Below are 72089 nucleotides of genomic sequence, written 5' to 3' on the forward strand. Positions count from 1 at the left end.
TGTTGAGTCTTGGAAGTTGTTACTACTGTAGCAACCTCTCCTTATCATGTTTTTGTGCCAAGTAAAGTCTCTATGGTAAAGTTGATGCTAGATTTGGATTGCTGCGCAGAAACATAATTGCTGTCTGTCACGAACTTGCGTAGAACTCTCTGTATAAACATCAAAAAAATCTGCCAATTTACGTGCGTGATCCTCAGATATGTACGCAACTTTCATTAGTTTTGAGTTTTTCCGTTTGAGCAAGTTAAGTGCCTCTGTAAAATTCGTCTTTACGGACTGTTCTGTTTTGACAGATTCTGCCTTTTATTTCGCATTGCCGCTTTTGCTATGTTGAATGGGTTTCTTTGTTCCATTAACTTTCAGCAGTTTTGTGCAATGTCCAGAAGTGTTAAGAATGATTATGTCACCTCTAAATATGTGAATTTTTGATTATGCACTAACCCTCTAATGAGTTTGCTTTAAGTTTGGTGTGAAGGAAGTTTTCAAGGGTCAAGAGAAGAGGATGATACAATATGATCAAGAAGAGTGAAAAGTCTAAGCTTGGGGATACCCCGGTGGTTCATCCCTGCATATTTTAAGAAGACTCAAGCATCTAAGCTTGGGGATGCCCAAGGCATCCCCTTCTTCATCGACAACTTATCATGTCACTTCTAGTGAAACTATATTTTTATTCCATCACATCTTATGTTCTTTACTTGGAGCGTCTGTTTGCTTTTATTTTTGTTTGGGTTTGAATAAAGTTGGATCCCACCATCATTATATTGGAGATATTACGCTCCGCTTTTTCATATGGAACACTTGTGTTCTTAGTTGTGCTTTAATGTTCATGGCGAAGGCTGAAATTGCTTCGTTGATTGCTATTTGGTTGGAATCAGAAAATGCTTCATATGGTTTGGAATAACTTGAAACTTGGCAATTGTTTTGAGCTCTCATAGATCATGTTTAAGCTTTTGCATCATGTAGTTTAATCTATTAGTGGAGAACTACCGTAGAGCTTGTTAAAATTTGGTTTGCATGATTGGTCTCTCTAAGTCTAGATATTTTCTGGTAAAGTGTTTGAACAACAAGGAAGACAGTGTAGAGTCTTATAATGCTTGCAATATGTTCTTGTGTAAGTTTTGCTGTACCTGTTCATACTTGTGTTTGCTTCAAACAACCTTGCTAGCCCAAAGCCTTGTACTGAGAGGAAATGCTTCTCGTGCATCCAAACACCTTGAGCCAAAACCCATGCCATTTGAGTCCACCATATCTACCTACTAAGTGGTATTTTTCTGCCATTCCAAAGTAAATTACTTGAGTGCTACCTTTAAAATTTCATTCCTTTTATCTTTGCAATATATATCTCATGGGACAAATAGCTTAAAAACTATTGTGGTGATGAATATGTAGTTATGTGTCTTAGTTCTTATAAGTTGCTTGTTGAGCGGTAACCATGTTTCTGAGGACGCCATCAACTTTTTACCTTTGTTGGATATCATGTGAGATGCTATGCATGTTCGTCTTGTCTGAAGTAAGGGCGATTTTCATGATCAAATGGTTTGAGTATACATATTGTTAGAGAAGAACATTGGGCCGCTAACCAAAGCCATGTATCATGGTGGAAGTTTTCAGTTTGGACATACAACCTCACTCTCTTATGAGAATATTATCTGTTGTTGAATGCTTATGCATTAAAAGAGGAGTCCATTATCTGTTGTCTATGTTGTCCCGGTATGGATGTCCTAAGTTGAGATCTATTAAAATCGAGAAATCAAATGCAATTGATCTCCTAGGACCTTTGTACATGCGGCATAGAGGTACCCCTTTGTGACACTTGGTTGAAACATATGTTATGCAATGATAATCCGTGTTAATCCAAGCTAATTAGGACAAGGTGCGAGCACTATTGGTATTCTATGCATGAGGCTTGCAACTTGTAGGAAGTATTATGCATAGCACATATGAATTATTACTACCGTTGACAAAATTGTTTCTATATTTTCAAAATAAAAGCTCTAGCACAAAAATAGTAATCCATGCTTCCCTCTGCGAAGGGCCATTCTTTTACTTTATGTTGAGTCAGTTACCTACTTCTTTTTATCTTAGAAGCAAACACTTGTGTTAACTGTGTGCATTGATTCTTACATGTTTACTTATTGCACTTGTTATATTACTCTATGTTGACAAATATCCATGAGATATACATGTTACAAGTTGAAAGCAATTGCTGAAACGTAATCATCCTTTGTGTTGCTTCAATGCATTCTACTTTGAATTTATTGCTTATGAGTTAGCTCTTATGCAAGTCTTGTTGACACTTGTCTTGAAAGTACTATTCATGAAAAGTTTTGCTATATGATTCAATTGTTTATTCATTATCTTTTGTTAGCAATCTTTTGCTTCAGATCACTCCATCCATCTCATATGCTTTACAATAATGTTGATCAAGGTTATGTTGGTAGCATGTCACTTCAGAAATTATTTGTTGTTATCGTTTACCTACTCGAGGGCGAGTAGGAACTAAGCTTGGGGATGCTTGATATGTCCCAAACGTATCTATAATTTCTTATGTTCCATGCTAGTTTTATGACAATACTTGCATGTTTTATACATACTTTACATCATTATTATACATTTTCCGGCACTAACCTATTAACAAGATGCTGAAGTGCCAGTTGCTGTTTTCTGTTGTTTTTGGTTTCAGAAATCCTACAAAGGAAATATTCTCGGAATTGGACGAAATCAACGCCCAGGGTCTTATTTTTCCACGAAGCTTCCAGAAGACCGAGGGAGATACGAAGTGGGGCCACGAGGAGCCGTAACCATAGGGCGGCGCGGCCTGGCCCTTGGCCGCGCCGGCCTATGGGGTGGGGCCCCTGTGCCCCTCCTGACCTACCCTTCCGCCTACTTAAAGCCTTCGTCGCGAAAACCCCTGTACCGAGAGCCACGATACGGAAAACCTTCCAAAGACGCTGATGTCTACTCATGCTTCTTTTCCTGTAGACAGTGTTGGGCCTCCAAGAGCAGAGGTTTGTAGAACAGCAGCAAGTTTTCCCTTAAGTGGATCACCCAAGGTTTATCGAACTCAGGGAGGAAGAGGTCAAAGATATCCCTCTCAAGCAACCCTGCAACCACAAAGCAAGGAGTCTCTTGTGTCCCCAACACACCAAATACACTTGTCAGATGTATAGGTGCACTAGTTCGGCGAAGAGATAGTGAAACACAGGTGGTATAGATGGTGGTAATATTGCAGAAAGTAAAGATGCAGTAAAACAGTAAACAAGCGGCGCCAGAAAATAGCTTGCTGGCGTAGGAAGCAATTCTTTGTGGTGGAAACAAGGCCTAGGGATCATACTTTCACTAGTGGACACTCTCAACATTGATCACATAATAAATAAGTTCTCTTTCCTTTGTGCTACATATACTCTTGTTAGATGATGAACACCACTAATTGTGTAGGATTACACGAACCCTCAATGCCGGAGTTAACAAGCGCCACAACATTCGATATTCATGTTTAAGTAACCTTAGAGTATAATAGATCTCTGCAAAATAAACCAAGTACTAACATAGCATGCACACTGTCACCATCACACTACGAAGGAGGCATAGATCACATCAATACTATCATAATGACAATTAACTCCACAATCTACAAGAGATTATGATCATAATCTACGACAAGAACTACACGATGCACACACTGTCACCATTACACCATGCAGGAGGAATAGACTACTTTAATAACATCACATGAGTAGCACATAGATAAATAGTGATACAAAACACATTGCAATCATAAAGGGATATAAATAAGCACTTCACTACGCCATTCATAACAGTGAATAAGTATTCTGTGAAATATAGCCTAAGAGACCCACACGGTGCACACACTGTCACCTTTACACACGTGGGAGAAGGAGTCTCCGGAGATCACATAAGTAAAACCCACTTGACTAGCATAATGACATCTAGATTACAAGCATCATCATATGAATCTCAATCATGTAAGGCAGCTCATGAGATTATTGTATTGAAGTACATAGGAGAGAGATTAACCACATAGCTACCGGTACAGCCCCGAGCCTCGATGGAGAACTACTCCCTCCTCATTGGAGCAGCGGCGGTGATGAAGATGGCGGTGGAGATGGCAGCGGTGTCGATGGAGAAGCCTTCCGGGGTCACTTCCCCGTCCCGGCGGCGTGCCGGAACAGAGACTCCTGTCCCCCAGATCTTGGCTTCGCGATGGCGGCGGCTCTGGAACTTTTCTCCTACCGTGGCTTATTCGTATCGTGTTTTAGGTCAGGGACCTTTATATAGGCGAAGAGGCGGAGTCGGAGGGCTGACGAGGCGACGACACACTAGGGGGGTGCGGGCCCAGCCCTGGCCGCGCCGCCCTATCATCTGGGCCCACCAGGGCTCCCCTCTGGTGGCTCTCGGGTGTTCTGGAAGCTTCGTAGAAAAATAGGATGCTGGGCATTGATTTCGTCCGATTCCGAGAATATTTCCTTACTAGGATTTCTGGAACCAAAAACAGCAGAAAACAGGAACTGGCCCTTCGGCATCTCGTCAATAGGTTAGTTCCGGAAAACGCATAATAATGACATATAATATGTATAAAACATGTAGGTATCATCAATAAAGTAGCATGGAACATAAGAAATTATAGATACGTTTGAGACGTATCAAGCATCCCCAAGCTTAGTTCCTACTCGTCCTCGAGTAGGTAAACGATAACAATGATGACATGCCATCATAACCTTGATCATACTATTGTAAGCATATGAGATGAATGCAGCGATCCAAACAATGGTAATGACATGAGTAAACAAATGAATCATAAAGCAAAGACTTTTCATGAATAGTACTTCAAGAAAAGCATCAATAAGTCTTGCATAGGAGTTAACTCATAAAGCAATAAATCAAAGTAAAGGTATTGAAGCAACACAAAGGAAGATTAAGTTTCAGCGGTTGCTTTCAACTTATAACATGTATATCTCATGGATAGTGTCAATGTAAAGTAATATAACAAGTGCAATATGCAAGTATGTAGGAATCAATGCACAGTTCACACAAGTGTTTGCTTCTTAAGGTGGAAAGAGATAGGTGAACTGACTCAACATAAAAGTAAAAGAAAGGTCCTTCAAAGAGGAAAGCATCGATTGCTATATTTGTGCTAGAGCTTTTATTTTGAAAACATGAAACAATTTTGTCAACGGTAGTAATAAAGCATATGTATTATGTAAATATATCTTACAAGTTGCAAGCCTCATGCATAGTATACTAATAGTGGCCGCACCTTGTCCTAATTAGCTTGGACTACCGGATCATCGCAATACACATGTTTTAACCAAGTGTCACAAAGGGGTACCTCCATGCCGCCTGTACAAAGGTCTAAGGAGAAAGCTCGCATTTTGGATTTCTCGCTTTTGATTATTCTCAACTTAGACATCCATACCGGGACAACATGGACAACAGACAATGGACTCCTCTTTAATGCATAAGCATGTGGCAACAATTAGTGTTCTCATATGAGATTGAGGATATATGTCCAAAACTGAAACTTCCACCATGATTCATGGCTTTAGTTAGCGGCCCAATGTTCTTCTCTAACAATATGCATGCTCTAACCATTAAGGTGGTAGATCTCTCTTACTTCAGACAAGACGGACATGCATAGCAACTCACATGATATTCAACAAAGAGTTGATGGCGTCCCCAGAAGCATGGTTACGCACAACAAGCAACTTAATAAGAGATAAAGTGCATAAGTACATATTCAATACCACAATAGTTTTTTTAAGGCTATTTTGTCCCATGAGCTATATATTGCAAAGGCGAATGATGGAAATTTAAAGGTAGCACTCAAGCAATTTACTTTGGAATGGCGGAGAAATACCATGTAGTAGGTAGGTATGGTGGACACAAATGGCATAGTGGTTGGCTCAAGGATTTTGGATGCATGAGAAGTATTCCCTCTCGATACAAGGTTTAGGCTAGCAAGGTTATTTGAAACAAACACAAGGATGAACCGGTGCAGCAAAAATCACATAAAAGACATATTGTAAACATTATAAGACTCTACACCGTCTTCCTTGTTGTTCAAAACTCAATACTAGAAATTATCTAGACTTTAGAGAGACCAATTATGCAATCCAAATTTTAGCAAGCTCTATGTATTTCTTCATTAATGAGTGCAAAGTATATGATGCAAGAGCTTAAACATGAGCACAACAATTGCCAAGTATCACATTATCCAAGACATTTTACCAATTACTACATGTAGCATTTTCTGTTTCCAACCATATAACAATTAACGAAGCAGTTTCAACCTTCGCCATGAACATTAAAAGCTAAGAACACATGTGTTCATATGAACCAGCGGAGCGTGTCTCTCTCCCACACAAGGATGAACTTATTCAGAGAATGAAAATAACAAAACGAAAATAAAAGCACACAGACGCTCCAAGTAAAGTACATAAGATGTGACAGAATAAAAATATAGTTTCACTAGAAGAAACTTGATAAGTTGTCGATGAAGAAGGGGATGCCTTGGGCATCCCCAAGCTTAGACGCTTGAGTCTTCTTAAAATATGCAGGGATGAACCACGGGGCATCCCCAAGCTTAGACCTTTCACTCTTCTTGATCATAGTATATCACCCTCTTCTATTGACCCTTGAAAACTTCTGCCACACCAAACTTCAAGCAAACTCATTAGAGGGTTAGTGCATAATCAAAATTCACATGTTCAGAGGTGACACAATCATTCTCAACACTTCTGGACATTGCACAAAACTTCTGAAAGTTAATGGAACAAAGAAACCCATTCAACAAAGCAAAAGCGACAATGCGAAATAAAAGGCAGAATCTGTCAAAAACAGAACAGTCCGTAAAGACGAACCTGAAGGGGGCACTTAACTTGCTCAAACGGAAAAACTCAAAACTAATGAAAGTTGCGTACATATCTGAGGATCACACACGTAAATTTGCAGATTTTTTTGATTTTTTTACAGATACTTATGCTCAAATTTGTGACAGACAGCAATGCTGTTTCCGCGCAGTAATCCAAATCTAGCATCAACTTTAACATAGAGACTTTACTTGGCACAAAAAAATGATAAGGAGAGGTTGCTACAGTAGTAAACAACTTCCAAGACTCAACAAAACAAAAATTGCTGTAGTAAAATAAACACATGAGTTATCTCCCAAGAAGTTCTTTCTTTATAGCCATTAAGATGGGCTCAGCAGTTTTAATGATGCACTCGCAAGAAATAGTATTTGAAGCAAAAGAGAGCATCAAGAGGCAAATTCAAAGCACATTTAAGCCTAACCCACTTCCTATGAAAAGGAATCTTGTACACAAATAAATTCATGAAGAATAAAGTGGCAAGCATAGAAAAGCAACACAAGCGCAATTTCAAGATTCTCAACATAAAGAGGGGAAACTTAATATTATTAAGATGCATATAACCATATTTCCCTCTCTCATAATAACTTTCAGTAGCATCATGAAAAAATTCAACAATATAACTATCACATGAAACATTCTTGTCATGAGCCATATGCATAAAATTATTACTCTCCACATAAGCATAATCAATTTTATTAGTTGTAGTGGGAGCAAATTCAACAAAGTAGCTATCATTATTATTCTCATCAAGTGTAGGAGGCATAATATAATCATAATAAAATTTACTCTCCATAGTAGGCGGCACCAAAGGACCACTATCATTATAATCATCATAAATAGGAGGCAAAGTATCATCAAAGAAAATTTTCTCCTCAATGCTTGGGGGACTAAAAATATCATGCTCATCAAAACCAGCTTCCCCAAGCTTAGAATTTTCCATATCATTAACAACAATGGTGTTCAAAGCGTTCATACTAATATCATTGTTACCAGCATGCAAATAAGATTCCATAGGTCTTTTAATTTTCGCAGCAAACAATCCATGTCTTAAATCAGGAAATAGAATAAGAAGCTCATTGTTGTCCATTATGCCTAACTAGTGTAAACAAGAAACCAAAAGATGCAATTGCAGAGTCTAAAGGAAATAGCTTCGACTACTTACAACGGCGCCGGAAAATAGCTTAGTAGCCGAGATCCGGAGTGTGAGTACCTTTTACCTTTCCTCCCCGGCAACGGCGCCAGAAAATAGCTTGATGTCTACTCACGCTTCTTTTCGTGTAGACAGTGTTGGGCCTCCAAGAGCAGAGGTTTGTAGAACAGCAGCAAGTTTTCCCTTAAGTGGATCACCCAAGGTTTATCGAACTCAGGGAGGAAGAGGTCAAAGATATCCCTCTCAAGCAACCCTGCAACCACAAAGCAAGAAGTCTCTTGTGTCCCCAACACACCAAATACACTTGTCAGATGTATAGGTGCACTAGTTTGGCGAAGAGATAGTGAAACACAGGTGGTATAGATGGTGGTAATATTGCAGAAAGTAAAGATGCAGTAAAACAGTAAACAAGCGGCGCCAGAAAATAGCTTGCTGGCGTAGGAAGCAATTCTTTGTGGTGGAAACAAGGCCTAGGGATCATACTTTCACTAGTGGACACTCTCAACATTGATCACATAATAAATAAGTTCTCTTTCCTTTGTGCTACATATACTCTTGTTAGATGATGAACACCACTAATTGTGTAGGATTACACGAACCCTCAATGCCGGAGTTAACAAGCGCCACAACATTCGATATTCATGTTTAAGTAACCTTAGAGTATAATAGATCTTTGAAAAATAAACCAAGTACTAACATAGCATGCACACCGTCACCATCACACTACGAAGGAGGCATAGATCACATCAATACTATCATAATGACAATTAACTCCACAATCTACAAGAGATTATGATCATAATCTACGACAAGAACTACACGATGCACACATTGTCACCATTACACCATGCAGGAGGAATAGACTACTTCAATAACATCACATGAGTAGCACATAGATAAATAGTGATACAAAACACATTGCAATCATAAAGGGATATAAATAAGCACTTCACTACGCCATTCATAACAGTGAATAAGTATTCTGTGAAATATAGCCTAAGAGACCCACACGGTGCACACACTGTCACCTTTACACACGTGGGACAAGGAGTCTCCGGAGATCACATAAGTAAAACCCACTTGACTAGCATAATGACATCTAGATTACAAGCATCATCATATGAATCTCAATCATGTAAGGTAGCTCATGAGATTATTGTATTGAAGTACATAGGAGAGAGATTAACCACATAGCTACCGGTACAGCCCCGAGCCTCGATGGAGAACTACCCCCTCCTCATGGGAGCAGCAGCGATGATGAAGATGGCGGTGGAGATGGCAGCGGTGTCGATGGAGAAGCCTTCCGGGGGCACTTCCCCGTCCCAGCGGCGTGCCGGAACAGAGACTCCTGTCCCCCAGATCTTGGCTTCGCGATGGCGGCGGCTCTGGAACTTTTCTCGTACCGTGGCTTATTTGTATCGTGTTTTAGGTCAGGGACCTTTATATAGGCGAAGAGGCGGAGTCGGAGGGCTGACGAGGCGACGACACACTAGGGGGGTGCGGGCCCAGCCCTGGCCGCGCCGCCCTATCATCTGGGCCCACCAGGGCTCCCCTCTGGTGGCTCTCGGGTGTTCTGGAAGCTTCGTGGAAAAATAGGATGCTGGGCATTGATTTCGTCCGATTCCGAGAATATTTCCTTACTAGGATTTCTGGAACCAAAAATAGCAAAAAACAGGAACTGGCCCTTCGGCATCTCGTCAATAGGTTAGTTCCGGAAAACTCATAATAATGACATATAATGTGTATAAAACATGTAGGTATCATCAATAAAGTAGCATGGAACATAAGAAATTATAGATACGTTTGAGACGTATCAGACGCCGCCGCCGCCAATCCCATCTCGGGGGATTCAGGAGATCGCCTCCGGCACCCTGCCGAAGAGGGGAATCATCACCGGAGGGCTCTACATCATCATGCCCGCCTCCGGATTGATGCGTGGGTAGTTCATCCTTGGACTATGGGTCCATAGCAGTAGCTAGATGGTTGTCTTCTCCGCTTGTGCTATCATTGTTTAGATCTTGTGAGCTGCCTAACATGATCAAGATCATATATTTGTAATGCTACATGTTGTGTTTGGTGGGATCCGATGAATCTAGAATATTATGTCAAGTTGATTATCAATCTATCATATATGTGTTGTTTATGTTCTTGCATGCTCTCCGTTGCAAGTAGAGGCTCTGGCCAAGTTGATACTTGTAACTCCAAGAGGGGGTATTTATGCTCGATAGTGGGTTCATGCCTCCATTGAATCTGGGACAGTGACAAAAAGTTCTAAGGTTGTGGATGTGCTGTTGCTACTAAGGATAAAACATCGATGCTTTGTCTAAGGATATTTGTGTTGATTACATTACGCACCATACTTAATGCAATTATCTGTTGTTTACAACTTAATACTGGAAGGGGTGCGGATGCTAACCTGAAGGTGGATTATTTAGGCATAGATGCATGCTGGATAGCGGTCTATGTAGTTTGTCATAATGGCCCGATTAAATCTCATAGTAATCATCATTGATATGTATTGAATCTTTATTTGTCAATTGCCCACCTGAAATTTGTTCACCCAGCATGTTAGTTATCTTATTGGAGAGACACCATTAGTGAACTGTGGACCCCGGTCCATTCTTTTACATCTGAATACAATCTACTGCAATCATTGTTCTCTACTGTTCTTTGCAAACAAACATCATCTTCCACTCGATATGTTTAATCCTTTGTTTTCAGCAAGCCGGTGAGATTGACAACCTCACTGTTACGTTGGGGCAAAGTATCTTGATTGTGTTGTGCAGGTTCCACGTTGGCGCCGGTTTCACTGGTATTGCGCCGCATGATGTCTACTCACGCTTCTTTTCCTGTCGACAGTGTTGGGCCTCCAAGAGCAGAGGTTTGTAGAACAGCAGCAAGTTTTCCCTTAAGTGGATCACCCAAGGTTTATCGAACTCAGGGAGGAAGAGGTCAAAGATATCCCTCTCAAGCAACCCTGCAACCACAAAGCAAGAAGTCTCTTGTGTCCCCAACACACCAAATACACTTGTCAGATGTATAGGTGCACTAGTTCGGCGAAGAGATAGTAAAACACAGGTGGTATAGATGGTGGTAATATTGCAGAAAGTAAAGATGCAGTAAAACAGTAAACAAGCGGCGCCAGAAAATAGCTTGCTGGCGTGGGAAGCAATTCTTTGTGGTGGAAACAAGGCCTAGGGATCATACTTTCACTAGTGGACACTCTCAACATTGATCACATAATAAATAAGTTCTCTTTCCTTTGTGCTACATATACTCTTGTTTGATAATGAACACCACTAATTGTGTAGGATTACACGAACCCTCAATGCCGGAGTTAACAAGCTCCACAACATTCGATATTCATATTTAAGTAACCTTAGAGTATAATAGATCTTTGCAAAATAAACCAAGTACTAACATAGCATGCACACTGTCACCATCACACTACGAAGGAGGCATAGATCACATCAATACTATCATAATGACAATTAACTCCACAATCTACAAGAGATTATGATCATAATCTATGACAAGAACTACACGATGCACACACTGTCACCATTACACCATGCAGGAGGAATAGACTACTTTAATAACATCACATGAGTAGCACATAGATAAATAGTGATACAAAACACATTGCAATCATAAAGGGATATAAATAAGCACTTCACTACGCCATTCATAACAGTGAATAAGTATTCTGTGAAATATAGCCTAAGAGACCCACACGGTGCACACACTGTCACCTTTACACACGTGGGACAAGGAGTCTCCAGAGATCACATAAGTAAAATCTACTTGACTAGCATAATGACATCTAGATTACAAGCATCATCATATGAATCTCAATCATGTAAGGCAGCTCATGAGATTATTGTATTGAAGTACATGGGAGAGAGATGAACCACATAGCTACCGGTACAGCCCCGAGCCTCGATGGAGAACTACTCCCTCCTCATGGGAGCAGCAGCGGTGATGAAGATGGCGGTGGAGATGGCAGCGGTGTCGATGGAGAAGCCTTCCGGGGGCACTTCCCTGTCCCGGCGGCGTGCCGGAACAGAGACTCCTGTCCCCCAGATCTTGGCTTCGCGATGGCGGCGGCTCTGGAAGGTTTCGCGTACCGTGGCTTATTCCTCGAGGTTTTAGGTATGGGACCTTTATATAGGCGAAGAGGCGGCGTCAGAAGGTCGAAAGAAGGGGCGACGACACCATAAGGCGGCGCGGCCAGGGCCTGGGCCGCGCCGGCCTATCATCTGGGGCCTGTGTGGCCCCCCTCTGGCGACTCTCGGGTGTTCTGGATGCTTCCGGGCAAAATAGGAACCTGGGCGTTGATTTCGTCCAATTCCGAGAATATTTCGTTACTAGGATTTCTGAAACCAAAAACAGCAGAAAACAGGAACTGTCACTTCGGCATCTTGTTAATAGGTTAGTTCCAGAAAATGCACGAATATGACATAAAGTGTGCATAAAACATGTAGATATCATCAATAATGTGGCATGGAACATAAGAAATTATCGATACGTCGGAGACGTATCAGCATCCCCAAGCTTAGTTCTGTCGTCCGGCAGGTAAAACGATAACAAAGATAATTTCTGAAGTGACATGCCGTCATAAACTTGATCATATTGTAAACATATGTAATGAATGCAGCGATCAAAACAATGGTAATGACATGAGTAAACAACTGAATCATAAAGCAATGACTTTTCATGAATAGCACTTTCAAGACAGGCATCAATAAGTCTTGCATAAGAGTTAACTCATAAAGCAATAATTTAAAGTATAGACATTGAAGCAACACAATGGAAGATTAAGTTTCAGCGGTTGCTTTCAACTTGTAACATGTATATCTCATGGATATTTGTCAGCGTAAAGTAATATAACAAGTGCAATATGCAAGTATGTAGGAATCAATGCACAGTTCACACAAGTGTTTGCTCTTTGAGGTGGAAGGAAATGGGTAAACTGACTCAACATAAAGTAAAAGATAGGTCCTTCAAAGAGGAAAGCATCGATTGCTATATTTGTGCTAGAGCTTTTATTTTGAAAACATGAAACAATTTTGTCAACGGTAGTAATAAAACATATGTATTATGTAAATTATATCTTACAAGTTGCAAGCCTCATGCATAGTATACTAATAGTGCCCGCACCTTGTCCTAATTAGCTTGGACTACCGGATCATCGCAATACACATGTTTTAACCAAGTGTCACAAAGGGGTACCTCCATGCCGCCTGTACAAAGGTCTAAGGAGAAAGCTCGCATTTTGGATTTCTCGCTTTTGATTATTCTCAACTTAGACATCCATACCGGGACAACATGGACAACAGATAATGGACTCCTCTTTAATGCATAAGCATGTGGCAACAATTAGTGTTCTCATATGAGATTGAGGATATATGTCCAAAACTGAAACTTCCACCATGGTTCATGGCTTTAGTTAGCGGCCCAATGTTCTTCTCTAACAATATGCATGCTCTAACCATTAAGGTGGTAGATCTCTCTTACTTCAGACAAGACGGACATGCATAGCAACTCACATGATATTCAACAAAGAGTTGATGGCGTCCCCAGAAGCATGGTTATCGCACAACAAGCAACTTAATAAGAGATAAAGTGCATAAGTACATATTCAATACCAGAATAGTTTTTAAGGCTATTTTGTCCCATGAGCTATATATTGCAAAGGCGAATGATGGAAATTTAAAGGTAGCACTCAAGCAATTTACTTTGGAATGGCGGAGAAATACCATGTAGTAGGTAGGTATGGTGGACACAAATGGCATAGTGGTTGGCTCAAGGATTTTGGATGCATGAGAAGTATTCCCTCTCGATACAAGGTTTAGGCTAGCAAGGTTATTTGAAACAAACACAAGGATGAACCGGTGCAGCAAAACTCACATAAAAGACATATTGTAAACATTATAAGACTTTACACCGTCTTCCTTGTGTTGTTCAAAACTCAATACTAGAAATTATCTAGACTTTAGAGAGACCAATTATGCAAACCAAATTTTAGCAAGCTCTATGTATTTCTTCATTAATGGGTGCAAAGTATATGATGCAAGAGTTTAAACATGAGCACAACAATTGCCAAGTATCACATTATCCAAGACATTTTACCAATTACTACATGTAGCATTTTCTGTTTCCAACCATATAACAATTAACGAAGCAGTTTCAACCTTCGTCATGAACATTAAAAGCTAAGAACACATGTGTTCATATGAACCAGCGGAGCGTGTCTCTCTCCCACACAAGGATGAACTTATTCAAACAAAACAAAAATAAAAATAAACAGACGCTCCAAGTAAAGTACATAAGGATGTGACGGAATAAAAATATAGTTTCACTAGAAGTGACCTGATAATGTTGTCGATGAAGAAGGGGATGCCTTGGGCATCCCCAAGCTTAGATGCTTGAGTCTTCTTAAAATATGCAGGGATGAACCACCGGGGCATCCCCAAGCTTAGACCTTTCACTCTTCTTGATCATAGTATATCATCCTCTTCTCTTGACCCTTGAAAACTTCCTTCACACAAACTTCAAGCAAACTTATGAGAGGGTTAGTGCTTAACCACAAATTCACATATTCAGAGGTGACACAATCATTCTTAACACTTCTGGACATTGCACAAAGCTTCTGAAAGTTAATGGAACAAAGAAACTCATTCAACATAGCAAAAGCGGCAATGCGAAATAAAAGACAGAATCTGTCAAAAACAGAACAGTCCGTAAAGATGCTTCTGGACTGGGCACTTAACTTGCTCAAATGGAAAAACTCAAAACTAATGAAAGTTGAATACATATCTGAGGATCACGCTCGTAATTTTGCAGATTTTTTAGAATTTTTTACAGAGACTTGTGCCAGAATTCGTGACAGACAGCAATGCTGTTTCTGCGCAGCGATCCCAAATATAACATCAACTTTAGCATAGAAACTTTACTTGGCACAAAAACATGATAAGGAGAGGTTGCTACAGTAGTAAACAACTTCCAAGACTCAACAAAACAAAAATTGCTGTAGTAAAATAAACACATGGGTTATCTCCCAAGAAGTTCTTTCTTAATAGCCATTAAGATGGGCTCAACAGTTTTAATGATGCACTCGCAAGAAATAGTATTTGAAGCAAAAGAGAGCATCAAGAGGCAAATTCAAAACAAATTTAAGTCTAACATGCTTCCTATGCATAGGAATCTTGTACACAAATAAATTCATGAAGAACAAAGTGGTAAGCATAGAAAAGCAACATAAGCGCAATTTCAAGATTCTCAACATAAAGATGGGAAACTTAATATTATTAAGATGCATATAACCATGTTTCCCTCTCTCATAATAACTTTCAGTACCATCATGAACAAACTCAACAATATAACTATCACATGAAACATTCTTGTCATGAGCCATATGCATAAAATTATTACTCTCCACATAAGCATAATCAATTTTATTAGTTGTAGTGGGAGCAAATTCAACAAAGTAGCTATCATTATTATTCTTATCAAGTGTAGGAGGCCTAGTATAATCATAATAAAATTTACTCTCCATAGTAGGCGGCACCAAAAGACCACTATCATTATAATCATCATAAATGGGAGGCATATCATAATCAACATAAACTTTCTCCTCAATACCCGGAGGGCTAAAGAGATCATTTTCATCAAAACCGACCTCCCCAAGCTTAGAATTTTCCATAGCATTAGCAACAATGGTGTTCAAAGCATTCATATTAATAACATTCCCATTAGCATGTATATAAATTTCCATGGGTTTTTTAATTCTCTCTTCAAACACATCATGTCCTAATTCAAGATAAAGTTCATAAAGATCTCTCATATTTTTGTTGTTTTCCATTATGCCTTACTAGTGTAAACAAGAAACCAAAAGATGCAATTGCATGATCTAAAGGAAATAGCTTCGAGTACTTACAACGGCGCCGGAAAATAGCTTAGTAGCCGAGATCCGGAGTGTGAGTACCTTTTACCTTTCCTCCCCGGCAACGGCGCCAGAAAATAGCTTGATGTCTACTCACGCTTCTTTTCCTGTAGACAGTGTTGGGCCTCCAAGAGCAGAGGTTTGTAGAACAGCAGCAAGTTTTCCCTTAAGTGGATCACCCAAGGTTTATCGAACTCAGGGAGGAAGAGGTCAAAGATATCCCTCTCAAGCAACCCTGCAACCACAAAGCAAGAAGTCTCTTGTGTCCCCAACACACCAAATACACTTGTCAGATGTATAGGTGCACTAGTTCGGCGAAGAGATAGTAAAACACAGGTGGTATAGATGGTGGTAATATTGCAGAAAATAAAGATGCAGTAAAAAAGTAAACAAGCGGCGCCAGAAAATAGCTTGCTGGCGTGGGAAGCAATTCTTTGTGGTGGAAACAAGGCCTAGGGATCATAGTTTCACTAGTGGACACTCTCAACATTGATCACATAATAAATAAGTTCTCTTTCCTTTGTGCTACATATACTCTTGTTTGATAATGAACACCACTAATTGTGTAGGATTAAACGAACCCTCAATGCCGGAGTTAACAAGCTCCACAACATTCGATATTCATATTTAAGTAACCTTAGAGTATAATAGATCTTTGCAAAATAAACCAAGTACTAACATAGCATGCACACTGTCACCATCACACTACGAAGGAGGCATAGATCACATCAATACTATCATAATGACAATTAACTCCACAATCTACAAGAGATTATGATCATAATCTACGACAAGAACTACACGATGCACACACTGTCACCATTACACCATGCAGGAGGAATATACTACTTTAATAACATCACATGAGTAGCACATAGATAAATAGTGATACAAAACACATTGCAATCATAAAGGGATATAAATAAGCACTTCACTACGCCATTCATAACAGTGAATAAGTATTCTGTGAAATATAGCCTAAGAGACCCACACGGTGCACACACTGTCACCTTTACACACGTGGGACAAGGAGTCTCCGGAGATCACATAAGTAAAATCCACTTGACTAGCATAATGACATCTAGATTACAAGCATCATCATATGAATCTCAATCATGTAAGGCAGCTCATGAGATTATTGTATTGAAGTACATGGGAGAGAGATGAACCACATAGCTACCGGTACAGCCCCGAGCCTCGATGGAGAACTACTCCCTCCTCATGGGAGCAGCAGCGGTGATGAAGATGGCGGTGGAGATGGCAGCGATGTCGATGGAGAAGCCTTCCGGGGGCACTTCCCCGTCCAGGCGGCGTGCCGGAACAGAGACTCCTGTCCCCCAGATCTTGGCTTCGCGATGGCGGCGGCTCTGGAAGGTTTCGCGTACCGTGGCTTATTCCTCGAGGTTTTAGGTCTGGGACCTTTATATAGGCGAAGAGGCGGCGTCAGAAGGTCGAAGGGGCGACGACACCATAAGGCGGCGTGGCCAGGGCCTGGGCCGCGCCGGCCTATCATCTGAGGCCTGTGTGGCCCCCTCTGGCGACTCTCGGGTGTTCTGGATGCTTCCGGGCAAAATAGGAACCTGGGCGTTGATTTCGTCCAATTCCGAGAATATTTCGTTACTAGGATTTCTGAAACCAAAAACAGCAGAAAACAGGAACTGGCACTTCAGCATCTTGTTAATAGGTTAGTTCTAGAAAATGCACGAATATGACATAAAGTGTGCATAAAACATGTAGATATCATCAATAATGTGGCATGGAACATAAGAAATTATCGATACGTCGGAGACGTATCACCGCACTACACTCCTCCACCAACAACCTTCACGTGCTTCTTGGCTCCTACTGGTTCGATAACCTTGGTTTCATACTGAGGGAAACTTGCTTCTATACGCATCATACCTTCCACTTGGGGTTCCCAACGGACGTGTGCTTCGCGCGTATCAAATATTGCCCGAACAACCTTTCTGGAACCAAAAACAGCAGAAAACAGGAACTGACACTTTGACATCTTGTTAATAGGTTAGTTCCGGAAAATGCATAAAAACATTATAAAGTGCGAGCAAAACATGTAGGTATTGTCATAAAACAAGCATGAAACATCAGAAATTATAGGTACGTTGGAGACGTATCAAGCCACATCATTGGTATTTCTGCACATCTGCCATAGACTAGCCAAGAAGCGGGAGGCACCCCACTTGGGGCGCATAGAGTAGCTGGAGCTAGCTCCAGGGTCATGCCTTTTCTTGGAATGACGCTCAGAATGCATCATAGATGGGACTTCTGGTTTATTTCCCCGTCGAGGAATCTTGAATGGTTCCATCTTGATCAGTTGATCTTTCTTGTTGAAAGGAGTTGGCACAACAGTGTTGATGAGCTGCTGAACATAATGAGCATAGTTTGGAGTCATACGGCCGCGAATAGAGCGTCTCAGCTCACTGTAGAGGAAGTCACAGCCATCAATCCTCTTAAGGTTTTCAGGGTGGCAGTAGTGCATGAGGTTAAGATGGTAGGCTCGGCATTCACTTGAATCTCCTGACTTGCTGATGAGACTCTCACGGAATATCTTAGCAAGCAACAAATAGGAGTAGTACACCCCGGAGATGGTGGGAGGACCAGCTGTAGGCTCCGGAGGATAACAGAAGGCAATGTCGCCATGAGTGAATTGATACTGAGAATGAATCTGGAAACCATGAGCATGACCACTACCAAATCCCATAGCTTGACAAAAGTCAAGGTAGTTGCAAGTGTACTTCTTCTTTCCAGTCATCCACGTCATAGTACGAGCAGGATCATCATGAAAGAACACAGTACAGTGGAATTGACGAACAAGGATTGGGCAATACAACCCAACTCCCTTTTTGTCACCAGGCTTCAGACACACAAGATCAAGCAGCCACATCCTTTGCAAGGTATCAACCACAAAGCGATACTTAGTGGCTTGGAGCATGGTAAGTTCTTCCCTGTTGATGGCCCTGGGCTGCAAAATGACACCATTCTTCATACAATCTGCTGAGTTGTAGAAATCAACCCACATTTGCATCTGAGTGTTGGTTCCGAATTCCCTATCTCCACCAAGATAAGTACTTTCCTCGAACCGATAGGGATTCTCCTCTCTTAGTCTTCTCCAATCAGTAAGATGTACAGTACCAACATTGTATGTTGGCACTCGCTCAATAAGATCATCATCAGGAACTGCGTGTTTGTCTTTCCTTTTCTTGCCAGTGGGCTTGGCCCTACCTCCTGCAGAACCACCTGGTGCACTGCTTTGAGCTGCTCTACGAGTACTGGTTCGGCACCCTGGGGGGCTCTCATTCCTGCCCCTCTTGGCAAACTTATCTATAATTTTTGATGCTCCATGCTTGTTTTACACCAATTGATATATGTTTTGTTTACACTTCGTGGAACTTTTATACTTTTTCCGGCACTAACCTATTGACAAGATGCCACAGTGCCAGTTCCCTGTTTTCTGATGTTTTGTATTTCAGAAAAGTTGTACAGGAAATATTCTCGGAATTGGACGAAACAAAAGTCGAAGATCTTATTTTTCCGTAACGAAGAAGAAGTCTGGAGGAAAGACGAAGGGGGGCCACAGGGTGGCCAGACCATGCCTAGGCGTGGCCTGGTCCTGGCCCGCGCCTAGGGGTGGTGTGGGGCCACCTGGCCTCCACAGACCTCGCCCTTCCGCCTATAAATGCCTCCCGACGCGAGAACCCTAAATCAATCAGCCTCCGTCCACGAAAAGTTCCGTAGCTCCGTCGCCGTTGCAGACAAGATCCGGGGGACATAAGTCTCTGTTCCGGCACCCTGCCTGGACGGGGAATTGCCCCCGGAGCCGTCTCCATCGACTCCATCGCCATCTTCATTGCCATTGCTGATTCCCATGATGAGGAGTGAGTAGTTCTCCCCCGAGGCTGAGGGCTTTACCGGTAGCTATGTGGTCTATCTATCTCTCCATGCATGATCTTTATGTGATCTTGAGCTTTGTAATCTTGTTGAATAAGTAGATGTTATTATTCAACTATTGTGCTACTCAAGTGGTTTTATTATGTAATCTTCGGGAACACCTTGTCCAACGGTGTGAAGGTGATAATGTGCACACCGTGTTTGTTTCTTATGCTTAATTTATAGAAATACTTATGAATTGTGGTGACTAGTTAGTAGCATCTTTGTATGCTCAAAGTGACAGCGTGGGGTGCCCATAGATTGGAAATGCGAACTTATGCAGACCTACGCAATGAATTTGTGTTTATTATCAAAGCGGAGAGTGGTTTAGCGTAGCATAGTGAAGTGATAATATATATGTATCCAATTATGGTATTATTGTTGAGAGTGTCCACTAGTGAAAGTATGATCCCTAGGCCTTGTTTCTAAGCATTGAAACACTGTTTACAACCAGCTCTGCTACATGTTTGCTTGCTGCCATTTTTATTTCAGATTGCAATTACCGCTCATAATCATCCATATTACTTGTATTTCACCATCTCTTCGCCGAATTAGTGCACATATACACCTGACAAGTGTATTGGGTGTGTTGGGGACACAAGAGACTTCTTGTATTGTAATTGCAGGGTTGCTTGAGAGGGATATCTTTGACCTCTACCTCCCTGAGTTCGTTAAACCTTGGATGATCCACTTAAGAGAAACTTGTTGCTGTTCTACAAACCTCTGCATTTGGAGGCCCAACACTGTGTACAAGAACAGAAGCGTGCGTAGACATCACCTACCTTCGACCAAGCAAAATAAATGGCGTAGCCATGTGTGCTAACCTTTTAATGTGCACCACCGCCCTACGCTTGCCACCGGGTATAAAACAGGGTGCTCAAGCTCCGACTCATCCTCACAGAAACCCTAGCACCGTCCTCCACCTTCTCCCCTACGCGTTCCATGGGAGGTGTTAGGGGTCGCGGACGCAGCCGCCGAGGCCGCCGCAACAGGGGAAGGGGCCGCGGTGCAGGATCCCCACCGCCCGAACGCTCGTCGTCACTGGAGGAGGAGATGGACTACTTCCACTACAAATTCTTCAAGTTCGTCATCATCATCAATGAGTGGCTCAAAGAGGCTCACAGAAAAGCTCATGGTGAAGGTGTTTGACGACACATCATGTTATAGGCTCTACCACGACGACAGTGGCGACCATAGCAACGATGAGCCGAAGCCTATTGTTTAGGTTTTTGGATGTTCTTTCTTTGCAGCGAATTGGAGAGAGCTAGGAGAAGGCTCTAGTGTAGGATTCTAGATGTTCTTCCTTTGCAGCGAAGATGTCGAGGAACATCAGAACCCTCTAGTTTGGGTTATTGGGTGTTCTTCCTGCATAGCGAAGAAGGTGAGGGTCAGCACAAGCCACATGTTTATGTATCGTCGGTATTTCACTATTTTTGAACTAAGTAAATGATGAAACCTATGTAAAGTTTATATCTCAAATAAAATTTATTTATTTACATTTTCTCATTTATAGTTTTTTAGGGATTCTTATCGGGATCGTCGACGTGTGCAACCTCTCCCCAAATTGGGGAGTAGGTGCTGACGCCCCCCCCCCCCCCCCCCCCAGTGCACTGCCGGCGCCTATTTGGAACGCGCCGGTGGAGATCATGGAATCGGGCTTAATCGCGCTCCGGTCCTCCATCTCTAGGCCTTCGTGTTGAATCAATTTATTCTAGTTTGGACTACCGAGACTAATTTGACATGTACATATACATCTAGTGCCCTATTGAGACTAATTTCGACTAACTTGTGAGTAATTTGGACAAATTTGGAAATATATTTGGTTTATTATTTGCAGTTTTGTAGCATCAGTGATGTAAAATACTCTCTCTGTGTAGAAATGTAAGACGTTTTAGCTCTTTTATAGGTTTTTATATCTAGTTAACTATTAGTGTGGTAGTCCTTTTATTTTGTATCTAGTCTATTTTAAAAGTATCTAAAACATCTTACATTTATGCATGGAGGAAGTACATTGGAGCATATTTAGAGGATATTTTAGTCATCTAAACTTTGAAAGCAAACTTTAATGATGTAAAAATATAAAAATAAGCAAAAACTGGTGATGTATTTCTTTACTATTAAATTGGAGTTGGGGATGGTGTCCACTTTGACATCAAACATTGGAGCAATCTTAACCGTTAATTGTTCATCAAATCGCTCTCAAAATAGTCCATCAAACTCACGCTACTCCGGATGGAAAAAAAGTTCAGAATTATTGGCTACCAATTAGATCGGCATAAACAAGGAAACAATCACGTCCACCATTCTCCACCAATCAAGGAAAGAAATCACATTATTATTTTTCGAAAAGATTAGATTACATACACCAATCACGTCCACTATTAAATTTTAATCGGACGTGATTTATCCAGAGTTCGAGACGTAATTCAAGAAATCAACCCGCAGTCCTCCATCTTTTTCCGATCTTCTACGATTTATCCAGAGTTTCAGACGCGTTGACCCCGATCCCTGATCCCATCTCCCGTAGGAAGCTGCCTGATTCGCGCACCGCCTGGAGCAGCCGTCCTGACGGCGAGATCCCATGCCCATCTGTCCGTAGACGCGCCATGCGCTCCTCCACGGCCGGCGACGACCGCGACCTCCAAGGGTTCTCCTCCGACCACCGCGCTGGCCGCCCCCCTGCTCCTCCATAGCTGGCGATGGCCGCTACCTCCATAGGTTCTCCTCCGAGCACGGCGCTGGCCGGCCCTGACTTTCGCTTCTGCGCTCCTCCAAGGGCGGCAGCCGCGACCTCCACGGAGTCTCTTCCGAGCGCCGAGCCGGCCAGCCGGCCATGCTCTCTGCCATGACCTCCGACCTCCACGGGTCTCCTCTGAGCGCCACACCGGCCGGACGGCCATGCTATCCGCCGCGACTTACACGGGACTCCACCACCCGAGCGCCGATGCAACATGGTTGCTCCGTTTAGCCGTCCTGTGTTTTCTTGGATGTTCCCTTATTTCACTGATACATTCATCGGATCAGTTCAGGTAAGCCTACGGTTTACAAAGTTAAATAGATACGATGTACCATGCCAGTGAATTTATTCATCCCACTATATGAATGGTTTAGGCTATGGGTGTTGGCCTCAAGATGGCTGCCAATTAAGCTTGTTAATTCAAGTTAGTCTTCGATGCAGAAACTATTAATCTATTTTATACTTGGAATCAGCCTTTAATGGTTCAACACAATTTCAGGAAATACCTATATCTTGACATCTAGATACTCCTAATATCTACATGCTAAGGTTAAGTAGTTCAGCGTTTCACGTTGAACAACAACCATATAGTGCTACAAGTTACTGTCAATGATTCAAACAGATGAATAATGTAAATTGATTGCAGGTGTTCACCATTCCTGACACCAAATTGGTCGATAACTTGCTTAGGGTGTTGTTGTACTACCTCATCAGACGTTGAAGAGCTCCTGGTCCGAGTGCAGCAGCCAGCACTGCCCGACCAGGTTTTGGCAGTAGGTGTCGTCGAAATCGTCAGCGAACTGCACATCAAAACGGTGTAAGGCCGTGTTCTGAAACTGGCGTTGATGTTGATCTCGTTGCAGAAGAGCTTAGCTTCGGCTGAAGATTTTGTAGTTTCACCACAACAAAGCGAGTTTATTTTGCTGAAGATTTTGTAGTCTCACCACAACTAAATGAGTCGTTGAATTGTCTAAACTCTGAAGTTCCTTATTCGTCGTTGATGACCGGTAACAAGTACCAACGACGAACTCGTTCTACCAGCAGTTCATGCAGCACGCACTCAATATGAGTTATTGGATGGTCAAAAACATCAACATGGCTTTGTTCCTCAATGCTAGATTATTTATGTTGGTAGAGAAGTCAGACTTCATAGACCATTCAACAATTATTTTCAGGTTAATTTTATAAATGTCGATTGTTGTTTTGGTGTTCTATACAAGTGCTTTAGTAGTTGCAAGAATTCAATAAGATATAGGTGAGTCAAATATTAAGAGTGAGTGGATCATGAAGAAACTAGCTGTCTAAAGATGCAACGATGACATTGGTACGACAAATGCAAGGAATAGATAATTTATTAGGAAGGAGGAGATTGGTGAAGTTTGTGCTAGCATCGTGTCAAATTTAAACAAAAAATAGTGTTGAACCATGTATATTAACCATGTGTGCATATTGTTGATGTATTATTTTTTATGTTACTGTGTATACTATTAAATAGAATAGTATTATTTTTTATTTTTTATGTTACTATGTATAATATTGAAAATTTTCACTTTGTGCTTTGCCTTCATCCGGCCATCCAATCTGCATCCGACGGCACACAGTTTCTGGGCTGCTCTGAATAAAATAGAAACTTACGTTTTTTGGTATCAAACCAATCCCCCAACAATCAAGGAAACAGATATCTCCATCCATCACGTCCAGCAATTATGGAAACAAATATGTCCAGAAGGAAACAATCACCTCCTGGTACCAAACAATTAAGGAAACAAATATGTCCAGAATTAAACAATCACGTCCTGTACCAATCATTAACGTTCCACCCAGCTGCAATCGCTCTCTCTCTACAATTCTTGCAACCAAGAATCGACATCCACATTACATTCTCATCCGCAATCGTCCCATGTGCTAGATTGTCTGCTGAGATGAAAGAAGAATACCTAAATAAGCAGTGGATAGCCCGACAATGAAAAAATGTTGCAACTCTACCTGTTGGTAAAATTGAGGAGCATGGTAAGAAACATTCAGAGACCGATTGAATTATATTTAAATGCATGTTTCATATTTCAATATGTAGAGTTTTTATTTGATAATATGTTTCACCTTTGTAGATCATGAGCGCGTCCAAAACAGATAATGCCGATGCTCCGAAAAAGAACTCACCGCCATAGGCTCGGATGCGATGTTAGTAGAAGAGACAGAAAAGTCATCGACTACTAAACAGCCGAATGAGATGATTGTGTTTTTTTTCTACGCGTGTTTCCATATGCCAATGTTTAAGTTTTATTATGTTCCAATAAACTTTGCACATAAAGGTTCCACTTTCGCACGTAATGAACAATATAGGTATGGATGTTGTCAATGTTCCAGAACAAGCTACCATCATAGAGCCCCACACGATGTTGTTGGAAGAGACTTCATGGGCTTTTACACAGTCAAAGGAGGTGCATTTACAGACAATCCATTCACGGCATAAAATCGCTTCACACAAATTGGTAAATATATTCACTTATCCAACGGTGTCACATTATGTATATTTCTAATGGTTGTCCTTTTGAAGATTTTCTTCCGTATTCATCCATGGGCCACTTTAACTTGTTCTCCACCGATAAGCATGATTGTTCTGTCTCTGTTATCGATCCTTTTTCTATGCCTCCATCGCCGGAGAGTAAAATGGTTCGATTGCACCACATGCAATTAATCTTACAAAGAATTGCAATATACCTAAGCTCTGCACTTGCATTGGCACAATTTAGTTGGGATTCCGATATATTTTTCTAGCCACTTAGGTCACCAGCTGGTATTCCGCAAAGTTCAAGCATGTGAGCATCTCTAAAATAAAGATAATGACGAGATATTTATCTACAACAATTTGTCTGGTTATTTTATTTTTATATTATGCTCTCATGGAATGGTAAACAAATGATTCATCCTATATGCATGGTGGATATTTTACCTTGCACTTTCTATTTTTCACTAAAATTATAAATGCTAACGACAAGTATTGTTGTCCAGAATGTTATCGATCCCAGGAAGAATTTTCTGATACGTTTGCTCAAGTACCATAAAAATGAAGCACGAGAAAATATTCCACACATTGTACTACATATCTACGAAGCATTGAGGAGGACATTTTTTAATATAAAATAGTTAGTGGAGTACAGCTTCATATTCAAATGATGTCATAATGGTTCTCAAAATATACTTCAGACGGTTTAGAATCTTACCAGTTTTTGAATATCTTGTGGTTGTCTTTTTTATACACGTGAATTTTTACAAATATCATACTCACACAATGTGAGAGAAAAAAGCCGTAGCAACGCACGGGCATTCAACTAGTTACATGATAGTATATGCCAATTGGGTTTATACATCAACTCTAAGTCCTTGTTAGGCACTAGGCTTTTAGTGGGGATTAGTGGGATAGTCCGCAAATAATTTCAAATCCCTAATTATTCTAAATATATGTTTAATGCTAGAGTATTGAGCGAGTTTAATCCTGACTTATTTTCACTTTTCTAAATCTTAGTATTTTTCTCAATCCTAATACTCTATTCCTGTATTATGGATTGGAGATGAGATTTTGTGGGGATTGAATGAACCTAAAGGTCACCCAATACTCTAGAGTACACAAAGAAGACATTATTTGTCCAAAGTTTCCGCGAGGTCAGATTTGTCAATCTACAGCCATTTCACTCGGAAATCAGAACTGGAGTTGCCACTTGCCTATCTCCGCCGCCGCCTGCTGCCGCCTGCTGCCGCCATGGCTTTCGCTCTACGGGCCACTCAACGCCGCCTCCCCCGCTCTCTCCACTACATCAATCCCTTCTCCACCTCCGCCTCCGCCTCATCTCACGACCTCCGCGAGCTCCTCCGCATCCAACGCATCCTCAGTGACCCCGCAACAACCACCCAACCCCCGCAAACCCAAGAACACCCACGGGGTGCCGCCGCCACCGACCTGCACCATCTGCTCCACCGCACGGCCGGCCTCACCACCGCTGAAGCCACCTCCCTCCTCCGTCGCGTCCCTAACACCCACCGCCTGGGCCGCCTTCTCCAAGAACTTCGTGGGCTGCGCCTCCCGGCGGACGAGATCAAGAACGCCCTCAAGTCCGATCCCGACGGGGTCCTCTCCATGGAGCCCGGCGAGCCGTCCCGCCTCGTAGAGATCCTCGACGAGCTCCGCTGCCGGGAACCCGTCAAGGACCGGCTACTCTCCGACGGCGTACTCCGCGCCGCAATCGCCACGAGGCGGCGGGTGGAGCTCCTGCACGAGCGCGGGCTGAGCCGGCGGGATGCGCTGAGGGTGCTCTCTGTCGAGCCTCGGGCGATTCTATACAGCCTAGAGGATGTGGAGAGGAAGGTGGAGTTCTTGGTGAGCAGGATGGGGTTTCAGATTGGTTGGCTGGTGCAGTACCCGGAGTTCTTGGGGGTGAATCTCGACAGGTGGATCATCCCGCGGCACAATGTGGTGGAGTACCTGGAATCGGTGGGCGGGCTTGGGGACCCCATTGAGATGAAGCATTATGTGAGATTAAGCCGTCTCAGGTTCTACAATATGTTTGTCAAGCCATACCCGGAGTGCGAAAGGATTTTCGGGGGGCTGGTCAGGGAGAGGAAGAATGAGGTGAGGCCGAGACATCCAGTGGGACTGTGGAAGTTGTTTAAGCCGACAAAGTATGAGAGCACTGAGGAGGACGTGAAGCACATGAAGTTGACGGTTGAATCACTTCATTAGCCTCTGTTCAGAATACCATTTGGCAGAGGTTTTGATCATGATTCTGGGGATTTCAATGGTGGTCACATTGCGGTTGGTATTGTGAAATGTACCTTTTCAGTGAGATGTTTATCTAGCTTAAGGTTGAGCTTGATTATAATGCCCTGATCATATTACGATGATAAGAGCTGATTGCATCGGGTAGAATGTAGAGAAGACTTTTGATGAAACATGAAGTTACCAACAAATAGATAGAGGGACGGTCATTCTTTCTGTATATATAAAGAAATGTTTGATCATCAAGGAAGAACTTTCTGTTGACGGGTTAGTTTGCCAAACTGTGCAGGAATATCTCTTGTATGCATGAGGTTTATTGGTTAGTTTGTTGATATGTTAATTTTTTTAAAAATCAGAGTCATTCCTTTTTGGGGCTTTTGTTTTGATCGTTGATCTTGCCACTGAAATATAATAAAAGCCCATGGAAGTAGTAACGAAATTTGAAATTGGAAGATTGGTTAAGAAGGTACTCGATAGGTTGCAATACTGGTTAATCTTGGCAGACTTGTGAACTTGTTTGGTCTTCTTGGAGGAAGGTGAGCGCGATACTGATTGTGTAGGAGGCTAATTTTTCGCCTGAAATTTTATCCAAATCACACTGAATGTAGGAGCAGATGACAGATGAAATAGAAACAAATTATTTGGATAAAATTTTATCCAAATAACACTGATATTGGGTATAAAGAATAGTAGGTACTATCACAGATAGAGGTCAGCAATTGCAATTCAAAGGAACCGAGAGACAATTTTCCTGCAATTATATGCACTGCTGTGTTTGGATGCGTAGAAACTGGGCATGGAATTGGAATTGGGCTCGATTCCGCAAATTCCACCGTTTGGGCTGCGCTCTGAATTGATCTATGGAAAGCGGGGAAGACTTAGGTAGGATCACATCTTAGATAGGATCTATGAGATTAATTTTTTGCAAAGACAAAACATGTTCAAAAAATTTGAAAAAAAATGACAACACACATCTATGTTATATATGCAATGCCAAAAATTTGCAACTTCAAATTCGACATACACTTAGAGAGACAAAAAAGATAAATCTGGGTGTGAATAGTGTGAAATACTATTCAACCAGATCTGACACTATTCACATCAGAATTTGTCTTTTTTGTTTCTCCAAGTGTAGATTAGATTTTGAGCTGAATTTTTTTGGAGTTGTAGATACAACCTATATGCATGTTGCTAATTATTTTCAGATTTTTTCGCATAGCAAAAGTATGATTTCTCCAAGTTGATCCTATGATCCTACCTAATGGGGAGATCCTATACAAGTCTTCTCCATGGAAAGCCAACGAAATTCCAAGCCCACCCACCTCCCGTGCAAATCGATTGGAAAAAATTCCGAGGGCGAGAGCTCGGAAAGGCACGGAAACAGCCCCTCGTCTCCATCCCCGCGTCCCTCCTGTCTTCCTCCCTGTCTCCCTCCCCCACGCTCCCCTACCATGCTCGCCGGCAGATGGCCGCCGCACCGGCAGGTCGCCGTGCTCGACGCTCCCCCGTCGCGCTTGCCTGCAGTGGACGTCGTCGACGCTCCGCCCCGCTCCGCTCGCCGGCAGGTCGCCGGCGTCGACGCTCCGCCCCGTGCGCACGCCGGCAGGCAGCCCTCCCCGTCTCCCTCCACCAAGCTCCCCCGCCGCGCTCGCCGGCAGATGTCCGCTGCGCTCCGGCCCGCGCGCTCGCCGGCAGGTCGCCGTGCTTGACGCTCCCCCGCCACGCTCGCCTGCAGGTGGCCGGCGTCGATGCTCCGCCCCGCTGCGCTCGCCGGCAGGTCGTCAGCGTCGACGCTCCGCCCCGCGCGCACGCCAGCAGGCAGATGGTCGGCCGGCAGGCGGCCCTCCCCCGATGCTCCAATTCAATTCCACCAAGCTCCCCCGCCGTGCTCGCCGGCAGATGGCCGGCCCGCGCGCTCGCCGGCAGGCGGCCCTCCTAGCAGCTCCGGCCCGCGCGCTCGCCGGCCGGTGGTTGTCCTCGATGCTCCGGTCCGTGCCCACGCCAGCAGGTGGCCATCCTAGCAGCTCCGTTCCAGATTCATCTCAAGTTCAACAAAATATAGATTCCATAGTTTATACATCCAAACAAGATTTGGAATTAGTTATATCTTTTGATTTCAACAACAAATTTCAAAGACATCCAAACAACGGAATTGAATTAGAAGCCAATTCATTTCCATCTCAGATTTGGAATCTTACTCCAATTCAATTCCATGCTAACTTTCTGTGCATCCAAACACAGCAGCATAGAAATGGGCAAACAACAGCTCAGCATTTCCCATGAAACAATAATCAGGTGGGAAAAGAGAATCTGTAGCACATTAGGTGGAGAGAATGACAAATCCTGTTGCACAAAGTTACAGAGTGGATGTTCCACTAAAGAATGTAGTACTGTAGCTTTATACTCACTTTCCATGATGTTTTCTGAGTACTAGCCTGGCTGCTATTTTCTTCTTCTAGATACATCAATTTGTTTCTATTTCATCTGTGATCTGCTTATGCAAATTTCAAACATACCAGCAGGCGACAATTACACGTTTTAGTTAAATGTAATATGTTGTATTGGTCTTTTAGATTGCCAATGTCCTGTTGTCATGGATATTATGGTTTCGCTACAGTTTTACTTGCTGCAAGCCTACTGCTGAGTCCATGGCATATTAAATGAGGAAATAATTTGGTAGGTGCTGAAAATGACAAGGACTGACTTAACTTTATCTACAGGCTACCACCCAACTTGCTGGCATCAGGATAAGAAGTACTGGTAACAATTGTCTGACCTTCCGAAGCCTCTCAATTATGCAAAAGAAATAACATCATCATGGCCACTGCTGCAGTACATGTGAAGAAAATGTTACATGCTACTCTGCTACAAAATAAAGCCCTCTTTGAAGTGAGTCATGCAACTGTACTGTACATGTTGTAAAACAAAGTGTTCACAATGTAACTGTTACATTATCCGTTGATTTTTTTATTACCTCACAAGCAAGAAAGATTGTTCGTGATGTATGCCTGCTTTAACGAATCATTTCAAAAGTAAAGCAGGGTGTTGGGCTTTTGATTGTTGAGCTGGACATCATGGTGGACAATTTTTCACCATAACTTTTTGTATTCCATGATAAGGAGCTATAAAAGTGCAAATGGTTCACTGTCCAGTTAAGGCGTCAAAGAAATTAGAGAAGTAGTTATATCTGCAGAAGAAAAGGTGATTGGTTATCAAGAAGTTATGTCTGCTGTATATAACCATGGTGATTTTGGCCTTATGCTGTCTCATGCGTGAATCAAGTACCAAATCTCTCCATGGTAATCTACTTAAGCTCTAACCTCTTGCATATAGAATATGGATCCTTTTCTCTTGTTAACTGTGGAGATTTTCCTTTTTACCATGCAATAGGTTTAAGAATGCTGCAGGAAACTAAAGCAATTCTAAACTCCGGTGTAACAACCAAGCTGATTCAGACTTTTCTTTTGTCGTAACTCTGATAATGCATGAGGTGTACTTTCTGGCCCCTTTTTGCTCAATCTAGTGAGATGTTGCATGTTTTCAGTTTTGATGTTTCCGCCTTGTCTTGATATTGCATTTATTTCGCAACAGAGTTAATTTTATGGGATTTTTGAGGTTTTATAAGGGCTATACTCAAAGAAATTTCGACAACCTTTTATTCTGATGCAGATTTATACACAAGAAATTTTATTGTTCATGTTGCTGTTTACTACTCTGCCGACTTGAAAAAACATTGAAATTCAGACTATAAATGTTGAGGAAGTGGAATTCGTGCACAATGGAAATATGGGGGCTGATCTCAACCATGTTAAGTACTCGTGCTCCCTTGGACAAAGCTGAGTCACTTGCATCCAGCGGAGGGAATAGTTTTTTAATTAATGACGCTCATTCGGATCACTGATAAAGCATGTAAGGAGAAAAGAAAGTTTGCTCAAGTGATGTATTTTTTACTATCAGGGTGCTAAGACATGCTCTCTTGGCGAGGCTAGCTACATAGCATTGGCGCACCTAGCTATGCGCCACTGTTATGTCTAATGGAAGGGGCTTGCATCTAGCTGTGGTGCGTCACTGGCGTCTGAGGGAGGAGGCCCACTATGTCCATGAACAGCAGTGGCGCACCTCTAGCCCTGGTGCGCCATTAGTAATGGGCTAGCAGTGGGGCACCATTATCACCATGCGCCACTGCTAACTATGTTGTGGCTAGCTGTTTTTAGAGATATTGCTGAGATTATCTCTTAGCTAAGAGAAGATAAACCTTTTTTTTTCTCTCTTCATTTATCCTAGATGACATTGCTAACAACAACTCTACAATATCCCGTAAATCCACCAAAACCGTAATAATCGCTTCTTCACTGTTCTTGTTCGGTTCCGCACACCGATCAGATGCCTTACACCGACGTGAACCTAAAAAGAGTACAACTGTGAAGACACGGTTTGCATGGTCGAATCGAGTAAAAACTCTATTTGCGCGGGAAAATGGCGCGCTAAAATCTCGGAGTCCTCTCCCCACGTTATCTTCTTTCGTGTACTTCTTCCGTGTAGCCTCTCTCCACCGCCACACTGCCACCATCTATTTCGGCCGCATCTCCCACGCCGTCACCATCTGGCCGTCACCATATGCGAGTTTCCGTGCTTCGTCGCATCAGGCGCTAGATCGAATTAACCATGTGGACCCTTGTTTCGATCGCGGCGGAAAAATCTGATGGCAGCTGCCCTATGCCGCGGAGGCCCGCTTCGGTGGCGCGGTCGATGCATCGAGACCGCCATGATAACTCATCGATTTTGATCTTGGATTTAATTTTCCGAGCTCCGTTTGCGTCGCGTGGTCCGATTTTGGCATTGGATTTGTCGTAGATGTCTTTGTCATTGACATACGAGTTCCTTTTCGAGGATTCTTCGTTGTCGGACGATTCAGATCTCGACGAACTACTAAACGACGACAACAACGAGCATATGATCCTCGTCCTCGTCGCGAAGGAGCTCCAAGACAGAGTCAACCTCAAGAGTCGGCGCGGATAGATGGCTGGCCGAGTTTGCATCCCGCGGAACTATGCGCTTGGGCACGCCCGCACTCATGCAAGACTATTTCGCCGAGGTACCGACATATCCGCCGCATATTTTTCATAGAAGGTACCGGATGCGCAGTGGCTTGTTTGTTGAGATTGTCAAAACTTGCGAGAGTAATTCTCGCTATTTTAGTCAACGTAGAAGCGCTGCCGGCGCCATGGGATTCAACCCCTTTCAAAAAATCTCCGCAGCTATGCGAGTGCTCGCGTATGGCATCCCGGCGAATTATACCGATGAATGTCTTTGCACTGGCAAAGATACAACGATTGAAGTCGTCTGAATGTTCGCCACGGTCATGATCCGGGTGTTTGGTCCTGTGTATTTTTGATCTCCAAACGAGGAAGATACACAAAGATTGATGGCGATCAACAAGAAGAGAGTGTGGCCGGGCATGCTAAAGAGTGTATATTGTATGCATTGGAGGTGGAAGAACTACCCCAAAGCATGTCATGGAAAATATTGTGGTAATAGTCGAGATGCCACCATTGTGCTTGAGTATTGGATGATTTGTGGATTTGGCATTGCTTCTTTGGATTGCCGGGATAACTTCATGACATCAATGTCTTACATAGATACCATTTGGTTGCTAGATTAGCTAGGGAAGATGCTCCTGCTTGCAACTATATCGTCAATGGGCATGACTACAACAACATCAATAACAACAACCAAGCCTTTCAGTCCCAAACAAGTTAGGGTAGGCTAGAGTTGAAACCCATAAGATCTCGAAGCCAAGTCATGGTTCCGGAACGCTAGCTAACTTCCACGCACCCTTGTCCATGGCTAAATATTTGTCGATATTTCAAACCTTCAGGTCTCTCTTAACGAACTTCTCCCATGTCAAGTTTGGTCTACCACGACCCCTCTTAATATTCTACCACCATGGGATATTATCTTGTTGATGGCATCTACCCGGCTTGGGTAACATTTGTGAAAACTATCCAAAATCCTCAAACAAAGAAATAAGCTTAGTTTACCAAGGCACGAGACGCATGCCGAAAGGACATTGAAAGATCTTTTGGGGTTTTGCAAGATAAGTTTGCCATTGACCGGGATCCAGCTGGTTTTTGGGACAAGAAAACCCTCAATAACATCATGAAATGTGTGTCATTCTTCACAACATGATCATCGAAGATGAGAGAGGTTTAGATTTGAAGTTCTTCTTTGATAATGTTGGTTCCCGTGTACAACCTCAAAGAAACCTTGATGGCATTGAAACTTTTCTTCGGATGTATCGGCAGATTGAAGATGCAAACGCTCATACCTAGCCCAACCTTGATCTCATCTTGGCAGTGGTGTCCCCTTCGTTTCATTCAATTTTATCACATTTCCTAATTATTTGTGTGTGCGATGAATAATTATTTATCCCTAGAACCATTCATTATTTGTTTCATTATTTGATTTGAACATTTATAGGAGTAATGTGATTTAAAGATTATTGTAATTTGAATGATTATTGTGTGCTGTGATGTTTTCAAGTTGATTGTAAACTGTCAAAACTGTTCACTGGCCTCGCTTCTGTAGCCGAACGACGCTCCCACACCCAGGCTCCATGCCGCGGGCGCCCCCGCTTCCCGCGCTGCTCACCGGCCTCGCCCACCGCGTGACATCCCCAGCGGCGGCGAGGCAGCTCCACGCGCAGCTCCTCCTCCGCGGCCTCCCGCTCCCCGCCCGCGCCGCCGTCACCCTCATCGCCGCCTCCTCCTGCCCACGCTACGCCTGCGCCGTCTTCCACAGCGTCCCGGCCGCCTCCGCAAACGTCTACCTCTGGACGGCCACCATCTCCTCCTACGCGAAGCACGCCTCCCCGGCGCTCGCGGCCGAGGCGTTCGCGCTCTTCCGCCTCATGCTCCGCTCGGGCCCGCCGCCGAACGCCTTCACCCTCACCTCCCTCCTCAAGTCCCTGTCCCCCCTCCGAGCGGTACACGAGGTGCGCCAGGCGCATGCCTTCCTCCTAAAGTCCGCGCTGGGCTCCTCCGTGCACGTCGGCGCGGCATTGCTCGATTCCTATGGAACTCTTGGCCAGGCGCACGATGCACGGACCATGTTCGACGAAATCCCCACAAAAAACGTGGTTGTCGGCAACTCCATGGTATCATGCTACGTCAGAGGAGGGCAACTGGAGGCTGCGCGGGAGGTGTTCGACGGGATGGCGGAGAGGGACGCGATCTCGTGGAACACGCTCATGTCAGGGTACCTGCGGCGGGGCGACGCCGATGCCGCGAGGGCTCTGTTCGACGAGATGCCGCGGAGAAACGTGAACAGCTGGAACATGATGATCGCCGCGTGCTCGGGAGCCGGGCTGTGGGGTGACTCCGTAGGGGCGTTCAATCGGATGCGGCTCGTGGGTTTCCAGCCTGACGCCGCGACGATGGCGGTGCTGATGTCCGCGTGTGCGCAGCTTGGTTTCATGTCGGTTGCAAAGCAAGTGCACGGACTCTTGCGGAAGGGCTGTGTCGAGATGAACTGCCACGTGCGGAACTCTTTGGTTGACATGATTGCCAAGTGTGGCTGCATTGGTGAAGCTCGTTCCTTGTTTGCCGAGACGCGTCCGAAGGATGTCGTGTCTTACAATGTGATGGTCTGTGCTCTTGCGCAACATGGACATGGCAAAGATGCTCTGAAGCTTTTTAACAAGATGACTGCAGAGGAAGGGATGCAGCCTGATGCAGTCACATTTCTCGGTGTCTTGTCAGCTTGTGCTCATGCGGGGCTTGTGGACGATGGTGAACACTATTTTCAGTCCATGGGAACTACGTATGCAATTCAGAAATCTGCAGACCACTATGCTTGCATGGTGGATCTCTATGGCCGAGCCGGGTTGATTGAAGAAGCACACCGCTTTGTGAAGGTAATGCCAGTGAAGCCACATGCAGGTGTATGGGGAGCATTGCTCAATGCCTGCCGTAAGCATTGCAACGTTGATGTAGGTGACATCGCCGCAAGAGAACTCGTCAGGATAGAACCGTTGAATCCGGGCAACTACATTCTCCATGCCAATACACTAGCTCGAAGTCAGCGATGGGATGCTGTTGAGGACGTACGGCGGTTGATGAGGGGAAATATTAATGAAAAAAATACAGGGTTCAGCTGGGTTGAAGTGGACACTGTTGTTCATGAGTTCTTGGCGGGGGATTTTAGCCATCCCAGTTTTGATCAAATTTACAATATCCTGGACCATCTGTATCTCCAACTGACTTGAGATTGTTTATGCTTGAAGGAGTGGAGAGGTCGTTGTTTCTTCTCACTGCTAAATGTCATTAGCGGCAGGATATCACATGTGTCCTCAAGTTTGTATCCAACTAACCATGCACTTCAACAAGAAGAGGTGTATGTGAAGGCGAAAGCTACACCTGAAGTGGAACCTCCAAGCGGTGCTATCTCAACTCTCAAGGATGGTTTGTTCCATAATGTTGACAGAAATACAGCAACTTAAAAATGTGCCAAACTAACCCATGCTGTACCATACTTAGACAAAATATTAAGGTATGGTTTTTTACTTTAAGTGTTCTATACAAGTGTATATATCCACACAAAATATAATAATGGTAGGATTACTACATGAGAGGTGACGCAATATTGCAGAATGATTGTTAAATAGATATATGTACTGTATGCAGGATAGGACTTGCACTCTTTTGCTTCTTAACTGCTCTTGTGATGAGGAGGTTTGATTTTGGATTACTGGCTTTGCACATATCGACATCTGTGCACCGATTAGATCGCATAGAAAGCTGCTGAATCTTGGCTGGAGGCAGGATAAATGCGTGAAAGTAACTGTAACTCAAATTCAGTGATATGTTCAGAGTTTTACTGGTAATGTTTCTTAACTTTTGCAATTCATTTCCTACCATTTTTTGTATTCATGTCTAGCCTTAATGGCACATGTAACCCCTTAGGTCTTGTACGTATTACTACCAACTTTTTTTTTTCTAGATTTTCATTAATTGCTGAATACACAGCTGATGTCATGTGGGTCCGCTACTATCTGCATCGCGCCTGAGCACAGGAGGGGATGACAACATTAGAGGCTTCGGGATAAGCCTCCCTGTCCCATAAACCATCTTATTTGATGATTAACTTTGTAAAGATACAACTTTGTAAAGATTCCTAATTAGTCCTGAGACTTCCAAACCAGGTAGGTAGTTCGGACTTATTTAACAGATATTTACAGTCTGTAACTTAAGATTTCAATGTCAATAGTCTTGGGAAAGTCAAACAAACTTTAGCCTGAACAGGTAATAACGAAGTGAACATATAACGGAGGCTTGTTGTGTGATTGTAGCATATGCACACAACTAATAATGCTGTCATCCCATATATTTATTGCCCGAGAACACTGTTAGTTGTCTTTTTTGAAAACAATGTATATGATACTTGTGTATGTGCTGATCTTGGTTTTATCATTTTAAAAGCTGCTTTATGTGTTTCTTGAATCTTGACTAGTTAGTTTCGATTGCAGAAACGTGATTCTTTTGAAGTGTATTACAACTGGTATAAGGTCGTTTCTAATTCTATTGTAGCAAATGGACATGTGACAATAATTTGTTGTCATTACATGCAAACTACTAGCAATGCTTGCATAATTGCTTGATGTTTTAGCTCTACTGTGAAGCCAGTGTCTTGATTGCTCAACGCAATGTTCTGATCTGAGAATTTTCTTATTTTCAGGTCTGCCATGGAATATTCCGATGAGTCCAAGCGATACAGGTATTGTTAACTATTGTGAGAAGGTTTACATGTACCTGAAGTTTGGCAAGCTTGTTGCTAGGGTATGCACTGACAGGTTTAAATGCCTGTTTTACCCCGGGAAGAAGAAACAGGACTACCGCGCTGCAAAGGTGAAGGCAAACCACCAGGACCTGGCTAATCTTCTCAAGACTGATCATGCTGATGCAGCAGGATCATTGTCCGCGCGACAAGTCGATGCACTGATTAATCCTCTTAAGCCCGTGCAAGAACAAGAACTGTTTATTTGGCCTGGATGGACATCCTTTCCAATGTGCCAGCGGAGCAAACAGAGATAGGTGGAGCCACTCTAATGCAGCTGCTAGCTGATTTCAGACCCCCGTGTTTTAATGTTGCGCATTGTATCAAAGGGTACACTGGCTTTGCGGTCGTCTGTTTCGAGAAGGATTGGATTGGGTTTAAATGCCTACAAATGACGTCATTTGGTTGAAGTGGATTGGAATCAGGTGATTGACATGGAAAGTACATTTTTTGTTAGCTGGCAAGAGACGAGGATTAGAATGCCAATGATCCAGTTTGTTGGTTCTTGTCAGAAAATGGTGAGCTAAAGACAATGTTTGGACTGCAACTTGAACGTCCGGAAGACTGAGACTCTCATAACTAATTTGACAAACCAGATTAGTGCTAAGAGCAAGTATTTACTGTAACTTGAGTGCAAGTGTAATCAGATGGATCTTGGTTTTTAGAGGGCCATAGAAGACGGTAACTGGCTGCACCAACGCTACAATGAATGTACCCTCATGGAGCTGCACTAATGGAAAAGTCTCATGCTGTAGCTGTATGGATGATTATACTCTTTTACATTGCCACCATGATCATTTCTACTTTTTAATTTTGTCTTTTTCTGCAGAAATGGGAAATATACAGTGTTGGCCGTGAACATGTTGAAGGGGTGGAGGACTGTCTTCCGCATGGTGAATTCGTTATAATAATAGAGTTGTTTCTTTCCACCCTTTCAACCCAGCAATGTGACATAGTAGGGCAGTTTTTTTGCTCAACTTGAGCAGTTTCTTGAAAACTTGCTTCAAGTATGAAACTTTGGGTATTCAGAGCCCTCTACAACATAGATGCTTACGTGGATGGTGTGTTGATGGGTACGCTCGAATAGTGAATTTGGTGGCAGTTCCTTGGAAGGTTAGTTCTTGTAGATGGTGGGTCGAGATGCCTGTTCACCGTTTAGCTTCATGTTCCTCCCTCATTCACTGGATCAGCTTTGCTCCGCCTCGCCCATTGTTGCTCTGTTATGATGGTTGCCCGAGTGTGCCAAGGGTCCGAGGAACGTGTCGTGTGCATGATATCTTAAGGAGCGAGGATATGTGTTTTGAGAGTTAAGTCTCGAGAACATGTTATTTGCACGCCAATTTTTAGAGTTGTGTTTGCTATTTCAATCGTCAATACAATGTAGTTCTGATAGCTACACTCCTCAGTTCTGGCACCGCCCCTTTGTGCGCAGCTACCCTCCTTCGAATGGTCTCCTTCCTATAATGGTCGTGTCCTTCTTGTTAATTTTTTCTACAAAGGTAACATTAATATCTAACATATACCAATTACACTATGCAATAACATAATAGCAAGAACTAGTCGAGATATTAAGGATACACGGTCAAAAGATACTAAAAGAAAAAAAGAAAACATGGCCATGCCAGAATGATGAGCAACTCGCGGAAGAAGAAACTCTCCTGCAATGCACTTATCATAAGGCTATCAGCCACACATGCACGGTTTCACCGTAAATTCACGCATGTTGAAGTTGTACTCATACTCAACCCTAACCGACTAGGAATCCTAAACAAAACCACTTTAGCCCACAACATGGCTTGGAACATAGTAAAATGTTTCGGAGTTCCTTAACCTAGTAATTATTGTCACAACCTTAAACTTGTTGTTACATATCACATGTTGCCCCAGCGTGCCATACCTTTAATGGAACTCTACGATGGCATGTCCAAGGTGCAAGCAATGGTGGAGCAATATGATGAGAAAAGTTTCCGAAACTTGACTATAATGAGAGGGAAAGACAAGCCTTTTGCATGTTAACAACGCATCATTACATCATTTGAGAAACAAATCAAATATCACAAATTGGAGAGGAGTTGGTATACTCAGTGGATGATGGGGGTGTGGTATTCCCTAGCCAAGAATGTTCAACTGGAATCACAAATGTAGCAGAGCAACATAACAAAGCAGATAATTCGAGTAACAAACGGGGATAATTATTTTATGAAACAACAAAGCAACATAAAGCAGAAGGAGAATGGTAAGCATGTGCAACAAGATTTTTTTTTGATTCAGATTTTTATTATGGTAAATGAGAGTGAAGAGCAAAAAATAGAGAAGATGAAGAGCTGAGCTAGAGGACAGAGGTTGATAGACATGAAAAGGAAGATGGTAGATCTAATGTTGCATTGTGAAGGTGACCCAGAAGATTTTTTTTATGACTTATATGGATTTTGATCATGACTTCTTTAAGAAGCCAATATACCCGTAAACGTATGATTCAGTTATATACCCAGTGCGGGTTGGGACCAAGTAGAGGAAATGGCAATTTGGGATGCCGCAACCCAATTCAATATCCGAATAGGTACAATTACTTGTGGCAACTGTTAGCCTGTTTGCCCTATGTGGCGACAATTTATCCACCATCCTTTATTCCGATCTCCAAATACCCGAGGATTCGTGCATTGGGGCAGAGCAACTGTTCAATTTTTTGATGAAAAAATACTGTATATTCGAATATACCTGATTTTTGAAATAAATATAGCAATCGTATAGCTATACATGCCTTCAACAACGACCCAAATAAAATATCGCAATCGTTTGCCGGGCAAAATAATTGCAATCATTAAAGCTTTGCGTGTACTCTTTCAGCCGGTTTCGAGTACGCCATCCCTATCCGCCAAAGCCTCGTCTCATCGTGATCTCAATCCGTTTGTCCACTTCAGTTTTTCTATACAAAAATAATTAAATAGGAAAACCCTCGCTGCACCCGCCGCTCTATTGTTTCTCTCTGCACTGCACATTCCTCTGCTTCAGTCTTCAGTCTTCAGGCCATGCCCGCCTCGCCGTCGCCCCCGCGGCTTCGGGCCCTCCGGCGCCCCCTCTTCCTCCCCCTCCTCCTCCTCCTCGTCTGTCACCTCACCGCCTCAGCATCAGCGGCGGGGGAGCTGAGGCAGGTGGTTGGGAGCGGGGCGGATGATGGGCCCTTCTTCGAGCCGTTCAACGTGACCTACGACCATCGCGCGGTGCGCATCGGCGGGCAGCGGCGGATGCTCGTCTCCGCGGGAGTACACTACCCGCGCGCCACGCCCGACGTAAGTGACGATGCCGTCTGCACCTTGTGCAAGGGGGGGGGGACATTGGTGGCAGCCGCCTGAGGCCGGCGGAACTGGTTGGAATTGGTGCGGCGGAAATGTAGGATTTTTGTGCGGCTTGATCTGCGCGGTGGTTGGGGCCACTGCGATTGAGCAGGGACGAAGATAGTTGCTGTTTTCTGGGCCTCTTTGGAGATGCGGGTTTTTTTGGTTAGTTGGTGGGACTGAATTGGAGTTGATACTGGTGTGCATGCGCGCATGAATAGATTTTAACATTAGCGTTTAGTTGGTGTGAGAACGAGTTCAGTTATCCTTTTGACTATGGACACCAGACTTGGGGTAGTTTACTTGTTCTTTGAATAGCTGGGAGCTGAATGAATGGCTTAAAACGTATCTGATGGTAATCGTTAACTGCTGAGCGACAGACTGGGATTCAAAGAAATAAGATGTTGCATTGGCATCGTCGTTCTTTGCCCAGGATTACGCGGTGTTTGTATTGCTTATAGCTCTCACTAACCTCTTGCAAACTATGCCAGATGTGGCCGAGTATAATTGCAAAGTGCAAGGAAGGTGGTGCAGATGTGATCGAGACATATATCTTCTGGAACGGGCATGAACCAGCCAAAGGTCAGGTAATGTAGTTGCCCTTCTAGTTACTTTAGTCGGTGCAATATTTTACCCCTGAGTGGTAACTTATGCATCTTCCATTTTTCCCAGTATTACTTCGAAGAAAGATTTGATCTTGTGAGATTTGTGAAGCTGGTTGCTGCTGAAGGTCTATTTCTCTTCCTCCGTATCGGCCCATATGCTTGTGCTGAATGGAATTTCGGGTCTGTCTATTATCTTGAAACTGGAATGTTTAAATATCTTGAGCACATCCATACTAATTGCTAGAGTATTCTCTTCTGTGATAAGCTCTTCTGTCTTGTTCTATACTATTGATATGCATGCACGTGTGTGTGTGTTGTGTTCATGCACAAACACATCCTTGTACAACTACCATGATCCTTTTTTAGCTTGTCTCTGTAGGCACCTAGCATTTTCTTTCTTATCCAGCCACTCCATCTTCTTTTCACCCCTATTCCACAAGAAGACAAGCTACATCTTATTTCTCCTGATCTCTCCATCCAGCTCTGTCATCATTGAGCTAACTACCACATATCCCATCATCATAAAGGATGATATGAATGGTAACGCATTCATCACATTCCCCTGCCCCCCATCCAACAAACTTCTTTTTGTCCATCCCATTCAGCGTATTTTTTTTTTTCATTTTCTCCCCCTTTGACGACTATTGTGTTCTAAGCTACTCTGCTTCTCGCCATGTGTATTATTGCCCACTTCTACCTCACAAGAAGATAAAGCATCACCTTCTTTTTCCTTTATCCACCCCTTGGCTTTGCCATCACCGACTGTCGCTCCGCCTGGTTGTCATCCCGGTCCTCTCTGTAGGTGGTAGAGGGAGTGTGACACCATCAATCAGTCACCAACTCCTCTTTAATAGAAAATATAAACACTATTAATTAGAACACATTACGAGCTACACATTATGTAGCTTATAGCCTCCAGTTATTCTATTCCGTACTTTCGCAAACAAATTTCTTCCTCATGCACTTGAGATTTTGATCATGCATTATCTAATCACCTTTTCCCTTCCTCTAAATTAAACATAATGTAAGTAATTTCCATAATACTCACTCTGTCCCAAAATATAAGGCGCCCTTAAATTCCGCTGGTCAGCAACTTGCAACTTTGACTATAACTTGTACTTATAATATGTTCACAAAGTTTGTATAAGTATATATGAAATGAAAGAGATTTGCAAGACGAATGCCACAATATCATTTATATATTCTCACTTCATATAATTTAGTATATATTCGTGGTCAAAGTCATGCATCAAAGACCGTGCCGAAAAAACGTGCCTTATATTTTGGGACAGAGGGAGTAATATAAATAATCTAAGTACTTCCATGCTTGCAGCTTTACGCAGCTCTTCTTTTATTACATATGTGCTATTCAGAAATATGTAAATAGTATTATTCATGCTGTTTATTAATCTGTCCTTTTGTCATGCACTTGTGCAGTGGTTTCCCAGTTTGGTTACGTGATATCCCTGGCATAGAATTTCGTACTGACAATGAGCCATACAAGGTAATAATATATTTCATTGTTTGATCCCTGGCCTTCTTCAGGCAATAGATTTTTCATCTTGTAATAATTCTATTCTGCATGGAGCCGTGCGATCCCTGCATTTGTATGTGTGGCAACAGATTACAATTACGACACTAATTTTATTTGGAGGAGCACACTCAAGCACTTCTGTAACCACTAAGCCGTATAATTGTTTCAACAGGCTGAAATGCAGACTTTCGTGACAAAAATTGTAGACATGATGAAAGACGAGAAGCTTTATTCTTGGCAAGGTGGCCCCATTATATTGCAGCAGGTCTGAAACCATTTTTAAACTTGAGTTATTGTATGTTGAAATCCCCATTTGCCTGATAGCCTCGTGTCGCCGTAAGATGCGCTTTGTCATCACGGGGAGAAAGTTTACTATGCTAAAATACAGAAGTCCACTATGCTAAAATAAGAGTTCACTATAAAAATTTGAAAAAGGTGTTCGCTCTTAAAACTCTAGCAGACCACTATAAAAGACAGGAGTCCACTCTTAGTCCGTCGATGACTTTCTGTCGATGTTGCTGGAGACTTTGTAAAGATTACCACCAGACAGTGTGCAGTACACTACTGGATGCTAGTTTCGTTTTTGCCACTATATATCTAACAACAATGCACCGACACACGTGATTTTCTGCCCCTCCGGATGTAGTTACGCTAACAGTACACACCTAGTCAGGGAAGTTCACAACCACATCGAGGCAGTTCACTTACTCTATTTTTTCCGGCGGATCTAGCACACCAATTTTGCTGCTGCAAACTCCGTCCGCCTCAACTACTGGTCCAGGCACAAGGTGCACTATCACATGAGTCGATTTGCACCTCAAGACGAAATTACTCCCAACTAAAAGGCATCACTGCATGGTGCACATCCCACCGCCATGTCCACTCTTTGGGTGGGTGGTCATTTCCACCTCTCCGGTGATATGTTAGCCACAAGCACTATTGTCACAATGCTGACTGTCACCGTGCTATTTGCTGCCATCCTTGTCACGCTTGAGAACTTGGTGCTTTGAGCTGACGCTGTTCCCAACTGATGCCTGTGGAAAATTCTGTGGGCTTGTTGTGACTCGGCATGGCCGGTACGAGCATGCCGGCACTTTGCTGTCTTTTTTGTTGAAGAAGATGGCAAGTCCGATGGGAGCATGTGAAGAGATAATAGATGAACCAGAATTGGTTTGAATGGTAGTTCTTGAGGGGAAAATCACACGGTTGCAACTCAAAGATCATTGTGGTGCCTTTGCTTATTGGCTGATGACACGGATTGCATTGTGCCACTGTTACACAGTACAATTTCTTCTTCCCCTGCTCCCCACAAATGTGAAGTGTATGCCATAGCATTGCGTGTTATAAGGTCTGAGACTACAACTCATGAACATCTGAAGTCAAAGGCTTGATAGCACCTGGAGTCTTGATTCTTGAAAAACATGTCTGAGTCAAGCCAAAGGAGATACATTGAAGAATGGCGCGAGACTGTAGCCTAAAGACCACATGGATCAGGGGATAGTGGGGCCAACAACTCCAAGGGAAGGAGAGTGGCATGACAAAGACTTCTATGATTGGGGACATGTTCAAGAAAGAGGCCACTGGCCACAATCTTCCAGAAGACTTGAGGGAGTTGAGAGGCATGCTATTACAACAGGCAATGAGAAAATAGATGATACACCATCGCAAAAATAAATAGATCGATAATATGCATCATTGCAGTTTTAGACGTATGTACTTCCATGCGTAAGGGAACAAGAATTAGGTAACATGTTTTTACATGCACACAATCTCTCTTTGCATAGTGGTTTGTTAGACTTAATCTATATATTTTTTTCTTTCGAAAAGGGAGCAAAGCCCCAGCCAATCTATATGCTTTTGAGTGTTCTCTTCAATGAATGAAGTGATGAACCTCCCCTACACGAGGTTCTAAAGGGGACATATCCATTTGCTGAGGGATTTGTGTCGGCAGATCCTACATGAGTTGATGCAAAACTCAGGGATTATAATATATGTCGTGGTACCAAACGGTTACTATGAAACTTCCTGTTCTCATATGCCATCTCAGATGAGTGGATGCAAAACTTGGGGATTATCGTATATTTCATGGTACTAAATTTGTTACTATGAAACTTCCTATTGTTCTTGAAACTCATTTAACGTCCGATTCAAGCAAGATTGTCATTTAGTATATGCACAGCAAGCTTATATGAAGCTGACGATGGTGGTTGATGCTATATGATAGTTCTGTTACGTGCATTACAAGCAAACATGATTACATGCCTTGTCTTCTTACTGGGTAGTCTCTGGAGATTGTTTGACAGATTGAAAATGAATATGGAAATATTCAAGGCAAGTACGGTCAAGCAGGCAAGAGATATATGCAGTGGGCAGCTCAGATGGCACTTGGCCTTGATACTGGCATTCCTTGGGTAATGTGCCGGCAAACTGACGCTCCAGAACAAATTGTAGGTGATATCACAACCTTGCGAGGTTATTTTTTTTAATCACTTATTAATTCTACGAGTTCTGTTATGATAGGGGAGTTCTGACTCTACTTTTTTGGTAGCTTGATACTTGCAATGCATTTTACTGCGATGGGTTTAAGCCAAATTCTAACAATAAGCCAACAATATGGACTGAGGATTGGGATGGATGGTACGTGGTTTCTTCCTGGTTTTCTTTGACCATTATTATCATAATATGACTGGTATATGTTGAAGTATATAAGTAGATTGACTAGCCCTTACCCATCAGTTCGGACTTTTAGTTGCGTTGGCTAGTGCATGAAGCTGACATGGTATCAGAGCCCAGGGTCTCGAGTTCGAGTCCTGGCTTTCGCAATTTATCCTAAAATTGTTGTTGCCCCCTCGGAGTCCACGTATAGGCCTGTTGAGGCTGCCTCTGACTCTACACGTGTTGACTTGTCTTCCCGTCTTCCCCTCACACGTGAGGGGGGGGGGGGGGGGGGGGGTGTTGAAGTATAAGTAGATTGCCTAGCCCTTTCCATCAGTTCGTACTTTTGGTTGCGTTGGGTAGTGCATGAAGCTGACAGTATAATCATGTGTTTTACTGTGTCAACTGTGATGATTGAGAATTTGGACACATGTCTTTGATCTACCCAAGATGAACACAGCTTTATTACAACGGGTTTCCTTTTGATATAGTCAAAGTGCAGGAGAACATCATTTTTTTCCTCATCGTTACCGACGATGGCAGTTTGCGAGTTATTTCATTTCAAAATTTATGCTAGACGGTTGATGCTAGTCGATGGTAAAATATTAAAATTGCAGTTGCATAAAAGGACGCCGTTTGAGGGGTTAGGGCTTGCACTGCTACACAGATGCGACTATTCCGAGTGTAGGCTGTTGTTTCAGATGAGCGACTCTGAAATTTTTACTCAACCCAACTGGCATAAACTAATGCATGAGTTGGATTAAGGAAAATTCTGCTGTAGGACTCATTTTAGAATTAAGAGTTATCTCATTAGAAAAATTATACTATACGGTTGGTGGCGGTTGATGGTGAAATATGCAAATCGCAGTTACATAAGAGGGGTCCGTTTGAGGAGTTAAGGCATGCGAAGATAGAGAAATGGGCTAAGAGACATTGGCATGCCAGATTTTTGGAAAAAAATATCCAAAAGAAGACTCGATTCTTGTTACGACCAACGAAAATTGGTAAAGACAGACTTTTGGCACCATCGAAACATACCACAATTAAGACAATTTTTCTAAGTTTTAACAGCACCTTACTGTCTAGGGCTATGGTTGTAAATGTATTTTTCACACTGTTGGAAGCTCTTGAATTTCTTATTTCTCCTTGCATGATCTACATGGTAGGAATTTTCCATCCATCCTTTTTCAGAACCATAGTCATAAAACATGTTACTGCATTTGTGTAAGGCGTATTTTGATTCGTCAAGACAATGATTTGACCAACATTTACTTCCTTAACATGTGGTACAAAATTGCCGTCATTAGTAGTTCCGAATACAAATCTAGTAAATAGTGATATAAATTTATGTTACATGAACCAATATTTTCTTTGATACACACACCAAAAATTGTGTGTCGTTTACTATAAAAAGAAATATCAAGATGACGTGAAATGTACATCCTAACTGCAAACATAAAACCAAACAACAGAAATATAAAAACAAAAAAGGCAAGAGGAAGCTATGAAACACTAAAGATTAAAAAAAGCACAGCTGCAGGGCTATTGCTGTTTCAAGCATGCCTGGATGATCGGATGACCTGTTTTGCACATAAACTACATATTAACAAAGTAATTGTTGGTCAAATCCTTATCTTAACAAATCAAAATACGAATTTCATTTTAGGACAGTGTTTCTTTTTCTTTGTTGTATGCATGTGCATGATCAACTTCTCTTTTATCTATTGTTTACCTTTAAAGCCAATAATAGGAAAAGTAGAGTTCTAGGTTTTGCTGCTCACAGGCATATTTCCTAGTAGTGGAAAAAGTAGAGTTCTATGTTTTGCTGTAGTCATAGATCTACTGTGTAAATATGTATATGAACATGGATGAATAATGTCTCATGTTTGTCCAAATGAATGATGTGCCTATTCCAAATGCATCTACCATTAGCTTATATTTCTCAAGAACCAGGAGTTGAACTACCTTGGCAGTTTTGCTATTCTCTTGAAAAATGCAACCTCTTGATATGTAATTGCTTGGTTTCGATTTTGATTGTTCTTAATGTCCTGATGTATTTCGCAGGTATGCCGACTGGGGTGGACCATTGCCTCATAGGCCTGCGGAAGACAGTGCTTTTGCTGTTGCTCGTTTTTACCAACGTGGCGGAAGTTTACAGAATTATTATATGGTAAGATTTTCCTCCAAAAAGTATTAAGGGGAGATTTAAGCCCTAGCTCCCCTACATCAAGCTATAACATGTTGTTGTCAGTGTTAAAATCATCACATGCTCACAAACATGATTAGACGGTGGTATAGGCGGAGCCAAATGCGGACAGGTCCCATTATTTTGACAAAAATCTTATATACACCCATTATAGTTTACAGATACATCAGTATGCGTGAACATTTTCATGAAAAACTTGAGTTAACTTGTCATTTGAATGGACTCTGTACACCCATCATCTAGATGCTGGATCCGCCAATGGTCACGGCGGAAGCAGCTGCAACGAGTAGTGATGATTAAGTCAAAAGAGGGAAGTCTGTGCTAAGGGTAGTACGATAGTTTGTTATTGGTAAATGGTTTGGGTGTAGTTAAAAGTAGATTGCCTTGCAGTCCAAATCCCATGGCCTTTTCTTGTTGAAAAAAATTAGTATTGTGAATTTCTTTAGTTCTTACTCTTTGGCTCTACTCCTTTGGGCTGTGCAGTGCAACAAGCTCTGTACATAACAACTTCCAGGTTTCATCACTCAAGTTTCATATAGGTGAATTAAGTTCTAGGCATATTTCAAGTTTCAGAACACATCTTTTGAGCAGTGTTTTGGACTTTTGGTCCTTCGTTCACATTTCCTTAGACGTGGGAAAAACATTTCCCCGAGGTTGATCTCATAAGTTAGATTCCATAGCCTATTATTGGCTTCACCCAGTCATGGTACTTTTAGTAAAACTATCAGCCATAGAATTATTTTTATCGTTAAAATATAATGAAAATATTTTTATCATGATTATGATGGTTCTAATATTTAGATCTAAGGGTAATTTTTTTGTAGTATTTTGGTGGAACAAATTTTGCACGAACTGCAGGCGGTCCACTTCAGATAACAAGCTATGATTATGATGCTCCAGTTAACGAGTATGGTATGTAAATTTCTTTGCAAATGCTAGACCTAAAGCTTGAGAACTATCAATGTAATTATTGTTTTAAAAAAATAAGAGGATTCGGACTTGTTAGGAATAAGAAACTTGTATTCCCTGGAAGCCAAAGGCCAGTGTATGTCCTAGCACGAGTTGTGCGAGCGAAAAAAGAACCTAGGGCTAAAGGACAGCATATATAGTACATGTACAAGTGACAAATATGCAGGAAATCTCTCATACTATGGGGAAAACATACAGGCTATACATAGAATGTAATATAACTAACACGGTAATCCACTTTGGCTCATACGTGCAGATGCACCCATTAACTAAAGAGCATATTTTTAAATGTATAAAAATTCCGAGAAAACATATGGGTGTACATCGGGACATTTTATGTTCGCGCACAAAGATTCGTAAAAGATGACATTTTCTGTGGCATGTGTAAAAAAGACAAATTTTGGTGCTCCAAAATAGCTTTTCACGGGACATTTTTTGTCTTTTTTGCACATGCCACATAAAATGTCCTTTCTTCGCAAAATTTTGTGTGCAAACATAGAATGTCCGGATGTACACCTATGAGCCAGAACACCATGTCAAACTCAAAGGGCTAATCTATACAAGTAGGTAACGCGTCTTACTCATGTTGTCCTTGAAATAAGCATGCAGTCATCACTTTAAGCATGATTATGGTAACCTGTTGCAATTTCAGCATCACTCATCCAGACTGTGTAGGTCCCTTAGAGCAACTCTAACAGAGCCTGTAAATCACGCCGGAACCGTATTTTCCGGCCGATTTACGGGTTCGGGTCGAAAGTGGTGCAGAATAGAGACTGAACTCGCTGCCCGGCCCGAAAAACTTTCTCAGGGGCCCGAAAAATTTCACACTTGACCCCTATTAATACAGACTGAAGGGAGGTTTACAGGCCCAAAACTGAACGGATTTCTCACCACTCCTCCAGCGCCGCCGCCGTCCGTACAACCGCCTCCAGCCGCCGATTTCTGGCTGCTTTGCTAAAATTGTGCACCGCCGGTCAAACATCCTGTCAGCCTGCTCCAATTCCAACCATGTCTATGTCAATTCCCGGCGAATCTTCTCGATATGGACTAATTCTGGCGAGCGTCGCGGTGCACGCAAGCAGAACAGGGAATGTGTACACGTGCAGATTCTGGCGAGCGGCGCGCACGCACGCGAGCTAGTCTTACATGGGAGCTAGCTAGCTCGAACTATTTGGTGCTAATCGTCTCCCGATTGATTCACAAATATCCAATCGATTCCATAGCTAGCTAGCTAGCTGGGTGGTGCTACTATTCCGATTAAGCTTGCTACCTAGGTGGCGGCGGGTGCTGGGGCGCGGGAGGCGGGCGGCGGGCTCTTGGGCACGGGGAGGCCAGCCAGGGGCGCGGGCGGCGGCCGCGCGGGGAGACCTAGGCAGCGGCGCAGACAGTTCTTGTGAAGAAGATGATGACTTTCCGAATATTCTGTTTTTCAGTTTTACTTTAAAAGGGTCTGTTCTGCACCAGACTGAACTCAAGTTTTTCGGTTTGCACTTTTACAGGCTCTGGTAGAGATGCTCTTACTATAACAACTTATTACATGGCTATATCATCAAGTGATTTAAGAGTATGCATAGAGTTATAGCTTAGTTTTCACCTATATAAGAGATAAGAGATGCTATCCAGAATCCATGATATGTTATTTTCAGGTATGTTAAGGCAGCCTAAGTGGGGACATCTGAAAGATCTACACGCGGCTATCAAACTTTGTGAACCAGCTCTTATTGCAGTGGATGGCTCACCTCAGTATGTAAAGTTAGGATCAATGCAAGAGGTTTGCTGCCAGTTTCTTGCTTTTCGTTTCATAAAACTATGTTCTAACCTTCTATGATATGTTTATAGGAACACACCACCTTTTGTCCCTCTACTCTGTGATGGGCTCATTTTCGGTTTTTTCTGCTTTTTTTTGTGAAAACATAATGAGCAGTCAGTATGGATAGGGCAGTGAAACAATTATATTTTCAACAAAAACATAGGTTTTAAATTCCCTTCATTTTCAACTTACTTGGAATTAAAACATGATGCTAATGATATTCCCATTATTCGCAACATCACTCCTTTATTACATCTTACATAGCTTGATGTTAGTGCCCATTAGAGGCTGCAACTTATACCAAAAAATTACCTATTAAAACAGAGGTTAACAGTCACTTCTTAGGATTATATAAGCCGGACCAAGCGTTTTGTTTTGTATGTGATCATTTCTGTGCACACTTGGGTTGTGAATATTAATACTTTGCTTACCTCTTGTCTGATTCAGGCACACATATACTCTAGTGGAGAAGTTTATAGAAACGGAAGCATGGCAGGAAATGCGCAGATTTGCTCTGCTTTTCTTGCAAATATTGATGAGCATAAATATGTATCAGTCTGGATCTTTGGCAGATCTTATAATCTACCACCTTGGTCTGTTAGCATACTACCAGATTGTGAGAACGTGGCTTTCAACACTGCGCGAGTGAGTAATCTCTAAATGCACATAATGCTTCTCTTCTTATGGATGTATGAGCGTGAAACAGATGTTTGCTTTAGTTAGTTACATGCTGATGCAAAAGCAAAGGTTAGGTTGCAATGTACATTACAAAGGGCAGACCAAAGTTTATATACTGTTCAGAAAATGTGCAGCAACTGGCTAGTTACGACTGGTTTTCAATGGAACTGCCCCCACCAGGTCATGGAAGAGCCCCTTTATCCAAGGATTTTAGTATCTTCCAGGCCGGTTCTGGTTTTAAATACATCTTTGCAGTCCTCCAGGTTGAAGTAGAATTTGTTTCATTTTCTCGAACATGCATCTAAGCGTGTGTCATATTGTATTAGAAGACTGCCAAAATAGTGAGAGATATAACATGTACAAGGCACCGAAACAAATGCTAAAAGGTACATGAGCCAAAACTAGGAAATAAAGCAAGAACAGGAAACTAAAAAAAGCCTAAGCAAGTACAAGCTTAGGGAGGCTGTGCAGGCATGGCTGGTCAGGTGGCCATGCCAGCAGTGGCAGCTCCGAAGCAGTCACCTGGAATTTCTGTTCCTGGTTCTTGACAAACAAGCCAAATTAATAAAGAACACTTCTTATAAACTCATTCTCAGGATTTACTTAATAATCTACATACGCAAAGGATAACCCCACAATCTCATCTATTCTCAGGACCACAAAGATACCAAATTGTTAAACATTAGTCTCATACTTTAGTTGGCATAAAAAATAGTTATAATTACCAGTAACAATGTTTTCATAGGTTTAGGAACTACTTGGCTCAACTTACTTTTGTCACCGGAGTCTGGAACCTTGTATCGGACTTCCATCATTTATTTATTCGTGCATTTCCGAATTGATCTTCATGTTTGAACTTGAAAATATGTATGGATGTAATTTTTTGGATGTGAGGCAAATGGTCCACAAAAACATGACACACTTGTGTAAATTTTATTGAATTATTTTTAGACATTTATGATTAATTAATTGTTTGCTTGTTATCTTTCAGGTTGGTGCACAAACTTCGGTTTTTACCTTTGAATCTGGGTCCCCAAGTCATTCAAGTCGACATAAGCCTAGTATTTTATTACCTGAGGTTGGTGGGTCCTATCTCTCGAGTACTTGGTGGACTTCTAAAGAGACCATTGGTACATGGGGTGGTGAAAGCTTTGCTACTCAGGGAATATTAGAACATTTGAATGTAACAAAGGACACATCTGACTACCTGTGGTATACTACCAGGTAAATGCTGACCTATAAGCTGTTAGAGCATGTATCATCTTGTCTGTAGAGAACAAACAACCAATATACCATTATTCTCTTCTATAATTAGCCAATGACTAATTGTGCTGGGTTCTCTTCTTGCAGCTATATCGAATTCAGAACCACCTTAATATATATTTTTCTTGGAAATTTATGTTGGTAGATATTTGAAGTGATATATTTCGCTTGATCACCTGCACCAGCTACTGGGTTGCAATAGATCTGTTGTGCCTTCAGAATGTTTGATTACTATGCAGTTTGATTGTTGTACTTCACGTTCTGTTGATAATGCACTCACTATATTCAGTGGATCTAACTTTTTTTTTGAATTTAACAGTATAAATATTTCGGATGATGATGTTACATTATGGAGTTCAAAAGGGGTTTCTCCTGCACTAACAATAGACCAAATTCGTGATGTTGCTCGCCTATTTGTAAATGGAAAGCTTGCAGGTATTTCATTTGGAAATAGGAATCTGCATAGAATAATGGTTGTACTTTTCTTTTTTGTCATCCTGTTTATGTGAAAATAAATACCCTACAATAGATCATAGCCTTCAACTCCTAATTGCGGAGGTACTGGTCTTAATAAATTATTAAATTCCTGATTGTGGTGGTAATGGACCACCCATTTCGCTATTTATGACAAACTAGTATGTCTTCACAAGACTATCTCTCGCTTTCTTTTCTTCTCACTCTAATTTGTTATAGGCATAGCCGGTTGGGACTTGGGTCGTGATCCTTCGAACTGTCGGTTGCTTTTGCTTACTGTGTATTTATTGGTGGTTCTCTCATTGCCTAGAAGTGTAAGAAACAGACCCAGTTTCTCTTTCAAGTGTGGAGGCTTGAGTTGCGAGCTATGGGTCTTTTGACAGTAGAGTTTACTTGGCTATGGTTGTTGCTTCAAGGTTTTCGTATTACTCCTCTTTTGTCAGGCAGCACACGTGTTGTTATTAGCACTGCTCGTGATCCCGTGAAGCATGAGTTCAATAATATTTGTGTTGATGCTTCATGAGATCACACATGCAGGAATCAGGTTCTGTGTCTTAGTTGTGGAATATGAGTATACATATCGGCTTACTTGTGTAATGTGCGTATATATATCTGCTTAGTTATGTAATATGTGTATGTATATCGCCTTAGGGCCTCATGGAAATACAAGTTGCACATTTCCTTCCACAGTTGTTCATAATGGTATGTTTCAATATGAAGGTAGTCAAGTTGGTCACTGGGTGTCACTGAAGCAACCAGTTCAGTTAATCCGGGGTCTTAATGAGCTGACATTGCTGTCAGAAATTGTTGGCTTGCAGGTATTTCATATTTTTGATTCATTTCTTAACTGAATACTAGTATTTATAGCATTTGAGAGGTCAGGGGTGCATATTTATTGCCTCAGACATCTGTGCATCCACCTATAATAAGTTAACCACCATGGCGCTTAGGAGTTAGCACTTAGCACAGCAATAAGGCTTCTCCTCCCCGACTATGGTTCAACTCCCACCAAGAGCGAATTCTGCTGTCTTAAAATTCCATGGGTCTTCTCTACCGTTCGACTCATTTTTTCATATTATACCTAGGTTCAAACTGTGGGTTTTAACATATAATGGGTGAAAGACTTTTTCAATTGCCCTGAAGTGAACTACTTGTATGTTAAATGTGCATGTGATGCTACCGTTTTCATTTGTCTAGCTGTCTAGCTGTCTGTTATATCTGCACGCATTAATCACGACCTAATGCACTATTTGTTTTTTTGTATCATGTTTGACTATCACAAAGAATTATGGTGCTTTCTTGGAGAAGGATGGAGCTGGATTTAGAGGTCAAGTAAAACTCACTGGATTATCAAATGGGGACATCGATCTGACTCATTCCGTTTGGACATACCAGGTAAAGCTTTGGAATTTTCAGCCATGCTTCCACGCTGTTTGCCCTGTGAGACAGGCGTGCAGATTTTACTTTAAGTGAAGTGCATCATAGGTCCTCAAAACTATTTCTGTGATCTCAGGTAGGTCCTGGTACTATGAAAATCATCATCTGGGTCCCAGAAGTGCAATCAGTGAGTTGTGCTAGGTCTGAACCAATCAAAAACCAGAAATAGTTGTGGACCCATAATTAGCCTAGCATGAGTTGAACTTCCAGGACCTCATGAGACTCTGAAACTAGTTTGTGGACCTATAATGTACTCGTTTACATTAGATGGTTCACGGTAGTAGAATACTATACTAGTCTTGATCGATACAGGCACCTCGGGCTGCCAAGTAGTCTAAAACTGTCAATTTAAGTAGACTGAACTTGTTGACTAAGTACTGAAAGATAACCAAAAGAGTACAGATTATTATGGTAGTGAAACTGCACACATTTTGCCATGTTTCGTTCTCTGCTAAAGGAAATGTTGAATACAGTATCTCTTACAATGTGTTCTTCATAGTCTTGATCCATACAGGCACCTCGGGCTGCCATGTACTTGAAGGATCTGGTCCTGATTTGAGCATACAATGCACATTTACATGTATATTTAAAATACAGGTGGGGCTGAAAGGGGAGGCTTCTATGATTTATGCTCCTGAGAAGCAGGGATTTGCTGAGTGGACTGGCATGCAGATTGATGATATACAGTCACCCTTCACATGGTACAAGGTAAGTTGGCTTTTCACCTCCTTAAACATGACATTCTATTTTTCTGATGGTATTGTATTAGTTCCTTGGTGCTTTCCGATTTCCATTACTTCTAGCAGTAGCACGGACATATCTTTCCTATAATTTTAATTTTTGTTACCTACTCAGCTGAAGCAAATCTTTAATCCATCAAATTTGTTTTCATATTTATTCGAAGTCCTCCAATCTGCATCTCTCTTTTATCTGGAAAATTATCTATCGTTGATTGTTGTTTAAAATAGCTTTCCAGGCCTGCCGCTTGGTCATCCAATCTGCATCTTTGTTGTCTTTTAAATAGTGTTTTCTATATGCAGACTATGTTTAATAGCCCTGAAGGTACTGACCCTGTTGCCATCGATCTTGGGAGCATGGGGAAGGGCCAGGTTTGGGTGAATGGGCATCTAATTGGGCGTTACTGGTCACTAGTAGCGCCAGAATCTGGGTGTCCATCTTCGTGCAACTACCCAGGAGCGTATAGTGAGACCAAATGTCAATCAAACTGTGGAATGCCTACACAAAGCTGGTAATTTTTTTTTGCATAATTTGTTCTTTGGTGGTCAGGGTTCTCTTCTATGTCTGTCTATGCTCTATATCTATATTTATCACATCCGTAATGTAAAGCATTACATGCAGACAAGCCACGCATTGGAATACTTCCTTTTGTTTTGTCTCAGAATTTACCCTAAAGTGATGACAGTATAGACAAACATAGGAGTAGTCAAGGAATTTCATAATCCTTGTAGATACATAGAACATTAGCATATATTAAATAAGTACAATGATCTAAGTCATGATGCTTTACATTTCTTATGAAAGTAGCTAAAAGATTTTAAATCGCTATAGCTATTGAACAAAACATACATTGTTTAGTTGGCAGCTTTATATAGGAGTAGTCAAAGAATTTCATAATCATTGTTAGATACATAAAATATATAAAATCAATACAATGATCTAATTTATGATGTAAGCATTATACATTTCTCCAACTATTTTTTTCCAGGAAAAAAATGTTCTATTACATTGAAAGATTGCAATTTAGAAGAATCACATCGAAATAAAGCACCGTTTAGTTTTATCTCGTTCCGTTGACAATAATCTAGTTTTCTTGTTTTTGTCCCAATGGCCGGTCGTGTAAAAAGCTCTAAATTCCCTATGTGTTGAACCGTTTTGTAAGTGTCAACCAGTGATCATCGTGCAGAGCAAATGTGAGCACGTGGCTGATGCGGTGTTATTCCAGCCATTGGAGATTGGAGGCTGTATCCACAACCAAGCCTTTTTGTATGACAACCATTTTTTCCGATTTCTCAAGCCTACTAACCTTCTTGTTTCAATCAGGTATCACATACCACGAGAATGGCTGCATGAGTCAGACAATCTTCTGGTACTGTTTGAAGAAACAGGGGGTGACCCTTCAAAGATATCACTGGAGGTGCATTATACAAAGACAATCTGCTCAAGAATATCAGAAAATTATTATCCTCCCCTTTCTGCTTGGTCACGCCTTACCAGTGGCCATGTCTCGGTGGATACTGTAGCACCAGAACTGCACTTACAGTGCGATGATGGTCATGTGATCTCTCAGATTAAATTTGCGAGTTATGGAACTCCGTCAGGTGATTGCCAGAACTTCTCCAAAGGAAAGTGCCATTCTTCGAGTACTCTTGACTTGGTGTCAGAGGTAAGCTTACAAGTATCAACTGCTAAACCTAGTAACTGTATGTTGATTCTATGCATCTTTTTAGTTTCCCATACTCATGTGTATCTATCATAAGAAAAATTGTTTCCAAAATTCAAAACAAGGAAGAAAAGGAAAGATTTGCAGGGTTTAATTTCTGAGGTTTTTTAACACTGCAAGGCTAATTATATCCGGAAAAAGGGAAGTCAGTGGTTACACTATATTTTTTATTTTTGAGTTTATTCAGGCTGTTAGATGAGTTAGCAGATGCTTAAACTCGGTTCACTAACTTGATGCAAGCATAAATATCTACTGGATGTCATAATATTATGTTTGCCTCCTTTTCAGGTGTGTGTGGGCAACAACAAATGTGCAATCAGTGTTTCGAACGATGTATTTGGTGATCCATGCCGAGGAGTCCTCAAGGATTTAGTTGTTGAGGCTGAGTGTTCGTCATCATCACAGACCAAAGAACCTCGAGATGATATTTGATGTGGAATTCTTCGTGACGACTGGTGAAAGGGAGCGCTTCACTAGCTCTGTGAGACTAGCTTCATGGTGTCTGTGCATTGTTGTGTAGATCATTCATCTACGTCCTCATGTAAAGGCAATAATTCTTACACTGAAGAAATGAAAAAGGCCACACAAAATATGCGTACACAAACCCCCCATGTACCTTTTATTTACTTGATAAAAGGAGAGGTCCCAGGGCCATGAGCCTGCAGTCTGCAGATGATGCTTCCTGCAGCACGCTAATATGTGATCAAATGCTTTGTGATGGGGACTTTCTGTATTTTGAGAAGATTTTATCATTCAACTAAGAGCATCTCCAGTCGCGTTCCCAAAGCGGCCTCCAAAGGTTTTTGGGTGCGCCGGACATTTAATCGACCCTAGTCGCGTGTCCTAAAGGCCCTTTTTGCTCGGCGCGGCTCAATACGTTGTCCGGCGCTCGGAGCTTGTCCCCATTTTGCAGAGGATGCTTTGGGCCCGTAGGACAGAGCGCGAAGCGAGGCGGGGAGTGGTGGGTTGACACACAAGTGACGCCCAACTGTCGCCTACCTCGCGACGGAAGTTATTGGCGCGTAGCTAGTTTTCACAGAGCCGCATCGATATGTCTCGTCGCACCTGCTCTCCGTGACGACGTTAATGCTTGTCACTGCTCTCTCACCTCCCTTCGGCGTATAAAAAAAGGCACCGGCGCATCGTCCCTCACACAAACCCTTGCGCCTCTCTCGCCGCCTCGCCCTGCCCCAAGCTCTCCCCACCGCCAGTCCGGCACTCCCCCGGCCATCCCTCTAACTCCGGCGAGCGGTTGCATCCTCTCCGGCGCCGGCACCCCACCCCACCCCCATCCTGATGCGGGCTGAGCCCGTGTGGGTTGCCCGATCTCACGAATTGACCCGGGTGAGTGTGATTGCGGAGGGGGATTCGCGGGGAAGTGGATGAACGCGAAGAACTCGATACAAACACACGCACACAACACAGATCGGTTATCCTCGTTGGCCCGAACCACCAACCGATAGAATTGCAAGACAAAGACCAAAGGTAGAATCTCTTGCAAAAGATCGACAAATCCAAATAGAATTCCCAAAGAGTAAAAGACCAACTAAGAATAGAGTTGCAAAGCAAGAGATTCTCAATTGATAGAATTACTAGAATGGAAAAAGATCCGGATAAGGAGGGATACAATAGATGGTTAATCTAAGGTGGGGGTTTCCCAAATCCACAAAGGGATAATAGAGGCATAAGCCAATTCATCTAAACATCATCTCTCCCTCATGAAGGTGGGGGTAGGTGCCTATTTATAGGTAGGGGGCCGAAGGGGTAAATTACAAGCCAAAAGGGGCTGAGATCTGGCTGAGGTTCGATAGGGCGGAAGTTCCGGTCCTAAGGGGCGGAAGTTCCGGTCCTAAGGGGCAGAAGTTCCGGTCCTAAGGGGCGGAAGTTCCGGTAGGGGGCGGAAGTTCCGGTCGCAGCTCTTCAGTGCGAGCATCTTCAGTCTTGGATGGAATCTGGGCGGAAGTTCCGGCGGTGGTGGGCGGAAGTTCCGGCCTGGAGCGTCCAGATCCTCTTTCTCCTTCTCTTCCATGCTTCCGTGACATCGGCCTTGCGTCCTCGGGTCTCCATGGCATCCTCTCTTCCCTCCGTACTTGTCTTCGAGTTCCTATCATCAAGATATGATGGAGTTGTTATCACCAGATTTTGGCCAAATCAGGAGATGGGCCGTAAGTGAAGATGGGCTTGAAGGATATACGCGTGGAGCGTCTTTGAAGCGGCCTTGCACGAAGAGTTTGGGCTAGATTGCCCGTGTATCTGTAATATAGTAGATCACATCTTAGTTTAGAATTAAAAGATAGAGTTTAACCCGTGCACGGTTAGGTGCACGCCCGAATTAGAAAGTCCCTTGGACTATAAATATGTATCTAGGGTTATCGAGAAAGGAGGACAATCACGTTCACAACAAACACAAATCAGGCGCATCGCCACCCCTTCTTTCGAGGGTTTCTCCCGGGTAAGCATCATGCTGCCTAGATCGCATCTTGCGATCTAGGCAGTACGCGTTTATTCGTTACCTTGTGTTGCTCGTGTTGAAGCGTTGTTGATGGCGAGTAGCACTATTTATCATAGGTGTTTTGGGGCTTGCATGGATGTTTTTTCTTATACATGTTTGTTTAGCTATGCTGCCCCACGATATCTAGCTGCCCTTATACCTACCTAGGTGTAAGGCCATCATCTTGCTTGTTCGTTATTTAGTAGATCCAATCTGTTATAGTTGCTCCTTGATTCTTCGAGGATTGGTTTAATATCTGTATGGTTAGGCCTTGCAAACGGGTTGAACGATCCGGTAGCACGTAAGGTATGGTTTGTTAATCCTAAGAGGATGTTCCATGAATTAACTTAATGTTGGTTTTTAGGCCTCTTTTAGGGTTAGCTTTTCATTATCTTTCGTGTCTATTAGGCTCAACTACGCGTAGGATGTTCCGATCATGCGGTGAAAACCCTAAACTGTCGTAGATTGGTTTAGCTTTATATTGATCAAGCAGGAGCCCCGTGTCATCGTTATCCCGACGTGAACCATGGGGCGATCGGCTCTATGAGCTGATCCACAGGGCAACCTGAGAGCCGATCGGGCTCGTATTTAATGTTTACGTGTCTGCCATGCAGGAAACTAATCGAAGTAATCCAACACCTTCCTGACCAGGTATAGGTCAGGTGACACGCCCTTGCAACCGCTAGGACGTGTGCCGGAACATTTGCGGGACGACGTCGAGGGACCAGGGCCCCCTGCAGTCTTGGAAGCCTCCCGGCTCTTCGTGTTGCTTAACCACTACTCGCCGGTGGGTTTTGGCAGGCAACACATTCTGGCACGCCCGGTGGGACAATCGGGACAATCTTCCGCAACAACCACATCAACATCCGAGATGGCGGAAGAACCGATCAAGTACGAAGATCTGCCTGCTGAGCATAAGAAGAAATATGATGATCTCAAGGCCACCTTCGAAGCCGATCTCATCGGCTCTTTCGAGAAGACCCGTTCGCACGGGATCAAGTTCAAAGGGTTCCAACCCGAAGGCGCGTTAGAGGGACTAGATCTATCTCTCCCTTCGGAGGAACGTACCAGAGCCCTGCGACAGGAAATTAACTATGCCGTTGCTCATTCTCTTCATCGGCATTCTGAGAGCCTGGTGAACACTCTGGAGCGTGTTGCGCTTAATGTGGTGCAAGAAATCATGAAGCATCGGTATTCTCCGTCAGGACCTGCTCTAGGAACTCATCAGGGAGAGATACCGTTCTACACTAGACCACCACTGCCATACACGGTTGCAGCTCCACAGCAACAAGGTTCACCGGCGTACGTCGTCTACAAGGTTGGAGGTGATCCTGGCAATTACCAATTCCTGTATGAGCCGCCCAAGGAGATTCCGCATGGATACGTGTGCACATACATGCCGGACTGCAACAACTGGATGAGCCAGGTTACAGCAGGAGGGACTGCCACGGCAGGAGGGGTCGCCGGAACAGGAGTAGTTGCTAGAGCAGGAAACAGTTCTGGAGCAGATGCTGAGAAACATGCGTGGCTAGCTAAATATGCCACCGGAACAAGTCATGAACGCTCAAACTCTGCAGCTCCTACGGTGGATGAGATCACCGCAATCTTGAGAGATCAGTTCGGCATCCTGCCGAAGAAGAGAATGATCGGCTATTCCAAGCCGTATCCCAACGAGTATGACCTAATCCCACTACCGCCTAAGTATCGGCTCCCTGACTTCACAAAGTTTAGTGGATCAGAAGGAACCAGCTCAATTGAGCACGTGAGCCGATATTTGGCACAGTTGGGCATGGTCTCAGCTTCAGACGAGCTACGTGTGAGGTTCTTCTCACAATCTCCCATGGGTCCGGCCTTTGGGTGGTACACCTCGTTGCCACCAGATTCGGTTCGAACGTGGAAGCAGCTGGAGGAACAATTCCACATACAATACCATTCAGAAGCTACTGAAGCTGGCATTGCCGATCTGACACAAGTTCGGCAGAGGCGAGGAGAGACGGTGTCTGAATACATTCAACGCTTCAGGACCGTTAGGAACCGATGTTATTCGGTTCGTTTATCTGAGAAGGAAGCAGTCGAGCTGGCGATAGCAGGCCTGTCAGCGCCGCTCAAGGATGTGACCTTCCAAGCAGACTACAATTCATTGGCGCATATGGTTCAGAAATTGACATCGTATGAACAGCGCCACCCAGAATTGTACCAGGACAAGTTCAAGCGTGTCGCCCTGATCGATACGGAACAAGATGAAGATTCTGCAGGAGATCAGGAGGTCGCTGTAGCTGAATGGACTCGGGGGGCAAAACCTGTGTCCTGCAAGTGGGTGAAACAACCAGGGCCTGCAAAAGGGTTTGACTTCGATTTAAGCAAAACGGAGCAAATTTTTGATTTGCTGCTAAAGGAAAAACAGCTGAAGTTACCCGAAGGCCACAAGATCCCCACGTTACAAGAGATGAACGGCAGGCCATACTGCAAATGGCATCACACGCTCACTCATGCCACTAATGACTGCAAAGTCTTGCGCGGACAGATTCAAATGGCAATAGAACAAGGCCGATTACTCTTCGGTCAGTTTGCCATGAGAGTTGACACACAGCCGTTTCCTGACGTCAACATGGTGGATCTCAGTCATTGCATAAGACGCGAGCCAGGTTTCTCTTTTGATATCAACATGGCAGGGCTTGCAGATCGCCATGGCAAGGATAAGCCAGAGAGCAGTTGTTGACGTCAGAAACCCACCGGCGGGCAGTGACTGGTCAACACCGTAGAGCCGGGAACAACTAGGGCTGCGGCTGGCCCCAGTCCCTCAGAGCGACGGCCCGCAAAGCCTCCTGGTCGCGCGCCGATGCAAATTGCAAGGGCGTGCCACCTGACCTATACCTGGTCAGGAAGGTGTGGATGATGCCTCGCTTAGTTTCCTGCAGGGCACACACGTACACGTTGAATACGAGCCTCGATCGGCTCTCAGGTTGTCCTGTGAATCGGCTCATGGAGCCGATCCACCCATGATTCGTCCGAGGTGGCCGAATATATGGTGGTCCTGCTTGATCATGATAAAGCATATGAGATCCACGACGATCTGGGGTTTTCACCGCATAATCGGATCATCCTACTCACGATTGGGCCTCGCGCTCACGCACGGTAAACGTAAGCCAGCCCTAGACAAGGCCTAAAAACCAACACTAGGTTGATCCTCGGAACGTCCTGCCTAGGGGCAGCAAACTACACCCTGCATGCCGCTGGATCCTCCAACCTTTTGTAAGGCCTAACTATTGCAGATATTAAACTAATCCTTGATGAATCAAGGAGCGACCGTAACAGATCAGATCTACTAAATAACGATCAAGCGGGGTGCCGCCCCTGCACCCATGATGAGGTACAGGGACGGCTAGATGCGCAAGGGTTGCACTACGACAGCGTATGATACTAGGAACAATGCTAACCCTAACACATCTATGATAACTACGTTGCTCGCCATCAAAAAGGCTTCAGTACGAGCAACGCATGAACAACTAGGCAGGCTCGTGCTGCCTAGATCGCGAGATGCGATCTAGGCAGCATGGTGCTTACCGGAGGAACCCTCGAGACGAAGGAGTTGGCGATGCGCCGAGATTGGTTTGTGTTGAACGTTGGTTGTTGTTTATTCCATAAACCCTAGGTACATATTTATAGTCCAGGGGACTTTCTAATGTGGGCGTGCACTAAACCGTGCACGAGATAAATTCTAACTTCTACATAACCTACTATAAAGATACACGGGCTAACTAGCCCAAACTTGGTAAACCAGGCCGATTCACGTATTTCTTCCACGTACAATCTTCACGTCTATCTCGATCGCGGCCCACCTCTGACTTGGTCAAATTCTGGTGATAACACATGCCCCCCTGGTTTTGGAAATGACATTTCCAAAATCATTACGCTTTTCCTTCGTCGGGTCATGTCGTGGCAGAGCAGAACCGTCGCAGAGTTCTTCATCATGACAACTTGTCTCCTCAACTTCTCTGCACGATTTGACAGTTTCGGCACCACTTCCTCGGAAACTGCTGCGGCATTGAATTTCTATCATGCCCTCTTTTATTTAACCGCCCCAAACAGTTCCCCTCTGCATCTCCTTCGCATTAGCACCCAAAAACCCTCCTGCGCCACCATGTCCTCTTCCTCCTCTGCCTCATCGGATCTCTCCACCCAGTCCTCTTCGTCTCGCGAGCCGACGCCGGAGCACAACCCGGCAGAGGTCCATGCGGCCAACATCCGCCGTGCCATTGCGGCCGGGGAGGAGTCAGATCATGACTTCTCCATCTGGTCAGAGGACGACAAGTCCCTGACTGATGGGGAGAGCGATCTCCGCTTCCTCGCCGACAAGGAAGCGGTGGAAGAAAACGAGGATGATCGCTTCCCCTGGGATGGGGCCACCTCCGAGGAGGTGAAGGAGGACGAAGAGGAGGATGACGACGACGACAGCTCCCCCGACGAGCCGCCGGCCAAGCGCCATTGCCCTTGGCCGGGGAACCTGAGTGACTTCGACAGCGACGACGACGACGACGACGAGGAAGACGAGGACAATGAAGGTCCTGCCGGCGGCCGCTGGAGCAGCGATGACGAGCCGGCCGGGAGCAGCGCCGACAGCGGCGATGACGGCGACGACGAGGGCAGCAACGGCCCGTAGATAGGGCCCCTAGCATAGGATCCGTAGAAGTAGGCGAGGTAATGTATCCCCTTTTGAGGGCAATCAGCTCTACTATGTAAGAAATCTCGCCTATTAATGAAGAACTCTTCCCCAATTTGATTTGCCGATTTCTTCCGAGCTCAATTGAGCCGATTCCTTCTTCCACTGACCTTGCCGATTCGTTCCCTTTGCCGATGCATGATGAGCCGAATAGCACCGCATCGGTCCTTCAAAATTCGCTCTCCCCCTCTTCAACTGATGATTTTCTAAATTTGGCAGAAAAAGCAGGATCTTCAGGAAAACCTTTGAACTTTCCCAACCAAACCCAATGATGTTCTTCAATACTCATCATTTGTGAAGAAGGTTGTGAATGAAGGACCAGCCGATGGTATCCCAATCAGCTTTTTGACAGAGTAAAACAGAGCATCCATCAGGCCTGCTGCCCCCCGAGCCTTACTTGAGGCGAGACTGTCAAAGAGAATGTGCCAAAGTCGATCCCCTTTCTTCCTCAGACAGCCGGAACTTGGTTCAGGAACCCAGACCGGCTCGAAGCAACGGAAGGCACCACCGCTGGCCTGAATTTGGTGAAGACTCGATGAACATCGCATAATGCCGCTAGAGTTGATGTCCATGTATCGGCTTCTTGTATCCTTAAGTCGATGTCTGCTGCATCGGCTCAAATTTTTTTGAATTTTTTAGGCCGATTTGTGTGTCGGCCCCCATATTTGATAGTATTATCTCATATCCTCGTGTTTTATCCATCTAGGTGCCCCCCCGAGCCGATTCTGTCAAGAGAATTGATGGTATCGGCTCTTCAGGTAGTCCTTGTTGGGTCAAACGTTGATCCCAGGCAGAATGGATGGTGAGGATAATTTTGGCCGATCGCTAGAATCGGCCTCCACGTTGCTTGCTCGGTGAAGGTTTTGTAATATCCCTTCAACAGTTTCGGAGGGCCGATCGCAAGGATCAGCCTCGCCACGTTGCTTATTGACGTAGTCTTGCTACTCGTCCATGTCAGTGGACAAAACCAGCCCAATCTCCGATTTTATCACGTTGGTGCGCGCTTGCTGTTGTCCACCTTAGGTGCATCGTGTGATCGTGGAGCTCTACACTTCGCCGGACGAACGAGCACCATGTTTGTGCCAGCCGATGTTTCATCATCGGCTTTCCTTTGCTTGGGGCGCCACTCTTTTCTTTGCGGCAGTCCCTCCTCATCCAGGGTCCTCTGGACTTTCGCAGCCAAATCAGGTCGTGCCTTCCTTAGCGTATGCAAGTATAACCTTTCGGCTTCCTCCAGACCGCGCAATCGCTGAACCCTGCGCTTTTGTGAATGGCTGAGACCATCAGGGCACCACCTTGGACGGTGGTACCTGTCTTCTTCGTCTTCCCCCTCGTCTTCCGAATCCTCGAGATCTTCCAACAGAGGGGTCTCAGCACGTCTGTTTTGTGGTGGGAGAGGCCCTAGGCGCTCGAATACAGACACGTTGGCTGCCTCCTTCTTTTTCTGGTTGCATTCTGGGCAGTTGCCGATTGTTGGCAATCGGCTCATTCCTGAATCCCAGCAGTGTCTGAAGAAAGGGCAGTCCCAATGCCTGTCCGTATCGTCCTGCTCCCTGGCGTGGCGCTCCTGCCGCTCCTCATCGTGATTATGCCGACGATGTCTTCTGTCGTTTCTAGCCATACGGCCTCTTTCATCACCGTCGCCGTGTTGCCGGCGTTGATCGTACCGACTCACGTGCTTATTGAGGAGGTGATCAGAGAGGGGTCGTTGATATCTTATGTTCTTAACTTCCCCCTCTGTGACGTAGCGCTTGCCATCTTGACGGAGCCGATCGCATGGAGCGGCCCCCTCTGTGTCCTTGCTCTGAGAGCAGCTGTCCTCATCCCCGTCCTTCTCAGAGCGGTGTCCAAGCTCTACCATGCTGATGTTGGCTGAAAAATCAGGCTGGCACCCTCTGAGGTGGGCGAACTCCACCATGTTGACGGCGGGGAAGGGGTGTGTGTCGACCTTCATGGCGTACTGGTTAAAAATTAATCGCCCATTTTCTATTGCCATCTGGATCTGCTGACGCCACACCCTGCAGTCGTTAGTGGTGTGGGTGAACGTGTTATGCCACTTGCAGTATGGCTTTCCGTTCAGCTCTTGCACCGTGGGAACTTTGTGGCCTTCGGGAATCTTTATATGCTTCTCCGCGAGTAAGAGATCGAAAATCTGCTCGGTTTTCGTCACGTCGAAGTCGAATCCTCTTGGAGGTCCTGGTGGCTTCACCCATTTGCAGGTTACTGGTCCTGCAGCTCGAGTCCACTCAGCCACCGCGACCTCTTGTTCTCCCGTAGCGACCTCATCTTCGCCTGCGTCGACCATGGTAACCACCCGCTTGAACTTGTCCTGGTAGACATCTGGGTGACGCTGTTCATATGCTGACAGCTTCTGAACCATGTGCGCTAGTGACGGGTAGTCCGCTTGGGAGGCCACGTCCTTGATCGATGATGACAGACCCACCACTGCCAACTCGACTGCTTCCTTTTCGCTTACGTGAACCGAATAGCATCGGTTCCTAACGGTCCTGAAGCGCTGGATGTATTCTGACACTGTTTCCCCGCGCTTCTGTCGTACTTGTGCTAGATCGGCAATGCCAGCCTCGGAAGCCTCTGAGTGATATTGCTCATGGAACCGTTCTTCCAGCTGCTTCCAAGTCTGGATTGAGTTCGGTGGCAGCGACGTGTACCAGCCGAAAGCCGATCCTGTGAGGGACTGTGAGAAGTACCTCACGCGCAGCTCGTCTGACGCTGAGATCATGCCCAGCTGTGCCAAATATCGGCTCACATGCTCAATGGAGCTGGAACCATCTGATCCGCTGAACTTTGTGAAGTCCGGGAGCCGATATTTGGGTGGTAGCGGGATCAATTCGTACTCGTTGGGGTACGGCTTGGTATAGCCGATCGCCTTTCTTTTCGGCATCATGCCGAACTGATCTTTCAGGATCGTACAAATTTGATCCGCGGTGATGGCTGCAGGTGCCGAACCCTGAAGATTCGTCGGAGTGGCGTACTTAACCAGCCATGCTTGTTTCTCTGGTTCTGAGCCAACTGCAGGAGCTGGGCTCGGGAGTTTTGTCGGGGTGGCGTATTTAGCTAGCCACGTTTGCTTCTCAGGGTCTGCCTCCGACGTTCCTCCTGTTGCCCCAGAAGTCCCTGCTATAGCAACCTGGTTCGAGGGTGCCCAGGTGCTGCAGTCTGGCACGTATGCGCATGCGTACCCGTGCGGGATCTCCTTGGGCGCGTCCTGTAGGAATTGGTAGTCACTGGGGTCACCACCAATCTTGTAGACGACATAGGCCGATGAGTTCGGCGCTTCGGGCGCTGCCAACGCGAACGGCAGCGGTGGACGGGACTGGAGTAGCAACTCCCCTTGGTGAGTCCCTAGGGCTGGTCCTGACGGAGAGTACTGATGGCTCATGATCTCCTGGATTACGCGCAGAGCGACGCGCTCCAACGTATTCACCAGGCTCTCAGAATGGCGGTGCAGCGAATGAGCCACCATGAAGTTTATCTCCTGACGCAACGACCTGGTGCGTTCTTCTGACGGGGTGGACAGGTCCACTCCATCAAGCGCGCCTTCAGGTGTGAACCCCTTCCATCTGATGCCATGGGAGCGGGTCCTGTGGAAAGAGCCGATTAGGTCGGCTTCGAGGGCAGATTTGACCTCGTCATACTTCTTCTTGAGCTCGCCAGAGAGCTCCTCGTACGTGACCGGAGTTTCTTCTGCCACCTCTGATGTAGATGGCATTGTGTTTGATGTTGAAGATGTGTCCCACCGGGCGTGCCAGAATGTGTTGACGTCAGAAACCCACCGGCGGGCAGTGACTGGTCAACACCGTAGAGCCGGGAACAACTAGGGCTGCGGCTGGCCCCAGTCCCTCAGAGCGACGGCCCGCAAAGCCTCCTGGTCGCGCGCCGATGCAAATTGCAAGGGCGTGCCACCTGACCTATACCTGGTCAGGAAGGTGTGGATGATGCCTCGCTTAGTTTCCTGCAGGGCACACACGTACACGTTGAATACGAGCCTCGATCGGCTCTCAGGTTGTCCTGTGAATCGGCTCATGGAGCCGATCCACCCATGATTCGTCCGAGGTGGCCGAATATATGGTGGTCCTGCTTGATCATGATAAAGCATATGAGATCCACGACGATCTGGGGTTTTCACCGCATAATCGGATCATCCTACTCACGATTGGGCCTCGCGCTCACGCACGGTAAACGTAAGCCAGCCCTAGACAAGGCCTAAAAACCAACACTAGGTTGATCCTCGGAACGTCCTGCCTAGGGGCAGCAAACTACACCCTGCATGCCGCTGGATCCTCCAACCTTTTGTAAGGCCTAACTATTGCAGATATTAAACTAATCCTTGATGAATCAAGGAAGCGGCCCATGTGAGATCAGATCTACTAAATAACGATCAAGCGGGGTGCCGCCCCTGCACCCATGATGAGGTACAGGGACGGCTAGATGCGCAAGGGTTGCACTACGACAGCGTATGATACTAGGAACAATGCTAACCCTAACACATCTATGATAACTACGTTGCTCGCCATCAAAAAGGCTTCAGTACGAGCAACGCATGAACAACTAGGCAGGCTCGTTCTGCCTAGATCGCGAGATGCGATCTAGGCAGCATGGTGCTTACCGGAGGAACCCTCGAGACGAAGGAGTTGGCGATGCGCCGAGATTGGTTTGTGTTGAACGTTGGTTGTTGTTTATTCCATAAACCCTAGGTACATATTTATAGTCCAGGGGACTTTCTAATGTGGGCGTGCACTAAACCGTGCACGAGATAAATTCTAACTTCTACATAACCTACTATAAAGATACACGGGCTAACTAGCCCAAACTTGGTAAACCAGGCCGATTCACGTATTTCTTCCACGTACAATCTTCACGTCTATCTCGATCGCGGCCCACCTCTGACTTGGTCAAATTCTGGTGATAACAGCAGTCACTCCCGTGGCAAAGATAAAGAGGAGGCCGATCCACGCGACCGGCCCCAGCATGATGACAGACAGTATTTGACTGAGGAAGAGGTGAGAAGCGTGCGGTATCAACGACCACTCTCCGCACATCTCCTTAACAAATATGAGCAGCAGTACGACCGACGTCGGCGCTACAACATAGACGATGATAGATATCGTCGGTCTGATGCAGACAACAGGAAATACCGTCGATACGAAGGGTATGAGCGTCACGCTAGAGGGAGGTCAAGAGAGCAAGAGGACATGGATAGGCATTGGAACTGTCCTTTCTTCAAACACTGTTGGGACTCAGGAATGAGCCGATTGCCAACAATCGAGAACTGCCCAGAATGACAGAAGAGGAAGGGAACAAATGAAGTTTCAGTGTTCAAGCGTCTAGGACCTCTCCCACCTCAGAACAAACGAGCTGAGTCATCTCAAGATGAAGACTTCGAGGAGTCAGAGGAAGAAGATAGGTATCACCGACCAAGGTGGTGCCCTGATGGACTCAGCCACTCCCAAAAGCGCAGAGTGTGATACGTCCATTTTGCATCACTATTTTATATCCTAATTTGCTGTTATTCATTGATATATTTCATATTTAGAGATGATACTTATGTTATTTCATCTATTTTGCATGTTTCGTGATCATTGGAGAATTATTCACCGGAGTCAGGATTCTGCTGGAAAAAGCACCGTCAGGACACCATATTTCTGAAGATCAACAACTGGCGGAAATTACACGAAAATTCCTATTTTTCCAGAAGACGAAGGGAGCCAAAAGGGGGAGCCGAGAGGGGCCGCCATGGGCCCCCCCATAGGCCGGCGCGGGCCCAGGCCTGGCCGCGCCGCCTTGTGGGGAGGGGGCCCACTGCCCCCTCTGGCCGCCTCTCCTTCGCGTACTTCTTCGCCCCGAAAACCTAAGACCTGGGGAGTTATGGAGAATTGATAGAGCCGCCTCTGCGGGGCGGAGAAACACCAGTGAGAAAAGAGCTCTCCGGCGGGCAGGAATCCGCCGGGGAAATTCCCTCCCGGAGGGGGAAATCGACGCCATCGCCATCGTCATCGAGCTGGACATCATCTCCATCATCATCGTCATCATCTTCACCATCTACACCGCCATCACCACCGCTGCATCTCGTCACCGCTGTAACGATTTGGGTTGGATCTTGATTGTTTGATAGGGGAAACTCTCCCGGTGTTGATTACTACTTGTTATTGATGCTATTGAGTGAAACCATTGAACCAAGGTTTATGTTCAGATTGTTATTCATCATCATATCACCTCTGATCATGTTCCATATGATGTCTCGTGAGTAGTTCGTTTAGTTCTTGAGGACATGGGTGAAGTCTAAATGTTAGTAGTGAATTATTGTTGAGTAGTATTCAATGCTATGATATTTAAGTTGTGGTGTTACTCTTCTAGTGGTGTCATGTGAACGTCGACTACATGATACTTTACCTTTATGGGCCTAGGGGAGTGCATATTGTATTCGTTTGCTAATTGTGGGGTTGCCGGAGTGACAGCAACCTAAACCCCCGTTAGTATATCGGTGCAGGAGGGATAGCAGGATCTCAGAGTTTAAGGATGTGGTTAGATTTATCTTAATTACTTTCTTGTATTTGCGGATGCTTGCAAGGGGTATAATCACAAGTATGTATTAGTCCTAGGAAGGGCGGTGCATTAGCATAGGTTCACCCACACAACACTTATCAAAACAATGAAGATTAATCAGCCGTATGAAGCGAAAGCACTAGACTAAAATCCCCGTGTGTCCTCGAGAACGTTTGGTCATTATAAGTAAACAAACCGGCTTGTCCTTTGTGCTAAAAAGGATTGGGACACTCGCTGCAATTATTTCTCTCGTATTTTATTTACTTGTACTTTATTTATCTGCAATATCAAAACCCCCTGAATACTTGTCTGTGAGCATTTACAGTGAATCCTTCATTGAAACTGCTTGTCAACACCTTCTGCTCCTCGTTGGGTTCGACACTCTTATTTATCGAAAGTACTACGATACACCCCCTATACTTGTGGGTCATCAAGACTATTTTCTGGCGCCGTTGCCGGGGAGTGAAGCGCTATTGGTAAGTGGAATTGGTAAGGAAACTTTTACTGTACGTGCTGATTTTGTTTCTGCTTGCTACTATAAGTCATTATGGAGAGATCCTCCCTTGAATTTCTATTTGGAAAATCTACTACTACTGCAACGGTAGTGGATGAGGCGCCAGGTGAGGAAGTAATACCATATAAAATACCTATGTAAATTATTGAACGTGTTGTGGATAACCGCTATGAAGGGGATGGAACTGTGCATCCTGGAGATCATTTACTGTTTTTACATGAATTATGCGGGTTATTCAAATGTGCAGGTATTTCAATGGATGAAGTTAGGAAGAAATTATTTGTTATGTCGCTATCTGGTAAAGCGGCGCATTGGCATAAACTGTTAAAGGATGGGCGTTCTCTTGATTGGAAGGATATTGTGCCTGTATTTTACTCTAAATTCTATCCTCCAAGTGAAATTCACAAAGACCGCAACCATATATATAATTTTTGGCCTCATGATGGAGAGAGTATTGCCCAAGCGTGGGGGAGATTGAAGTCTTTAATGCTCAAATGCCCCATTCATGAGCTTCCTGGTAATATTATTATTGATAATTTCTATGCAAGACTGTCTTTTCAAGATAAAACCTTGCTGGATACTTCTTGTTCCGGATCATTCACACGCAATAAAGAAGAGTTTAAATGGGACCTTCTTGATCGAATCCAAGAAAATACTGAAGGATGGGAGAACGACAAAGGTAGAGTGTCAGGTATAAATTATAATTATGAATGCATTGAAACTTTCATGGATACTGATGCATATCGTAATATGAGTGCTACATATGGTCTTGACTCTCAAGTTGTTGCAAATATTTATAAAGCCTTTGCCTCTCATTTTGAATTGCCTAGGAAGAATTTTGATAAGTATCATGAACCATATAAAGATAAAGTTGATTCACCTAAAGGTAGATGTATTGAAATTAAAACTGTTGATCATGTTCTTCCTGAAGCTTATATTGAAAAAACTCCTTTCCCTGCTAAAATGAAGGAGTATTCTGTTATAACTAGTGTGGTTAATAAAAGTACAAAGAAACCCATAGAACCTGAAGAACAAATAAAAGTTGAACCTGCTGTTGCAATAGTTAAAGATCTTGTTACTGAAAATGTGGAAGATGGT

The 72089-nt window shown here is 43.8% G+C and overlaps 3 protein-coding genes across 3 annotated transcripts; all 3 read left to right on the forward strand.

Annotated features, from left to right (window-relative positions):
- The first annotated feature begins 26427 nt into the window (after nt 1-26427).
- LOC127299538 (transcription termination factor MTERF15, mitochondrial) lies at nt 26428-27620 on the forward strand. The gene has a single exon (XM_051329504.2). The coding sequence runs from the start codon at nt 26428-26430 to the stop codon at nt 27403-27405; it is 978 nt and encodes a 325-aa protein (XP_051185464.1). The 3' UTR covers nt 27406-27620.
- A 6405-nt stretch (nt 27621-34025) lies between these two features.
- On the forward strand, nt 34026-36011 carry LOC127299539 (pentatricopeptide repeat-containing protein At5g66520-like). Its single transcript, XM_051329505.2, has one exon. The coding sequence runs from the start codon at nt 34058-34060 to the stop codon at nt 35705-35707; it is 1650 nt and encodes a 549-aa protein (XP_051185465.1). The 5' UTR covers nt 34026-34057; the 3' UTR covers nt 35708-36011.
- Nucleotides 36012-40277: 4266 nt separating this feature from the next.
- LOC127299540 (beta-galactosidase 15) lies at nt 40278-57452 on the forward strand. Its single transcript, XM_051329506.2, has 19 exons — nt 40278-40565; nt 41102-41197; nt 41283-41395; nt 42653-42719; nt 42922-43014; nt 45053-45196; nt 45298-45386; nt 47469-47574; nt 48435-48522; nt 50226-50350; nt 50837-51034; nt 52059-52291; nt 52650-52765; nt 53525-53622; nt 54089-54199; nt 54839-54949; nt 55282-55490; nt 56303-56645; nt 56991-57452. The coding sequence occupies exons 1-19, from the start codon at nt 40305-40307 to the stop codon at nt 57132-57134; spliced, it is 2745 nt and encodes a 914-aa protein (XP_051185466.1). The 5' UTR covers nt 40278-40304; the 3' UTR covers nt 57135-57452.
- The last annotated feature ends 14637 nt before the right edge of the window (nt 57453-72089 follow it).

The sequence above is a fragment of the Lolium perenne genome, chromosome 5, assembly GCF_019359855.2.
Source record: "Lolium perenne isolate Kyuss_39 chromosome 5, Kyuss_2.0, whole genome shotgun sequence".
NCBI lineage: Eukaryota > Viridiplantae > Streptophyta > Magnoliopsida > Poales > Poaceae > Lolium > Lolium perenne.

What these genes read in the sequence shown, in the direction of transcription:
- LOC127299538 (XM_051329504.2), top strand. Translation starts at nt 26,428, where the DNA reads ATGGCTTTCGCTCTACGGGCCACTCAACGCCGCCTCCCCCGCTCTCTC.
- LOC127299539 (XM_051329505.2), top strand. Translation starts at nt 34,058, where the DNA reads ATGCCGCGGGCGCCCCCGCTTCCCGCGCTGCTCACCGGCCTCGCCCAC.
- LOC127299540 (XM_051329506.2), top strand. Translation starts at nt 40,305, where the DNA reads ATGCCCGCCTCGCCGTCGCCCCCGCGGCTTCGGGCCCTCCGGCGCCCC. An exon ending in ACCCGCGCGCCACGCCCGAC is followed by an intron (nt 40,566 to 41,101) that starts GTAAGTGACGAT and finishes AAACTATGCCAG; the next exon opens with ATGTGGCCGAGTATAATTGC. An exon ending in GTTTACAGAATTATTATATG is followed by an intron (nt 47,575 to 48,434) that starts GTAAGATTTTCC and finishes ATTTTTTTGTAG; the next exon opens with TATTTTGGTGGAACAAATTT.